General features: G+C 56.5%; 6 protein-coding genes across 8 annotated transcripts in view; 3 read left to right on the top strand and 3 right to left on the bottom strand.

Annotated features, from left to right (window-relative positions):
• Nucleotides 1–1,372: 1,372 nt before the first annotated feature.
• LOC129343277 (death-associated protein kinase 2-like) lies at nucleotides 1,373–14,262 on the bottom strand. 2 transcript variants are annotated; one of them, XM_054999408.1, is made up of 12 exons: nucleotides 13,647–14,262; nucleotides 13,270–13,406; nucleotides 12,901–13,122; nucleotides 12,095–12,233; nucleotides 8,325–8,454; nucleotides 6,802–6,850; nucleotides 5,632–5,658; nucleotides 4,895–5,047; nucleotides 4,452–4,497; nucleotides 3,520–3,609; nucleotides 3,264–3,347; nucleotides 1,373–2,977 (listed from the first exon to the last, which is right to left on the bottom strand). In XM_054999408.1, exons 1-12 carry the CDS (start codon nucleotides 13,701–13,703, stop codon nucleotides 2,897–2,899), a joined length of 1,215 nt encoding a protein of 404 aa, XP_054855383.1. In that variant the 5' UTR covers nucleotides 13,704–14,262; the 3' UTR covers nucleotides 1,373–2,896. The 2 variants fall into 2 exon arrangements, with proteins under 2 accessions (XP_054855383.1, XP_054855391.1); XM_054999416.1 differs by having other exon boundaries at nucleotides 13,390–13,406.
• On the bottom strand, nucleotides 14,243–15,858 carry LOC129325842 (translation initiation factor IF-2-like). The gene is made up of 2 exons (XM_054973775.1): nucleotides 15,073–15,858; nucleotides 14,243–14,521 (listed from the first exon to the last, which is right to left on the bottom strand). The coding sequence occupies exons 1-2, from the start codon at nucleotides 15,856–15,858 to the stop codon at nucleotides 14,243–14,245; spliced, it is 1,065 nt and encodes a 354-aa protein (XP_054829750.1).
• Nucleotides 15,859–18,366: 2,508 nt separating this feature from the next.
• Nucleotides 18,367–24,613, bottom strand: PRCC (proline rich mitotic checkpoint control factor). The gene is made up of 7 exons (XM_054999382.1): nucleotides 24,132–24,613; nucleotides 23,772–23,831; nucleotides 22,793–23,374; nucleotides 22,301–22,396; nucleotides 20,573–20,716; nucleotides 20,293–20,358; nucleotides 18,367–19,673 (listed from the first exon to the last, which is right to left on the bottom strand). Exons 1-7 carry the CDS (start codon nucleotides 24,453–24,455, stop codon nucleotides 19,587–19,589), a joined length of 1,359 nt encoding a protein of 452 aa, XP_054855357.1. The 5' UTR covers nucleotides 24,456–24,613; the 3' UTR covers nucleotides 18,367–19,586.
• A 556-nt stretch (nucleotides 24,614–25,169) lies between these two features.
• HDGF (heparin binding growth factor) lies at nucleotides 25,170–42,068 on the top strand. 2 transcript variants are annotated; one of them, XM_054999361.1, is made up of 6 exons: nucleotides 25,170–25,353; nucleotides 35,630–35,706; nucleotides 36,618–36,756; nucleotides 37,276–37,467; nucleotides 41,266–41,504; nucleotides 41,800–42,068. In XM_054999361.1, exons 1-6 carry the CDS (start codon nucleotides 25,267–25,269, stop codon nucleotides 41,804–41,806), a joined length of 741 nt encoding a protein of 246 aa, XP_054855336.1. In that variant the 5' UTR covers nucleotides 25,170–25,266; the 3' UTR covers nucleotides 41,807–42,068. The 2 variants fall into 2 exon arrangements, with proteins under 2 accessions (XP_054855336.1, XP_054855345.1); XM_054999370.1 differs by lacking the exon at nucleotides 25,170–25,353 and adding an exon at nucleotides 33,106–33,203.
• Nucleotides 42,069–45,819: 3,751 nt separating this feature from the next.
• LOC129325832 (uncharacterized) lies at nucleotides 45,820–53,410 on the top strand. Its single transcript, XM_054973764.1, has 8 exons — nucleotides 45,820–45,886; nucleotides 46,864–47,026; nucleotides 47,966–48,009; nucleotides 48,532–48,747; nucleotides 48,882–49,007; nucleotides 49,141–49,182; nucleotides 49,266–49,496; nucleotides 53,091–53,410. The coding sequence occupies exons 1-8, from the start codon at nucleotides 45,820–45,822 to the stop codon at nucleotides 53,312–53,314; spliced, it is 1,113 nt and encodes a 370-aa protein (XP_054829739.1). The 3' UTR covers nucleotides 53,315–53,410.
• A 7,420-nt stretch (nucleotides 53,411–60,830) lies between these two features.
• NES (nestin) overlaps nucleotides 60,831–60,948 on the top strand; it is a 12,403-nt gene continuing 12,285 nt past the window's right edge. The window contains exon 1 of the mRNA XM_054973752.1: nucleotides 60,831–60,948. This exon is cut by the window's right edge and continues 713 nt beyond it. Coding sequence (XP_054829727.1) covers nucleotides 60,831–60,948 — 118 coding nt within the window.

Here is a 60,948-nt window from a genome sequence, read left to right as displayed (position 1 = left end):
ACCTGACCTGCTGCCCCGTCCAGGCCTGCTCTCCCCAGCATCCCAATTCTTGCTGACCTCCGCCCTGGGTGGCAGGGGGTGCTGGTGGGGCATGCCATGCAGAACCCATTAAGTTGGCCACAGGACAGAGGACAACCACACTTGCCACGCTCTCTGCATCCCATGCTTGCCTGGAGCTCTGCTTGTGAACCAACCCCCTCTCCGATCAGCTGTGTGGTTGGGGTGAGTGGGTGGGGGAAAGCCAGCCTATGAGCTCCCTCTTTGCCCTCTGGCTTGGAGAAGGGGCGCCAGTCGATCTGGCTGCAGGCTCTAGGCTCGAGGAGACACATCCCCTGCCTTTGCTCGAGGCATCCCCTTTCTTCTTTCCTCGCCTGCACTAGAGTTGAGCTCCAAAGGTGTCAAGCCCAGCCTCCCGCCCTAGCCCAAGCCAAGAATGTGGACATCACTCTGAGACCTGCCTTGCCCTGAGGGGGCCCGAGGGGGGTTGTGGGCCAGCAGGAGCCCCGCACAGGACTAGAACAACAGGCGCCTCCCAGCAGATTGCCACCCCTCTGCCTGAGGCCTTCCCGTCGTCCAAACACAGCCTCCCCACCACACAGCCTGGTCAGGCCCACAGGCCACAGCACAGGCAGCCACTGGCTAGGAGAGCCACGGCCTCCCCTGCATGAGGCGAGGCCACCCCCTCCCAAGGCTTCTTGGGGAGCTGCCGGCTTTTTGGACCCGTGGCTCTGGCCTGGCCTCCACCCCGAGGCCCACTGGGAGAGCCAGTGGGGCAGACAGATGAGAGGATCAGGCAGACAAGGATCTGGGAGACCCCACCCCCATGTGCTATGAAGCCCATTGGGGGAGCTGGGGCCAGCCGTTCCCTCAGAGAAGACTGAGGGAGGGTGTTGAAAGGAGAACACTGCAGTGAGCCACGTTCACACTCTTTGGAAGGGGGGACGGAAAGGGGGGTACAAATTCACAAGAGAGGCTATGAGGGCCGTGGGGGGGCTGCTTCAGGCAAGATTGCGGAGCCTTGAGGCAGCATCTGCCCCTTGCCTGGGGGAGCCGGGTGGGCTGGGGTGGGCTTGGGATGCCCTGGGAGACTCCTCCAAGCCTTGCGCAGAGTGTTCCAAGCCCTCCCACACCTTCTTTCGTTACACTCCTCGCAGCAGCCAGGCAAGGGAGGGTGGGCTTATCACCCCCCCCCCACACACACACACACACTGGGGGAGGGATCACTGCAGAGGCCGACCAGGAAGCAGGGGGCGCTCCAAAGCCCTCCCTCGGCCTCAGGACGCCACCAGCACTGCCCCACCCAGACTGTCAGCTGAGACAGTGACTGGGGCTACCACAGCTGCCACCATGCAAGTAAGACAGAGAGAAGGAAAACAGGAGTTGTGCTGTTTATTGCTGTCAGAGTGGTGTGGTGCTCAAAGAGTGGTGGTCAACGGCGTTTCATCAGATTGGAGGGAGGTGTCCAGTGGGGTGCCGCAGGGCTTGGTTTTGGGCCCGGTACTTTTCAATATTTTTATCAATGATCTGGATGAAGGAGTGGAAGGGCTGCTCATTAAATTTGCTGATGATACCAAATTGGGAGGGGTAGCAAACACCCAAGAAGATAGAATTAAAATTCAACAAGACCTGAATACTCCAGAGAAGTGGGCAGCTGTGAATAGGATGCAATTCAACAAAGATAAGCGCACAGTATTACATCTGGGCCACAAAAATGAGAAGCACAAATACTGGATAGGGGATACACTTCTGGGCAGTAGTATATGCGAAAGGGATCTTGGGGTAAGAGTGGATTGTAAACTGAATATGAGCGGTCAGTGTGATGCAGTGGCAAAAAAGGCTAATTTAATCCTGGGTTGTATCAAAGGGGCCATAGCGTCAAAATCGCAGGAGGTCATAGCCCCTCTCTATACTGCCTTGGTCAGGCCACACCTGGAGTACTGTGTGCAGTTCTGGAGGCCTCACTTCAAAAAGGATGTGGACAAAATCGAGAGGGTGCAGAGGAGAGCGACAAGAATGATCAGGGGTCTGGAGACTGAGCCCTACAAGGAAAGGCCGAGGGCCTTGGGAATGTTTAGTTTGGAGAAGAGGAGGTTGAGGGGGGACATGATTGCTCTCTTTAAATATTTGAAAGGCTGTCATTTGGAGGAGGGCAGGGAGCTGTTCCAGTTGGCAGCAGAGGGTAGGACGCGAAGCAATGGGCTAAAACTACATGCACAAAGGTACCGGCTGGATATTAGGAAAACCTTTTCACCGTCAGAGTAGTTCAAAAGTGGAATCAGCTGCCTAGGGAGGTGGTGAGCTCCCCTTCACTGGCAGTTTTCAAGAAGAGGCTGGATGAATACTGGTCAGGGATGCTTTAGGCTGATCCTGCACTGGGCAGGGGGTTGGACTAGATGGTCTGTATGGCCCCTTCCAACTCTATGATTCTATGAGAAAGAGTTCAGGCATGCAAGTGCTGCACCCGGGCCCTTCCTGCCTGGGCTCCGGGGCTTTCCTGGTCACCAAGGGGGTCCTTGGACCCAGGGAGGGGCACCCAGTGAAGCTCCCCAGGCAGATCCAGAGGCTCCACACGTTAGGGGATGACCCCAAGGGGAGGAACCTCGTGTGCCGGATGGTGCCCAGGGCAAGGGGAGCGGGACTCCGGAGCTGACCGCCCCTGACACACCTGGCCAGGGTCTCCCCTGAGCCCGCAGGGAGGCAGCTCCTCCCCAGGGCTCTCCACCTCCACAGCTTCTCAGCAGCCCACCTCTCCCGCTGGGCAGGAAGTGTTTCGGCCGGAAGGCCACTGGTCTGTGGCGGTGCATGCTCCAGGTCATGCTGTGGCTGGACAGATGGGCAAGCAAGGGACGGGACGGGACGGAGGGCAAGGCAGGGGAGAGGGTGGGCAGGCCCCAGTTCAAGAGCAACTGCTTCTTCGCCGGCGCAGCAGCGCCCCAGGGCTACAGGCACCATCTTCTTGGTCGCTCTCGCAGTCACGCTGGTTTGGGCAGAAAAGTGAAAAGGGAAACGTAAGCAGAAGGGCGGAGGGGGAGGGGCTCTGAGAGCACATCCTGACCCATCCTGGACTGAAGCTACGGCAAGAGGCTGTGGCTGAGGGGCAGAGCTCCTGCTTGGCATGCAGGATGTCCCGGGTTCAATCCCCAGCAGTGTCTCCAGTTCAAAGGATCGGGTGATGGGACAGCCTGAAGTAGCAACAGCCCCTCTCCCAACCTATGCCAAAAATGTCCCTCCAGTCCACCCCACAAGCGGCGCGAGGCACCCACCAGGCTCTCGTCCTCCTTCCTCTGACGGCACAAAAGCTGCATGCGGCACAAGCGGTTGCACGCTGACACCATATTGTAGGAGAGCTAATGGAGAAAAGACAAGAGGAGACTCTGACACCGTAGGAGGTGGAACCGCCCCCCAACACAGGCACACGTGGGGCTCCCTTTCCAGACGGAGGAGCCTCCGTTGACTGGACGATCCCCGTTCTAGAAAGAGTCCACCGGCTGTCGGTTTGTTGCATGGCTGAAGAGTTACCTTCCACTTCCTCCGAGCATTGAACCGACGGAAGTTTTTCATGTTAATCGAGGAGCGGCTGCGGCTGGCTGCCTGTTTCCGGCTCAGGGGCTGGAGACCAAGCAGAGAGTCAGGCGAGGCTCCAACCAGGCCCAGGCAAAAAGGGGCAGAAGGGGGAGAGCCCCTGGCCTGGGCAGCAACCCCGGCTGCTTCTCAGAGCACTCCCCAGGGAACCCAGCAGCACTTTGAAACCAAAACAAGGCCACCCCCGTAAGGGGAGATGCTTGCCCCTACAGAAACAGCATTTCCAGAAACTCCAAAGTCTTGCATAAAATGCAGAGTTTTTTCCCTAGAAATTGGGGCGGGGGGGAGGGAGATGTAATATATGCGACATCAACCCTAAACTTACATTACTGCTTTAAAATTGTACTAATTGGCATTTTATGGAATTCAAAAGTAAAAACACCTTCAAAATTGCAGGTATAGACTGCTGCACCCTTTGATACCATGTCTCAGTTTTTTGGTATCCGAGAGGTAAGAAAAAAATGAAAGCAGAAATTAGAAAAACATTAGTTTAGTCAGCCTTGTATTAAAAAAAAAAAAACATCATGGTACACATTCTGAGTGAAACCTTGCAGTAAAAAAGGCACTTAACACATTACAAAAGAGAAAAAAATTCAGAGTTTTTTCCCCCAGAGACTCTATGAGAAGAACTGTGAGGAAAAAAATGCTCAGAAAAAGTGATTTTTCTACGGGGCCTTAGCATCTCTGTTAGCCATAAAAACACCATGAGCCTTTTAAGGTAGCCTAGGCGGCTACTCTTTGGGACTTTGGGCCTGGAACTGTTCTTCCACACTACACAGCCTGCTTTCACCATAGAAATGTTCTCTTTTCACCGAAGGAAGGAAGGAAGGAAGGGAGGAAGGGAGGGAGGAAGGGAGGGTTAGGGTCACCTTGATCCACGGGTGGATGAGGCACTCTGCGGCTGTCATTCGGTTGCTGAAACACAGAAAACATTTCCCACTGTACTACGAGCCCTCCCCTGCACACAGTTATCCTGTCCCTCAGCAAGACCAGCCTGAACAGAGCAGGGCGCATTCACCCACACTCCCACAGGCCTTCAGCACACCCCGCCCTAGGCTGGCCCCACTACATCCCGCTGCCCACCTTCTTTCCCAAGGTACTGGAGCCCCAATGGTTCAACTGCGGTCTAAAACTCACATGGCTGCCCCAGGCCAGGCGAGCCAACAGTAGAACAGGGCCAGTCCGGCCAGGGCCAATTCCAGTTTCACAGGCAGACAGCTGCCGCTGAGGGGTGGCGCCTCACCCCTCGGACCGGTGCAAGTCCAGCCGCTCACGGCACCACGACCCACCAGAAGGGCAAGGAAAACCTTACCTGGGCTCCTTCTCCAGAAGCTGTCGAATGAAGTCCTTAGCCAGCTCGGAGGTCTGGCCAAAATATTTGTCCTCAAACTCATAGGAGCCAGCGACGACGTTGGATAGCGTCTCCGTGTCGGTCTCCCCTTGGAATGGAGACATACCGCTCAGCCTGCAGGGAGAGAAGGAACGCCTCAGCGAGAGAGATTCCTCAGCCCAGCTTTTAATTTGTTTTAAACCAACACAACCTGAATTGTCCTGGGGACCTGGGCAAGCTACAATGCATCCCAAATGCCAATCAACCTAGCCTTTAAAGAAACTCCCAAGAGCAGCCATTGGGAACCACCCCTGCAGAAAGCCAACAAAAAATACTGTCATGTTGACCTGCGAGCTACGGGCCTCCTTCTGTAAAACAAAAATCTTTGTCCTCAGAGCTTCAGCCACTATAGACAACCAAGTAAAAAAAAAAAATACGTGTACACCACCACAACACGCAATGAGTCAGGTCATCCCCAAAGCATTCTTTTTTCTATTCTGAGGGACAAATTCAGACGATTTCCATCAGAAGATTGCCCTCCCTCAGAGACAGATAGGCCTGAGCCCAGCATCGTGAATCCAAACTTACTCGCTCCAGTGTCGATGTAACACCCAAGGCAACTGCCCCCCAAGGCCCCCCACCCACCCAGGGCCTGAAAGGGGAGCAAGGCATGCAGGAAGGAAGGGCCCCACCAAGGAGAGTAAGACTGGGGCACTTACAAGATGTATGTAATCACCCCAATGCTCCTGAAAGAGAAAGAGAGACAGGCTGAGGAAATCCGGGCTGTGCCGGGCTCACTTTAGTGGACATCAGCCCCACACAACACCCGACGAGGAGCAGGCTGCAGCAGAAGCTCAGTGCTGGCTGGATCAGGCCCAGGGAGCCTGATTCGGAGCAATTCTTTCAATATTTTACAACGTGTTTTATGGCCCTCGAAGTCCAAAGGGAAAAGTGGCATTCAAATATCTTATGTTTAATTTCGAACCAGGCCACAGAGGATGCGTCAAAAACTCTGCAAGATGGAAACGGGGGAGACAGGAGATCTCTCTACACACCTGAAGAAGCCCCAGGTTTGTAGAAAAATCTGAAAGCTCTCTCTCTCTCTCTCACACACACACACACACACACACACACACACAACTTTAAGAATTTGCAGTGACAAACTTCTGAGACCTTGAGGCCCTCTAGAGGGTTGCTATGCAACCACAACAATATTGCCCAGGCCTTCAGTTTCTTTAAAGCAAAGCTGTGGGGGCTGGGGGGGGGGGGAGCAGTGGCTGTGGAGTCCAAAACAGCCTGGAAAGAAGTCCTCTCTCCTGTCATGTTCCCGGGGGGAGGGGGACTTGCCAGGGACAGGCCTGGCAGCAGCCACTGGAAACTTCATACCTGCTCAAGTCAGCCAAACCTGCCTAGCAGCAGCTGCCGCCACCGCCACCGCCACCGCCCCACCCAGCCGCGGGCACAGGGTAGCGTGGCCAGACTGTTCCCAGGAAGAGAATTCCACAGGCAGGCATGGAAGGAGGGAAGCTGGAGACTGGGCAGAAAGGCAGCACAGACATGTTTCAAATGAACAAAGACAGGCGGCGAAGAAAGGTAAATTGGCGGGTGGATGAGAAGGAAGCAGGAAAAGAGGAGAGGCTAGTGGGCTGCCAGGGAAGAAAAGGAAGTGGGTGGGGGCATAAGGGGGAAATGAGGTTCCCCCCCACGCCACCCTGCAAGTCCATGTGGGTCCTCCACTTATTTTTAATAAATCAACAACTGTGCATGCATAATATATTGCATTCGCTGGTGTGGTTTTATTTCCCGAACTTGCTACCGAGCAGCTTTTTTTTGCCCTTGCGCACCGGGAATGTACGCTTTTGTGGAGACGTGCCACCCACGGCTCTTACCACATGTCTGTTGCACAGCTCAGAGCCTCATAGTTGATCACTTCAGGAGCTAAGGAAGAATCATGATTGTGATTATTTTCATTTATAGGCTGCCTCGCTCACTGGGACTCGAGGTGGATTATGAGCATGACTTCCAGTCAATCAGGAAGCAGATAGAAGAAATTGGGGCGGGGCGGCGGGGGACATACAAGTGGTGTCGCTGCGGGAGGGGGCTCTCTGCTGAAGCAAACGGTGCCCTGCCTAACCTCGACGTAGTAGGCTACGTGGAGGAGACCCACTGCAACAGATGCTTCATGGACTCTTCTTGAGCCAAAAGCCACCACATTGGGGTCGTTCTCTCTCTCCTACTGCCCAAAGCCTTTGTGCTGGGTTGGTCACATGACATGTGAAGGCCTGAAAGTACTTCACTAACTCCAACTGGACAGCATGAAAAAGCGTCAGAACTTCCTCAATTTTTTCCACTGGATAAAGTGGGAAATGTGGGGAGAAACTGGGGGGAAAAACTTCCTTTGATTTTTTTTCCTTTTCAAAGGAAAGACGTTCGTCAAAATGTGTAATATGAAATTTCTATATAAGACCATCTATAGCATTAGAAAATGATAATTCCTATGTAGACTGTAGATATACAGTAGAAAAGAGCAGGAGTCCAGTAGCACCTAGAAGACAATCAAAAGTTTTGGTAGGGTAGGAGCTTCTCTGAGCCACAGCTCACTTCTTCAGATACACCTGAAGTATCTCACGAAAGCTCATACCCTACCAAAAATTTTGATAGTCTTATAGGTGCTACTGGACTTTTGCTCCTTTCTACTGCTACAGACAACCATGGCTACCTACCCATGTTGCAGATACACACATTTGCAAGAATATTGTTTGTTTAAATGTAAACACTTTGGGCAACAACTGTTACAATGTGTTTGACGATGATATAATTATTAAAGAGTTCAGTGTTTTCTTACAGAAAATGAAAACATAAACATGCCAAACGACGCAATTTTAAATCCTAAAAGTTATAAATGGTCCATTGCATGTTAAACTACTAAAATAACCCATTTAGGTTTCAAAGTCCCTCTACAAAGGAAAAAAAATCCTCCCCTCTGGCTTCAAAATTTCCAAAACTGTTACATCCCTACTTGTCGGGGAGGGGGAGAGGAACTTGCCTAAAGTCTCTTCAGGAGTTCACTGTCAAAATAAAATTCTCAGGAACCAAAGCCTTCTCTGCGCACTGGGCATCGGGCCCTGTGGATATTTTCTGCGAATGGCGTCGCCATTCAGAGACAGATCCGAGGGCTCCGATCATTTCTTCAGGAAGTTCGGTTGGTAAATGGGGAGAAGGCAACGGGGCAGCCTCTTCACTGCTCTCCTGAACACCGTTCCCCCCCCCGCCGCCGCCCCGTTCCAGGGGAGTGCTCAGACCTGCCACTCCCACCCCCTCCCCAGGCCTGCGGCAATAAACAGGGTTGCTGGGTGAGGAACTCATCCGAGAATCAGGGGCAGGAGAGGGCATCGGTTGGCTCAGCCCTTACCAATGTACTGCGGAGTCCCACAGAGGCTTTTGTAGGTGGCTCCTTCCTGAAGCTTTTGAGCCAAGCCAAAATCAATTATCTTGATCTTGGGGTTGGGGACGTCCTTCTGAAACAGCATTACATTTTCTGGCTGCCAAAGAGACAAAGGCCCTAAATGGCATCAACAAACATTACACCTAAGAAAACTTGTGAGCAACTCCAAAGCTTCCATCTAGCCTTTCAAAGAACTGGAACGCACGAAATGCGGCAAGCCACCAGTGTTCACACGCTCGCCCTGAGGGTCTCCACAAAAGGAGGTGGCAGGACCCAGCCTAGTCCTGGGGGAGCACCCAGCTAGTAAATCCCTCTTGTTTTTCACAGCATTACTGTCCCTGTCCCATCAAACTCCCTTACAAGCATGTCTCGCCTTCTGCTCGCATACCCGTTGCAGCAGAAATTTTGGGCAAAAAACTCCGAGATCCCCAGTGTCAGCCTCCGCTCCAATTTGCTTGGAACTCTCTCCCAAGAGAGACTTGCCTGTCCCCTTCTGTTGCCATCTTCTGCCAGCAAGTGAAGACTCAACTGATCCTCCCTTCTTGCTCATTTTTTTTTTAAACAAGCAAGTGGGTTGTAGATCAAAGTGAGCCTGAATTCTCCCCGGAGTGAAAATGGCAAAACTGAGGCTATTGCACTGTAGTCACATAACGAGAAGACAAGACTTCCCGGAAAAGTCAGCAACACTAGGAAAAGGGGAAGGCGGCAGGAAAAGAGGAAGACCCCAAACGAGATGGCTGGACTCCACAAAGGAAGCCGCGTCCTCCAGTTGGCAAGACCTGAGCAAGGCGGTCAATGACGGGGCATTTTGGAGATGGTTAATTCAGAGGGTCACCACAGGTCAGAAATGACTTGATAGCGCACAACATGCATGTGCCTGCATACACGCTCTTGTGTTTTAGCTCTGATATTAACTTGTATTAATAATGGTTTTCTTGGGTGCTTTTAACGGTTTTTAAATGTGATTTCATTGCATATGTTTTAATTTGTTAGCCACCTTGGTGGCCCTTGTGAGGGCAGAAAGCCAAGTTATAAATTCTGTAAAATAAAATAAACAAAATAACTACGCTTCTTCTTGGAGAGCTGTGGATATCGAAGGCTCATACTGCATGGGAATTGGATGGTCTAGCTGTTTGGCTTCTACAAACTAACAGGGCAAACTCCTTTGAAGCCAACTGATACACACACTAAAAGGAGATGTTTACATATACTAGCAAAGGAATGTTTTGGTTGCACCCTCCCCCCCCTCCCCCCCAATTGCCTCTTCTCTCTCCTCCCCTTCTCTCCCTCCTCTTCTGTATTTGACCAGTCTCTGTTCCATTCATCTGACGAAGAGAACTTGATTCTGGAAAGCTTATGCTACAATAAAATTGGTTAGTCTTAAAGGTGCTACTGGACTCTTTTTGATTTTGCTATCACAGACTAACACGGCTAACTCCTCTGCATCTGGTGCTTCGGACCCTTTTCAGCCTGGATTTAGGCTGGGCTACGGGATGGAGACGGCTCTGGTGGCTTTAGTGGATGAGCTCCATCTGGAGGTAGACAAAGGCCACGCTTCTTTGTTGCTCCTCCTAGGCAGCCTTTGCTACCGTGGGCCATGCCATCTGGTGGAGGCACCTGGAGCCAGAAGCGGGTGTCGGGGATGGGCCTGGGACTGGTTCAAATCATTCCTCATGGAACAGACTCAAAGGGTTGCGGATGGAGACCAGCTATCTTCAGGGTGGGAATTACCCTGCAGAGATCCACAGAGCACAGCCTTGTCCTCAAGCTATGCAAGCTCCATGTAAAGCCTTTTGGAGAAATCATTCTTAGCTACAGGACTGGATGTCATCAATTTGCAAATGACATCCACCTCCATGTCTTGCTATCCAAATCCCTTGGTGGTGCAGTAGAGGCCTTGAGTCATTGCCCGACTGCTGTGGCCAAATGGCTGAAAGTGAACAAATTGAAACTGAACCCAAACAACATGGAAGTAAGGCTGGATAGGAAACTGGAGATCTCGAAGGACATCGCACTCCCCCTTTCAGGTGACCCTGGCTGAAGAGCCGTGGTGTCATGCTGGATCCAGCACCGCTACTTGAGAAGCAAGTTAATGCAGCCTTCTTCCAACTTGTTCTAGCCCAGAAGATGGCCTGCTACCCCAACAAAGCTGATCTGGCCACCTGGATCACTGCGACTAGACTACTGTAATGCATGCTAATATAGGTCTCCCCTCAAAGTCAACTATGGGACTCTCGTTGGTGCAGAATGCTGCTGCTGGATTCCTGCCAGGCGGAGCACGTGGGTTCCTCCCGTTCTGCAGTCACTCCAGCGGCTGCCCATCCATTCCCAGGCTCGACTCATCAAGGTATTCGCTCTTGTACAGAAAGCCCTTCCTGGCCGTGGCTCCTCCTATCGACAGGACTGCCTCTCCCCCTATGCTCCACCACTGCAGTTTCGCTCATCTGAACAGGGCCTTCTGCTGGTGCCACCGTGCAGATGGGCAAAATCAACAGCTGCCCACACACATCGCCTTATGGGACGGGCCTCCCTACAGAGGCCAGGAAAGCTCCCCCTCTTCTGGGTTTCCGCAAACTGTGCCAAACTGAATCATTCGGGACAGCTTTCTGACACGGTTCGTAAGGTTGTGCTGTAAAGAACGGTTCAAAGAGAGACCATGATAAAGAGATAGGGACTGTAGACTATATGCTGTGCACTGACTCTTGTTGTCATTTATTATGTCATGTTAAATTGCTTACTTTGTTTCAGCTCTCTACAGGATTTCTGCAATCTATGCTGGAATGTATTGTTTATTGACTATCTCAGCTGTTGACTGTATTGAGTTACACTCTGTAATCTTCTAAGCGTCTCAGAAAGAAAGTCAGCCCATAAATAGCACAATTAAAAAAATAATGCTGGCTTTATCAGTAGGAACCATCCCAGATGAGGGAGAATGGCCACATCAGATTGCTGGCCAAGGCTCCTTCCCACAACTCAGCAAATACACCACAAACTTCTAAACTGACACCAGAGCCAGGGATCTTTCTCCTCACTTTCGCTCTTAGCAGCACAACAACCTGAGCTCAAGAAGGAGCTCGTCCCAGCAGACACGAGTCCAGGGACGTGTGCTTTAAACACAGGGGGGGGATGGCCATGGCGAGCCCACCGATCAGCACACAGAATGCGTCTTCCAGCCACCAGGGGCCAGCAGCAACCCACCGCCCAGGGAGAGCCGCCCGGAGGGGCTGCAGCTGACACAGCTGCTGTCCCTGACCTCGCCAGGGGAGTCTGAAAACCAGCAGCTTGTCTTTGGGGAGCAACGGCTTTCTTCCGCAGGAATCCCATCACCGGAAGAGCTTGACGGGATCAGCTGAAAGAACCCCTCAGTCCAGCACACCTCCTGCAGGGCTGGGCAGCCAGACACCCCCTTGGGCAGCTCTCAAGCACAGGCGAGGGGGAGGCACGTCAGCCCCTGCCTCGAGCTCCCACCATTCAGCGGCAGACAGCCCACTTGGCTAGCCACCTGTCTTCCTCAAACAGAGCTCCCACCCCCACCCAACTAGTCCTTCCCACCCAGGACAGACACAGGCCCAGATTTGCCATACGGAAGGAGAAAATGTCCCCAGGTGAGGCAGAGCTGGACGCTCCACCTGGGGCTCTGCTGGCACCCCACTCCACTGGCAGGAGGGAAGTAGGCAGAGGGGGCAGGCCAGCACCACGGACGGGGGGGGGCTGAGACTCATGGGGGGGGCAGGCACCTTCAGATCGAAGTGGGCGATGTGGCAGGAATGCATGTAGGCCACGCCTTGCAGGATCTGCTGCAGGAATTCGATGGCTTCGGCCTCGGTCAGCACCTCCTTCTCCGCAATGAAGTCAAACAGCTCCCCGCCTTGGATGCTGAGGACAGGCAGAAAGAGGGTTGGGGGAAGAGCGCCGCCCCCTGGACTCCCCCGCAACATCCCTGGGGGGCTGTGGGAAGCCTCTGCAGGAACTATTTGTCCAATTTGCAAGATTATTACACCCTCACAGGGCCTCCAAAAGAGCTAACAAACTAGGACAAATGAAAGCCTCCTCTTAAAAACTATTAAAGCAAAGCGCAAAAACATCGTGAAACCAATTTAAAGCCAGAGCTTAAAATGAACACAGAAAACAAAACAAAACAAAAAGTTAAAGCGGCAGGGAGGAAGGAGGGAGCGCTGAGGGAGTGCCAAGCTCGGGCCAGCCAGCGCCTCCTTCTGGGCGGGACCGAGTTGCGCTGGCGGCATGAAACAGTCAGAGCAGGACCGCGGCTCCCGGGAGGGGGGGGGCTCCACACGGATGCCCTATTGAGGAGCCTGGAGGGGGCAGCGCCTGGCGCGTCGCTTCCTCCCCGGAGAAGTAAAGGAGAACCGCATTTCCGCGCCTGCCCCCTTGGCAGCCCGGGGGTGTAGAGAGGGCCCGGGGCAGGGCCTCTCCAAAGCACCCCGGGGAGAGAGCCCCTCCCTCGGGCCCAGCCCTCCTTCCCGCGGGCGGCCCTGAGCAACGGGGCTCTGCCTCCCGCAGCCCCTGCGCCCGCCCCACTCACAGCTCCAGGATCAGCACCACCTCGGTGGAGCTCTCGAAGGTGTCGTGCAGGCGCATGATGTGCGGGTGCTGCAGCTGCTGCAGAATCGAGACCTCCCGCTCCACCTGCTCGCGGTCCATGCCCAGCCGGCTGCCCTTCCGCCTGCGCACCTTCACCGACTTGGCCGCGAAGAAGAGGCCGCTGCTCCGCGCCTGGCAGCGCTTCACCACCCCGAAGTGCCCCCTGGAGGGGCAAGCAAAGGAAGGCGATCTGGGCGGCTGGCAGCGGCGCCTCCGCCCGGCCTCGACTGCAGAGGCCTCGCGGGACAGACGGGCCCCTCGCTCGCCCTGCCCTGCCCTGCCCTGCCCTCGGCGCCGGGCCCAGGCTCACTTGCCCAGCGGCTCCAGCAGCACGTAAAGCTCCTCCACGCTGCAGTGGCGGAAGGCGGCCAAGGGCGCCACCGCCGGCCCTTCCGCGCCCGCGAAAACCTCGTCCTCGACGTCTTCGTACCGGCCACGACTCGCCTCCTGCAAAGGGCGGCAGCGGCACAGGGCGGCTCAGGCCAGCGACCCCCCCCCCCCTCACGGGCCGCCCCGAGCACCGCAGCCCGCGCGCGGCCGCTTCCGAAGCCGCCGTCGGCCAGGCACGCCGGCCGGAGCCCGGGCCACACGCTCGCAGCCCCCGCGAAGGCGCTGCGGCCCAGGGCCCAAAGGCGGCTTCGGCGCCCGGCCGGCCAGCACCGAGAGCCGCGCCCGCGCCCTTCTCACCTGGCGCTCATCCCCCGGGCGGCCCGCCGGGCCCTCGAGACCCCCGTCCTTGGCCATCGGCTGCGAGGGAAAGCGGCGCGGCGGCTCCGGGCGCCTCGACGGGCCGCGCCGCGCCGCGCCTCCCTCCCCGCCCACAGGGCCGGCCAGGCGGGAAGAGGCCGCCGGGCTGGGCCGGGCCGGGCCGGGCCGCCTTGCAATCCCCGCAGCCGCGCCAGTCGCGGCCGCCGGGCACGGCGAGCGGAGAGGCGGGCAGGGGGCTCCTGCCGCGGCCTCGCCCGGGTCCGGCCCTGCTCCCCGGCCAGGCGCGCTCCCTCCCGCCGGGCCACTTCCGCCCTGCTTCCCCGGGCCCTGCCCAGCCGGAGCCCGCGACCCGCCCCGGCCCCGAGGCGGGTGGGCCCCGCGTGGCCCTCGGCAGGAGCCCCGCTGGGTCGGCGGCGGGTAGGGCACTGCCCGGGGGACCCTTCCCAGCGACGCGCCGCTCAGCCGGCAGCGCCTGGCATGGAAAGCCCGCGCGCCGAGCCAGGCCCTCCCCGCCCGGCCTCTCCCCGCCCAGCGCCCAGCGCCCGCCCCCCGCTTCCCCTTCAGCCGCGGCCGCCTCAGCCGGCGGGAGGCTCGGCGTTCCGGGGCCGCTCCTGGGCCAGGCCGGCGAGGCGTCCTGGCGGAAGCAGCTGCGGCGGCCCCGCTGTGCCACGGGCAGGGCCAGCCGTGGGTGGTGCCGAAGGGGGTCCCTCCGGGCCCTGCCCGCGACGGCGCCTCCTTCGGGGGGCGAGGGCTCCTGGGCCGTCGGGGAGGCGGGCGGGCGGGCGGGCAGGGGGCGACTCTTGGCCCGCTGCTCTTCCCCCCGGGGTCGGCCGCTGGCTCCGCTCCCGGACGGGCTGAGAGGGAAGAGGGGGCGAGCGCGAGCGCTGGACGGGGGCTGGGGGGGGGGGGCGGAACGAGAGCTGGCCCGGGCCCCGGCTGACAGCTGCCCGCGCCCGCCCCCTCTGGAGCACAGCTGGGCCGGGCCGGGCCGGGCGGGGGCGGGGCTCCGTGGCCAAGCGGCCCGTCGCGCTCGGGTCTCTGTTGCGGGCTGAACTCCCTCCCGGGCTTGCCTGCGCGGCATCCAGGGGCAGTTGGCTAATGGCGCGCCCCGCCGGGGGCTGCCAGGGCGAGTGGGCAGCGGGGGTGCTTTGCCCTCGCCTTCCCCGCAGAGCCCCGCTTATCGCCCGAGGCGGTCAGCCTGTGCGCTGCCGCCCTCGCTCGCTCGCCCGCCGGCCCGGAGGGGTGACCCCGAGGCCAATTCCGGGGATCGCGGCTCAGGCGCGCAGGGAGGGCTGCTCGGGGCGTGAGTGCCTCCGCTCCGCGGAACTGCGGCCTTTGGGCAGGACGGCAGCTCGCCCCCCCCCCCAGCAGAGCAGCTGTGCTCGAACCCGGGGGGGGGGCGGACAGGCCACCCAGGAAACAGTCGCGGCTGCTGGGCCGATCCTGCCGGGCGCGGGCAGGAAGGAGGCTGCGGCAGGGGCCGGAGGCCTCCCGGGTGCGGGGCTGGGGGGGGGGGCGCGCCTGAGACTGCCCGGGCGCTGCTCTGCCGGGCGCCACCCCGAGCGAGCGAGCGAGCGAGCCCGGCGCTTTTGCCGCAGCGGGGGCGGAGAACGGGGCCGCTGCCCTGGCCGTGCCCGAGGGTGGCACGGCGACCGTGCTGGGGGCTGCGCCAAAGGGGCACAGCGCGAGGAAGGGCAACCCGCGGCCGCGGGGCTCCGGCGGTGGGCGGAGCGGCGAGGGGCGCCGTCTGGGGGGGCGTCTTTAGGGCGGCCTGCGCCGCGCCCCCCAACTCTCCGGCCTCGGGCCGCGACGAGAGGCGGCGCCTGCCGAGCAGGGAGCGCGGCCGGGCAGGTCCCCCGCCGCCCACGGGGCTCGGGCGGCCCGGAGTGCTGGCAACCCGCCCGGCCGCGGCTGCTCCCCCCGAGCCTGAAGCGCCGAGGCCGCGCGGTGGCCCAGGGCCAGGCCGGACGGGCGCGGAGGCAGGCAAGGGAGCGCGCCCGGCCTGCCGTGCCGGGGCCTTCAGCTGGCCCCAGGAGCGAGGCCGGCGGCGGGCGCTCTCCTGCCGTGCCCCCGCCCGGCCCGCCGCCCGCTCTCCGCCCCACGCGAGCCGGCCGGCCGGGTGGGTGGGTGGCTGGGGGTCGCGATGTGGTTGAAGTGCTGCGCCCAGATCTGAGGCGCCCGGAGGCGGCATGCCCCCTCTGCGGGGCGGGGGGCGGATCTTGGCCCAGGCACTCCTCTCAGCGTGGCCTGCCTCACAGGGCTGTTGTGAGGGTAAAACAGAGGGGAGGCAAATCACACCGGCTGCTTTGGGTCCTCGTTGAGAAGCAAGCCCGCGTACAAAGGGAGTCCGTAAAGAAGCGGGGGGGCCCCCAGCCGATCAGGCGCGCCAGAGGCAGGGTGGCATTCCTGCTGGAGTGGGCCGCCCCAGGAAGCCCAGTGCGGCCTGCTGCGGCAGTAAGACTCTGCCAACGCCTCTCGTGTGCCTCGGTGGCCCCAAGAGTCTTTTAAAGTATATATTATTTCCTTCTTTCAAGTTCAGGAAGGAAAGAAAAAGAACCTAGAAGGCCAAGAAGAGATCGTGTGTTCCCCTTTTCTTTGTACCCTTGGCTCAGCCCCATGCTTGAACAGACTCAGCGTATCCATTTTATTTATTCAACTGCTCTATTTTCAAATGCTCACAGCCCAATCTCTGGAAATGCACCACACCTATTTGGTCTTGCTTTCTAGAGTGTGGTAAAAGGGAAGGGCAGCAGGTAAAGTCGCTGAGCGCAATAGCTGGAAAGTGCAACCCATCGCCCCCACCCTAGCTTGTAGGTGGGAGAGGCGGCAGCAAGGCAGAGCCTCCATGGATGCTAAGCGCCCACCCTGCAGGCGTAGGGCGCTGGATGTGCAAATCCGGTCCATGGGAGAGAGACGCTTGCTCTGATTTGATGGTGGCAGCGGTTACCACCTAGCTTGGCTGTGGTGCCCCTCCCCAGAAGTCAGGGAACGGGATGGCATCAAGGAGAGAGCAGAGGGTTTCCAGCCCCCCAGGAACCCAGGCGTGCGAGTCTCTGGCTTTACGCAGCCAAATGATGTCAAAGTACAAAGCAAGAAATCAACAAAGAAGCCGAAGAAAGCTCAATTGCACAACTGGAAATGTACACTATATAAACTCAAAATGTGTGTTGTGCATGTTTTTATTTGAATTTTTCTGCTCTTCAAAATGTTTTAAATGTTTTAATGTTCACCTCCTCAGGATCCCTATTTAGGTAGAAAGGCATTACCCATCCTTTTAAAACTGCAGTCATGGGGCATGCTTGTTTTTTAATGTGTATTTATAGTCCACCTTTCTCATTGAGATCCAAGGTGGATTACATACTGCAAGTAAATACAATATAATCAGCAGCTAGGACATTTGTGGCAAAAATACAATATGATCACCAGTCGGGGCATTCAATGAAAACAGAGGCAACAGGGCATGGTAATCGCAGATGTGAAAACCACAAAGCCGAACACACACCACTAGCCGACCACTGGCGAGACTCCCATTGGCCACCTGCCTTTTCCTTGGCCTTCAGGGGCTGCAACAGACTCCAGCCTCTTGGACTGAGAAGCCCCCCCCCTCCCCACTGCTATCTAAAGTCCCACTCCAGGTCAAGAGGGCCAGCAGCGAGACACTGCTACTGCCCACAGCACAGAACTTGACCCATCAGGTGACAAGATGGGAGGCGGGGAGCATCTCCTTGGCACGCAGAAATCCCAGGTTCGTTTGCTGGCGTCTCCAGTTTAAAAAGCTCAGGTAGTAGGTGCTGGGAAAGACCTCTGCCTGGGGCCCTGGGGACAAGGCTGACCTCGATGGCCTAAGAGTCAATTCCCACAGGGCATGTTGAGCCCGCCCTCCGAGGGCCTTGACCTTTAGGGCTTCCCTCTGGGCCCCTGACTCCCACCCAGGAGAAGGAGTCGCCCCCACATGGGCACGGAGGGCCCCAAACTCTACACAACATTTCCCAGTGACAGGAACTGCTTGCAGAATGGGCCCCTGTGGTGTCAACGGGGCCAGCAACCCAAGTGTTGGAAGGAGGAGCTCTGCAGGAACGCCTGCCTCATCTTGAGGGGGAAAGAGGCAGAAGGCAAGTTTCAAGGAGGAAGTTACGCTGCTCCCCACGTATCCCGCACCCCCACACCAGGGCCAAAGATGCTGCACAAAACGGGGGGGGGGGCTGGAAAGCACGAAGCCACTGAATGCCGCAAGACTCGGGGGAGACATGGCTGCAGCCCCCGTTCACGCTAAGTTGTGCCCCCACTCTGAGGCCTGTACAGTGCTGCGCACATCGCTCAGCCGGTAAACACTGAGGGGGCGCCCCTCCCGCCAGTCTCAGCTTCTCTTTGTTGACAATGTGGTCAGCTGCTCCGAATATAACAGGGTCCCCAAATCCTGCTCTCCACCCCCACTTCTGCCGGGGACGCCCTAACCCTAACCCTGCAAGCATCAGAAGGCAACAGGTGGGAGTGGTGGGAAGAGCTGGGAAGTCCCTCCCTCCCTCCCTCCTCCAGGCAGGACCGTCTCCAAAGAGGCCTGGAAGCGCCTCTGGTCAGCGCCAGGGCCTGTAGTCCCCTTCTGCCCCCTCAGCCCCCACCCAAACTGAAGCGTTCTTAGAGAGGGGGAAAGAAATTGGGTTCATTTAAAAGTTTTATTCCTTTATAAAATCTTTCCAGACAATTTCATAAGATACAAATAAATTATTGAATGGGTGCTTTATTTTTGGAATACTAAAAAAAACCCTACTAAAATGTCCAGGGAAATAAACTAGAAATTGGCCTTTTTTAAAGAAACAAACAAAAATCCCTTAAATAGAGACACTGCCCTCCCCCGCCCCCGCCCCCACCCCGATCACTCAGGAGTTCTGCCAACAGGGTGGAAGCCTCCCCCGAGGAACAGAAAGAGTGACTGGCCCTCGAGGAACACAGCATGGTGGACAAGGACAAGGACAGGGCAGGCACGGCTTCTGCAGGCTTCACAGCTCAGCAAGCAAAGCACAGGGACACAAGTGCACGCCCACAGGCCTGTGCCTCGCTGGAGCCCTCCGACCCGGCCCTTGCGGAGAGAAGCTGGCTCCACTGCCCCTCTCACAGACATGTAATTTGGACTGGGAAATGCAAATTAAGAGGCCGCAGGAGACAGAGCAGGTGCGGATCGCTGTGGACTGCAAGAGGAGAGGCTGCCTGGACTGCACTGCCCACCCGTCCAAATCGTGGTAACAGCACTGTGTCTTGTGGCTTTGCGGGTAATTAACTCCCTGGAACATTTTGCACTACAATTCTGAACACTTCCCATTTAGAAACAGAGGTCCAGGATGCCGTCCGAACAGCTCTCTAAACTGAAATGAGAAGGAAGCTTCTGTCTCTAATCTACAAAAACAAATTTTTCTCAAGGAGAAGGAAAGGAAGCTTGGCCTGGAACATGAACACAAAAACCATGGAGAGAGGGGGGAGGGGGGAGAGCAAAGGGTCCAAGGAGCCAAGTGGCCCATGTCTCCACTCCTCTTTCCAGAGAGCAGTCCATGTGCACCGGCTAAGGAGCTTCCAGCAAGGAAGCAGGCTTGGGCCCCACTTCTCATTCGATCATCACCTGGTTCTGATGGCCACTGCAAAGAAACTGCCTGGAGGCGGAAGCTGGGCAGGCGGCACCCACAACAGTTCAAGCCCTCGTGTTGGCTGTGCGACACCATGGCCCTGCAGCAACCAGACAGACACGCCCTTCCGGGCCCCACTGGCTGAAGCAGCAGGCAGCACGGCCGGGGAACATCCATAGCCTCCAGCCCTTCCCTTGCCAGGCCACCCAGCGCTACTGCCCTTCGCCCTCAAGCAGTACGTAGTGGGGGCAGGACCTGGGCCCCAAAAGACTTCTGGGCCAGCTGGCCACAGGCACGGGGCAGCCTAAAAACCATACTTGGCCTGTGTCTGACGCCTGCTGAGTTTATTTTCTGCCCACGTGTTCTTCAGCTCCAGCTCTCGTTCTTTTGCCTGACTCAGAAAAAGAGGGGTTGGGGGGAAAGGAGTGAGAGACACCATTTTTCACTGGAAAACCACACACGGGACAGCCTCACAAGCAAGCGCCTCTGTCTTTACTCTGCTCAGTGCCCCCATCCATATATGCTGGTCGACTGTGAGGCCCCACAGGAAGAATGGACGCGCCCAGCTGAAGAGGAGAGGCCCAAGCTCCTCCAGGACTAGCAGGGGCGGGGGACAGAGGCTGGTCAGCCACTGCCCTGCCCTGCGAAATCCTCCGGCCCCTGCTGGCCAGGCTCCCGACCTTCATGCCCAAGCACCTCCCCAAGGCACGCAGGAGGCTTGCTCGGCCATGCAGTTATTAGACATGCTGATTGTGTTCAGTCATCACCCCTGGGACAGCTCTCTTTTGCAACTTTGGGGCCAAGCCCCAGGCCCACAATACACTTGGGCAGGCAGCCTATGAGCAGGGCCACTGACATCGTATGCCTAGACTGCATGCAAAGCAGCAGTGGATGATGGGAATGGGCTTGAATCACTCAAGAGCGGACACTGAGGCCTGGAAAGCAAGCAAGCAAGCAAGCACGCACACCAAGGGTAAGACCAGACTGGGGGGCTGGGTACCAGAGCTCACCTGGTGAATCAGGTACGTGATCTGGTGCTTTCTGCGCTGCTGCCCAGTGGGCTGCTCGCCTTTTTTCTAGAGAGGAAGGGAGAGAAGCCAGGAGCGAGCGAGTGAGTGAGTGAGGAGGGACAGCGCTGCTGGAAGGCTCCTCCCGGCTCTTGGATCAGGAGCTTGCCAGCCTCGAGCCCCAGTTACTGGCTTCCCTTATTACCTACTTCCAGATCAGAGGCCTGCAAGGCTGTGCCCTCACAGCACCAAGACTGGGCCCCCAGGACAGGCAGGCACTGACCTTGCTAAAGGATTTCATGTTCTGCTCTTCCGTCAAGGACTTGGTCAGCCACTGCTGCGCTCCGCTCAGCTGGTCATCCCCCTTGATCTCCACAAAGTTGATCTCTTCCCGCCCACGGTTCCGTTTGCCTTGCAGGCGTTTGAACTGAGCAAGGGGTTAAGAAAAAGGATCAGCGTGCAGAGCACTGTCCCTTCCAGAGCCCACCTGTGTCAAGCAGGCCTTTGTCACAGCTGTCCCTGCCCTCCGGGCCTGGTGGGCAGAACCTCCTCCTCCTGGGCAATGGCTCCCCCTCAGTCAACCTTGAGTTCGCCGGAACCTCCCCCCTTTGCCCAGCGAATCACCAGACGGATGGGAGCCTGATGAAACAAGCAAAGCATGCCCGCAGGAATTCAGCCCTCCCAGGCCAGAGGCCGTTTTGCATCACCGAAACTCGGACGCCAGCTGGCCTTCTTGTCCAGCTGGGCCATCCTGAGACAGCAATGGAAACAACCCCAGGTTTACAAGCCAAAAATAAAAGGGAAAAAAGACTGTCCTTATACACAACTCCTCGCTCCTGGAATAGGAAGAAGTGCTGCCACCCTCAAAGAACAGTTACAAAGGTTGCACGCCTAACTCTGTTTCTCTGCCTCCAAGACTTGGGAGGACCCCAAGGAGGAAGAAAGAGGTAAAGACCCCCTTGAAAAGGCCTAATGTCCAGTCCAGGCAGTTCAAATCGAGCCGCCAGCTTCCCAAAGGAATGCACACTGACCATGAGGCTGTCCTCGAGTGCACCTTGGGAAAACTCTTCTTTCCTCTTGGGCACATACATTCAGCAGCCCTGCGGAGAAGCCAGTCCTATCCTCTGTGGATGGACACGGGAGAAAGCGGCACACAAGCCAACCTCCAGCCTCCGGCAATGCATCTCATGTCCACTGAGGCTCAGAGCTAGCCCTGCCACCATGAAGCGCTTCCACGCGAGCCTCAGGAGCGCCCTGCGGGAGGAGACCGTCCCTTCCGACATCCTGCTTTCCGCAGCAGGCGCAGTAAGAGGCCGCCACGGGAGGCCTCTTCCTTCCACCCCGCTGCTGCCCCTGGCGACCAGCACTCAGGGATAGACGGCCTCGGAATACGGCCCCCCCCCACCCCCCTGCCCCCTTCAGCCGTCAAGGCTAGTAGCTACTGATGGGTCTTTTGTTCCACAAATTCATCCAGTCCTCCGATACACGCCTCTCATTCCAACGGAAGTCGAGCCACTTTTTTTTCCGTCCTCCCCCAAATCTATCAGTTCTTCCACAGGAAAAACTGAGAGGGATCGTCAGAAATAACTGGGGAGGGAGGTTTGCCCTCAAAAATTCCCAGACTTTCCCCATCTCTAGCTGATTAACTACTCAGTAAGCACTGCTATTTCCACTGGAGGAGTGTAATATTCGTGTTCCAATATTAATATAAAATACACGAAGCAGCAGCAAACTTGGTGGGGCAGAGAGAGCTCTGAGAGAGCTGTGACAGACCCATGGTCACCCAGCTGGCTTCATGTGGAGGAGTCGGGAATCAAATCCTGCTCTCCAGGTTACAGTCCCGCACTCTTAACCACTACACCAAACTGGCTCTACATGACAACCATTGGGCTACTTGACCAGCCAGCCAGAATTCATGGCTAGCTGTCTGAAGGCAGCTGGGCAACCTGACACAGAAGTGGCTCCCTGCATCAGCCAGCCCCAGCCACGTGCAACAAGGGAGCCTGCTCACCGCTTCATCATCCATGAAAGAGGAGACGTCACTGATTTCCTGAGGGGGTTCCATGGCTGGGTCAGATTCCTGGTAGTAGCCACTACTGTAGTAATCCTATTGGCAAGAAAAAGAAAGGCAGGAGCTCCCAAAGACTACAGACGCCAGCCTCGTGCCAGTGCCTTCGCCCTCCTTGCCCACCCCATCCCCTGCCTGCCCGCCTGCCTGCCTGTCTGCCTCCTGGGGGCTGCACTTCTTCCTTCCCAAAGTGTTTGGCCCCTGGGGGCTTTTCCCCATCCCAGCCTTTTAGATGATTGCCTTCAATCAGGTCAAAGCTTTGCCTGTTTCATTACCCGCTGGAAGTGATCCACCCCACCCACGGACCACGTGGTCAGTCTGCAAAGCTTCTTTTGACTACAACAGACTAACACAAGCCCCCTCAGGAATGAAGAGAAAGACTCCTGGTCAAAACGCTGCAAGGCTGCCTGGAGGCTCTCTCTCTCTCTCTCTCACCTGGTAGTAAGCATTGGTGATGCCAGGATACTGGCTATATGGCTGGCTGCCATAGTCTTCCCCAGGCTTTGGTGCCCATCCATGGGCAACTTGAGAGCTTGCTCCTGGCGCAGTCTTAAATTCCAGGGGGGCATTGGCGGCAGCATCCTGGCCCTCTGGCTCCGGGCACGGCTCTGTCCCAGGGGGCAGATCATCTGGCAAGATGCCCCCTGAGTAAGTGTAGGGCTGAGGGCTGAGGATGGCGGGCTCCGACAAGGAGAAGTAGTTCTCTGGAGCCACCTCGTCATCGCTGTCATTCTCCTCCTGGGTGATCTGCTTGGTAACCTGGAGAGCGGCGCTCTTGGCAGCTGCCTTGATAGCGGATGGGGAAGGAGTTGTCGTTGTCACGGCAGAGGCTGCCTTCAGGGGCACCTTTGGCTTGGAGGGCGATGCTGGGACTTTGGCCGGATTGGGCTCCTGCTGGGAGTTCTCCGACACTTTCTTAGAGAAAACGTAAAGCAAAAGCTGCCTGTTTGTCTCTTTCACCGTCAAGTTTTTGGGCTGAGGAAGCAAAGCAGACAAGCCGGATCCCTCGCTGTGGCCCTGAAAGACAAAAGGACATGGTGAGGCTGGTCTCCTCACCCTACTCTAAGCCCACCGAGAACCGGCAGCTTCACAGCTGGCTCCATGCTGCCGCTCACCAGTGCCTGCAGCTCATCTTAATTTCACTCTCTGGCCTGAACTTGCAGCATAAAATTAAAATTAGGAAGGAGCTTCGGGCTATCTTGGGGGGGGGGAGCCTGTTTTTTTCTTGGGGGGGCACTTATTTAGTGAATGGAAGCGGGCTCCCGTAAAACATGAACGTAAAATACTATCCAGGCCCAGTGGGGGCAGCCAGGAGGTCGCATCAGCAGCCAGGAGAGTGGGCCGAGGGATCCGCTCTCTCGCCTCTTCCACACCGGGTCGGGGTCGGGGTCGGCGTCCGCCCGCGAGGCCTCACCTGGAAGGGCGGCTGCTTCTTCGCGGGCTCATCCTCCTCCTCCTCCTCCTCGGAGTCTGACTGCGAGAGGAAGAGCAAAGGGTGGGGGGGGGAGAGAAAGTCAGGGCGGCGGCGGCGGCGGCCCGGCAGGGCGCGGGGAGGCCGGGGGCAGCAGCAGAGCCAGCCCGGCCAGGGGCTGAACCGCCGGACGGGCTTGCCGGGCCGCATCAGGGCCCGCACCGGCCCTCCCCGCCCGCTCGCCCGCCCGCAGCCCTGCCCGGAACGGGGCCTCCGCCGCCGCTCCTCAGCACGGCCGGCCTGACTCGTGCGGGCCTGGAGGACGGGGCCCACGGGCGGCGCTGGCGGGCCGGAGCGACTCACGTCGGGGGAGCGCAGCAGCGGCGCGGCGATGCGGACGGGCTGCGTCCTCTTCTTGGGCTTGGCCGGCGGCGGGACGGGCGCGGCGGCGGGGGCGAGGGCGGCCTGGGCGGGCGGCGGTGGGGCCGGCGGGGAGGGCGCGGGGCCGGCGGGGAGCCAGGTCGGGCCGGGGCTGCCCTTGGGCGGCGGCAGGGAGGAGAAGAGCCCGGCGCGCCTCCCGCCCGGCGCCGCCTCCTCCTCGGCCTCTTCCTCGGTGGCCGCCGCCGCCGCCTCTATCTCCTCCTCCGCCTCCTCCTCCTCGCTGCTGGCGTAGGCCACCAAGGACATGGCCCTCCCCCGGCCGACCGGCACGCGAGACCGAGGCGCCGCACGCCGCACTAGGCCGCGCTCACCGAGCGCCAGAGCCGGCTAGGCCGCCGCGGTCGCCATGGCAACGCCGCCCGCCGGAGGGGAGAGGGAGGACGGGGCCCGAAGGGAGCCGCGGCCGACTCGGGCTTCCGCTCCTGGGGGGCAGGCCGCTCCGCGCGCGGGCTCGATTTCGGGTCCGGATAATGGCTGCCGTGGAAGCCAAGGGAAATTTCGTCCTCCTCCCGCCTTCCCCAGCGCGCAGCCAGAAAACTACAACTCCCCGAGGGCGCTGCGCCGGAAGGATCCCTTGGACCGCCGGCATCGGACCGCGCAGCGCGCGCTGGGAAACCGAGTCCTTTCGCTCGGCTTAGCCCCTGAGCCGGAAATGTCACCACTCCCAGCAGTCATTTCGTGCGCTTTTCCCGTGTTCCAGAAGGAAGGGTCTTAAAATGGCCGCCGAAGGGGGCGGGGCTCGGGCGGGATGGGGCGGCCCCGTCCCCGCGCGCGAGGCCCAGGAGGCGGGGCGCGGGCGCAGCTGGAGGCTCCCCGCCCGGCCGCCGCCCGCGCAAGGCCCCTTCCCCCGCCCCCCGCGGGCGCGTCAGGCGGGAGGGGAGGGGCGAGGCGGCGGCGGTGCTGCGCCCGCCCGCCGGCAGGGGGCGCTGGCGGGAGGGGCGGGGTTAGGCGAGGCGGGCGGAGCGCTGCGCAGGGCTGCGGCCGCCTGTGGAAGCCGGAGGAGCCGCGCCGCTGCCGCCGCCGCCGCCTCCGGGGAGCGCCGCCGAGGCCCGCCGCCATGTCGCGCTCGCACCGGCCGCGCGAGTACCAGTGCGGCGACCTGGTCTTCGCCAAGATGAAGGGCTACCCGCACTGGCCCGCCCGGGTGAGTCTCCGGCCCCGCTGAGGCGGCAGCGCGGGAGGCAGCGCGGGGAGGCGGGCAGGCCGCGGGGCTGCCTGGGCGGGGAGGAGGCGGCGGACGGGGACGGGGACGGGGCCTGGGCTGCTGCTGCGGCTGCGAGGGAGGGGGGAAAGGGGGCTCCGGCTCGCGGCCTGGGCCGCTTCCCCTTCCCGAGCCCCCGGGGGCGCCTTGGCCGGCCCGGCCCTGCCCGGGTCGCTCCGCCTGCGGGGCCCGGGGCCCGTTTGCCGGATTCAGGCGTCGCCAGGCGCCTTTTGTCTTCGGCAGGCGGCGTCGCAACGGTGCTCCGGCCTGGAGCGAAGGCGGCGAGCGGCTCCCTTCGCGCCCGCCTTAGTTTCTGCCGCCAGCAAAGTGGGAGGAAGCGGGAGTGGGACGGGGCGCCCGAAGTTGGCGGCAAAGGGCCCGCTGCGTGCGCTTTGTTTGGGGGGAAGGCCCGCGGCCGCGTCTGCACAGCTGGGGGCCGGTTGGCCCCTCGTGCACTGGGGGCGGCGGCGGGGGCGGGGGAGCCCCGTTGGCCGCGAGCGTCGGAGCCTCGTTTCTGCACCCCCCACCCCCACCCCCACCCCCCTGCCTGTGGCCCAGCCCCCGGGCGGGCCTCGGTGCCGTGCTGCTTTGAAGGAGCAGGGGGACGGTCAGCCGCAGGGGAAGAGCCGGGTCAAAAAGGCGGCCGCAGGTGTGAGACGGGGGAAGCCCTGCACGGGGATCCCTCCAGGTGCGGCGAAGCATCCTGCCTGCGAGAGCCGTGCAGGTCTAGAGCAGGCCCACCTCCTCTCGAGAAGCATTTCGCTTCTTCTAAAAGAGGAAATGCCCCACGGGAGTTCTTTTCAGTACCCCCCCCCCCCTGAAATTTCCAGTTTTTCTGTCAGAGGCGGGAGCAAAGATGGTATATGCGCGATAAGTGAATGGTCCTTTTTGTTAAAAGTCGGGCAGTTTTCAGTTGGCCTGCCAGAAGGCAGAGATGTGGGGTAGAAAGTTTACTAGTGCTTTGTTTCTCTGCAAAAAAGTTCTCCATTTCCAGAGATTTAAATTTTCCATAAAATTAATGTTGGTGAATAGATTCCGTTGCCAATGCAATCTTGGGCATGCCTGGCCGTTTCAGAACTGCAGTTAATGTTTTTCAGGTGGTTTATCCCCAGGATCGCACTTTGTTAAAAGGGTGCTGGAAAGTTTTCCAATTTTAATTTTTCTGGAAACGCCACACAGTCACAAGAAAGGCCCTTTGCTGGGTGGCAGCGGTTGAACCTGGGCCATGAGGGGTGTTAGTTCCGTGCCGAACTGGCAGAACAGTCGAGCAAGATCCTCCTCCAAGCAATGCAGCAGCAAGGTTGTGGCTGCCCTGCCGGACTTTAAACCCCTTGCTTTAGTTTGTGTGACTGGACTGGCTAGCAAAAGTTGTGTACTTGATAGCCACCTCACTGGCAGGTACTCGCCGACCATGGGCCTCTCTGCAGTTGTTACGCACCAGGGAATGTACTTTCTTACTTGTTTTTATTTACACCCCACTTTTCTTCTCTGTGGGGACCCACAGCAGCTTCCATCGTCGTTCTGTCCTCTATTTTATCCTCACAACAACCCTGTGAGGTAGGTTAGGCTGGGCACGTGCGACTGGTCTGAGGTCACCCAGCGAGTTTCCATGGCAAAGCAGGGGATTTGAACCCAGGTCACCCAGATTCTAGGCCCATACTCTTAACCACTACATTTCACTGGCTCAGATCCATCAGACAGCTGTTAAAAGTAGCTTTTACAAAATATTCAACTTCTTTTTTAAAAGAGCCACTTGGCTTTGGCACAAAGAAAAGTAGGATCGTAACAGATGCCGCTTTGGCTGTCTGTGCAGGGAAGGAGTGGCCAGAGCTCTGGCTTCACACACCTGCCCTGAAGGTGGAATTGAAGGAGGGTATTCTCAGCCTTGTCTTTCCCTGGCTTAGGCGCCGTCCCTTGGGATGTATCACTCAGGTGGGGTCTCTGGCCCTTTTTCATTACCGCCAGTGCCAGCTGCCGCATCTGTTTGTGGGTGCCTGTTTCAAAGCTTCCCTTACCGTAGCAGGAGGTGTTTCAGAAGAGCCCAGCCAATGCCACCGTGGTGTCTGCAGGGACCCCTATCTGGCAAACGGCTGCCTCCAGCATAGGAGGGCACTGAGGTTGCAACTGCTCAAAGCGCCCCCCCCCCCAATGACTGCAAATTTGTGACAGCGCCCAGTCCCTGTTGTCAGAATTCCAGAAGTGGCCACAGGTCAACATGGCTGGGGGGCCCTGTCCACTGGCGGGGGGGGGGGCACTGGGGCCCAGGCAGCATTGCTTTGGGGTAGAGCCCTCTGTTCTCTTGTTCTGTGGCGCGTTTAAAGATTCCCAAGAATGGAGGCAGAAGGCATTTTTTAAAGCACCAAGAGAGAAAGGGTTAAATGGGCAGGCGTGTTTAACCGGCCACTCTCACCACGCCATGGGTAAGTTTGCATGGAAAGGAAGCTTTTATATTTGCCAGCCCTGTGAAGCTTTTCATTGCTGAATTTGTGTGTTTAGGGGAGCCAGAGAGAAAGGAAACGTTTCTGTTTGGCTCTTGTTAGCTGCGTGACTGGCCATGAGTGAAGTGGGTTTTCTGGGGAAATTCGAAATGGAATATTTTCCCATTCAAGTTTAAATAATTTAAACATTTAAACACGTTAGCAAAGGAGGCAAAGACACTGTGTGTAAGCAATGGGGTTTGTCTATGCTTCATATCCCACATTTAGCTCTAACATGACCATATTTACATATTTATATTAATTATTTATTTGCATTATTTATAGCCTGCCTCTGTCATTTTATTTGTCATTTATAGTCCGCCTTTCTCACTGAGACTCAAGGTGGATTACATAGTGTGAGATTAGTGCAATCAATATCAAGGACATTTCCATAAAGAATGCTAAGTATAGGGTAAATAAATCCAAGTTTATAAAGACTGAAGCTGGATTAAACAATGTAAATCAGTGCAAACAATATGATGAAACATTTAATAAGTAATATAGTATAATTAGAGTTACAGAAATCTGAAAACAAAAAATAAATATTAGCCGTGCTGTGTTAACGATGCCAAAACATGGAATTGCATAGGGAGAAAACTAATATAGTGAGTTCAAGATAATACATATGGCAAACAGATAAGTGTCCCGTTCCCTTAATTAAAGCACATTCTTGAATTGTATTACGCCCTATTGCCCTATAAAAATGCCTTCCTCAACAATTTTGTTTTACATCGTTTTCAGAAAGACAGAAGCTTGGGTGACTTCTTGATGTTGTCGAGCAGGCCATTCAAGTGGGGGCCATAACAGAGAAGGCTCTGCTCACATGAGCAAAGTTTTCATGGCAGAGCATAGGGGACCAAGGCCATGAAGGGCTTTTTATGTGATACCCAAAACCTTAAATCGAGTCTGGTAACTGATTGGCAGCCAATGGAGGGACTGTAGAAAGGCTGTAATATGCATCCTCCACCTAGCTTGTGATAATAACCAAGCTGTGACATTCTGTTCTGTCCGAAGCCTCTGGCTTGACTTCATGGGTATTTGTAGAGTGTACCTTGTAGAGTGCGTTATGATAACCTAATCTCAGTGTTAACCATGGCATAGATCTGGGTGGCTAGATTGCCTTAGTCAAGGTAGGAGGCCATCTTCCAGGCTGGAAACAATTGGAAGGAAGTGGGTTTTTGCAGTTGCATTTACTTGCTTCTCCAGCAGTAATCTTGGGCCCAGTATTACCCTTAGGTGCTTAACCAAGTCAGCCAGCATCAGCTGAATCCCACTGCAGGTGAGATGCATGATGTCCTTCAAGGCCTCAGCCTTCCCAACGAGCATTACCGTCACCTTGTCAGGATTCAGTTTCAGTTTGTTCCCCGAACCATCTTGCCAGGAAATTTGGATGAGAAGATAGAGAACTGGGTGTCATCAGGGACATTTCCATAAGCAGTGCCATAGGGTAAATAAACACAAATTTACAACGACATAGTGTTAGCAAGGATCCAATACAGAGTTGAAGAGATCTGAAACAGAACATAAGCCGTTCTAGGACTGACATTAGACAACATGAAGCATAGAAGCACCGATAGTACATGAGGCAACATAGTGGTGAAGTGTATGGTCCCTAACTCATTAACGAAGCATCTGAGACCCCTCCCTACAATACAGCCCTCCTGAGTGAAAAGCCTTTTTGAATAATTCGGTTTTGCATCCTTTGTGGAAAGCCAGGAGGGTGGGGGCTCTCTTGACCTCCTCAGGCAGGCCGTTCCGCAGGGTGGGGGCCACCACAGAGCAAGCCCATGTACGGGCTGCTGTTGATTTTGCCCATGTGAAGAAGGCTGGCACCTGCAGGAGACCCTGTTCAGATGAGCAACGCTGCCGTGGAGGGACATAGGGAGGGAACCTATTGATGGCATCCCCTTCCCGTGCTGCGACTGATTTGTCCTAACTAAGGCCTTTGTGTAAAGTTCAGAGAGCGTAGGGGTAAGACTGTACCCTGTAGGCCCCCACATCCCTGCCAGCCATTGAGGGCAATTGCTTACTTGAAGACTGAGGCTGTGGCCCTGAGAGAGCTTGCCTGGGAGGAAGCCACGAGGAATCCCGTGGGACTGACTTCTCCGTTGAGCTGCGTAGGGTTGCTCTGAAGTAGGGAGCTCTGATTCTCTAAAGCTTGTACCCGGAACGGCTTGTTGGTCTCTCAGGTGCCACTGGACCCAATCCTGCTGTTCTGCTGCACACCAGCCTGGCCACCTACCTGGGAGGTGTGGGACGGGATACGACCTGTGGCCTGGTTGCTCACTGTGCGAGGCTTCCTCTCTGCTGCCGCATTCAGGGGGTGCATGGGGCCGCTGGTTTGTTCCACCTTTGAGTGCCTGCCGCGAAGTGGGCGGCAGGAGTGGTGCTCGAGCTAGGCGTTTCCCCTGGTGCCGTGGCGGCAGCAGGCCCTGCCGTGGCCTGGCCGTCCTGGAACAACAGGCAAACGGAGTTTTAGCAAATGAACCCCTCTGGTGGGGGGAGGGGGGGCTCCAGCTCCCACACGCGAGCAGCTTCACGTAGGAGAGTTGGCGTGGACGTGGGCGCTTGAAGAGGAGGCTTGTCTGGGCTCTTTGCTTCCATGTCTGCTGCAGTTGTCTCAGTTGAAGCACCAGGCAAAACTGGAATTAAACTGGGCCGTGTGGGGAGGACGGTCACTGCGACCAAGCAGGTTGCTGGTCAAGCTGGAATTTCCTGAAGTGTTTTTTTCTTCCTCGGCGCCTTCTTTTTCGGATGGGGCAGGGGACTCTCTTTGTCTCTTCAGACCAGCCAGGTGCAAGAGGGAGAGGCTGGGGCCTGGCCCCTCCACCCCCTCTCTCGCTTGTGGGGCCGTCGCAGCTGCCTGGGCTGCGATCTGGGAGCTTGCCTGTTTCCCCTCCCCTTAATGCCCCCAGAAGGGTTTGGCTGGGACCTGGTCCCTTGCTGGGGAGCTGTCCCCGTTGAAGCTTTGTGGTTTCCTCCGAGCATAAAGGGTTTGGGTTCCGGTTACATGGAGGCCCCCTTGTGCTCTGGGGGGTGGGGTGGGGGGGTGATGGGTGCTGTGCTTTGGTTGTGGGATACCAGCTGCCTCCCTCTCCCTCAGGGAGATCTCCCCTTTCAGTGCATTAAAGCTCACCCGCCTCCAGGGCTGCACGGAGGCTTGTCGCAGACCCCTCTCCCTCCCTCCCTCCCTCCCTCCTCCCCAGGGCAACCACCTGCAGCAGCTTTGGGGCTGGCTGGAGCCATTTGTGGGATTGCCCATTCCTGGGCATTTCCTGCCCTTCTTGTCACACACTGACTGGTGGAGAGAATAGAGGAAAACCTATGGGGGGGGGTGCGCGTGTGCGTGCGTGTGCGCGCTCCTGCCCTGGAAAGGTGCCTCTGGTCCATGTGAGTGATTTGGGGAAGAGAGTTGTCCAGTCCCCCCTTTTCAAAGGCTGTCTGTTGCAGAGCCGGCCAGCCTGCCTTCCCGGAGCCCGGGTTGTGCAAGCGCCTGGCCACTGAGGTTTCTCTTGCTCTTTGTGGGTTGAGTTCCTGCCCTGTCCGGCTGTCCGCGGCTCGTGTGTGTGTGGGGGGGGGGATGCTGCGTGTGAGAGCGTGTGCCTTGACACTGTGTCTCCTGTGGAAGGGCCTGTTTCCCAGTCCCCGGGCTCTGCCTTGGCCTGTGGGCATGCCTAACAGGTTGGCCGGCTGTCGGTCGGTGGGGATGCGTTACCCTTTTCTTGGTGCTTTCCTTTCCACCCAGCTCCTGCAGTCTGGTCTCCTGGTGTGCTTTTAACTGTTAATTGTGCCCACCAGCCCTGGGAAGAGGATCAGGGCTGCTCTGGAGCTCTCCGTCAGGATCTCAGGGGCACGCCGGGCAGTGGGCATGAGCTACGTGCTCAGCTGCTTGGTGTTTTTGCTCTTCCACTGGCTCTTGCTCACAAAGCACCAAGGAGTCCCAGGTGTCAAACAATTTCCTTGTGCAGGAATTCCATGCCAGCCCATTGGCTGCCACTGACAGGCAAGCTCCGGGATGAGGAGCCCTTTTGACATCCGCTAGCAAGCGGTATGTGCAGTTAAACCGTGCCCTGCTGTCCCTGAGCCCAAACACCCAGGATCTGCAGGAGGGAGCAGAGGAGATGGGGGGAAAGCAAGTGGGACGGAGGCTCCGTGGGGTTGCTGGCCCCAGTGAGGGGACAGTCTGAGTACAGGGTCTGAAGCCCCACTGAGACCGCTGCCCTGACTCGCTTTCTGCCCCTCTCCAGCGGGGCCCAGCCAGGTGTCGGTTCTTCTCCCAGAGCCCAAACTGTCCTCTCTCCACTGCGCCCTTTGTACCACACGCCCTGGAAAGGCCGGGGCAGCCATTTCAAATGCCCCTCTGTGCAGCGCCAACTGAACTTAGCACCCCCCCCCCCGGACCAAGAAAACCCTTTGGCCACCTCTGGAGGAAAGGCAGCTAAGAGACGCTTTAAATAAATAAAAGAAGCCCTGGATCCAGGTCTGGTTTTCCAGGTTGCCCAGAGCAGGGAGCACAGGAGGCCTTTGGGGCAGGGACCCAAACGGAAGGGGGAGGAGAGGAAAGGGTTGGATGCGGATAATATAATCCCCAAATTTTCCGTGGGGGGGGGCAGGATTCCCACATGCCCCTGCAGGTGATCTGTCTGCAGGGATTCCTAGAAAGCCAGCTCCTGGCCAGCAGTGTCGCTGTGGCCCTGGCCCATAATGTGGCAGCACAGAAGGATGCTGGGGAGGGGCTTGCCGCTGCTTGCCGCTGCGTTTCTGGCCCCCACCCTTGTCTGCTGCAAGCCCCAAGAGGCGGAGACCCCCGTGTGGGGTGTAGTTCCAAGGGGGCAGCGGGGCAGATCCCTGTAGCTGTCCAAGGTCGATTGGGGGGGCGGGGCGGTGCCTGTGCCACCCTTCTGGGCTCTGGCCGGGGGGGGGGGAGGCAGCTGAGCCACCCAGCTCTACTTAAGTTGTTCTGAAAAATAAAACCTGCGCCCAGGGGCACCTTAAAGAGTAACCACATCTATTTCTATATGAGCTTTGATGAGTCACAGCCCACTTTTGTATACTCCAGTGGAAGGAGGTTGTTTGCCAACACTTTCTAATGTGTGACCACGTGCCTCTTCTTCCCACAGCGAGTGCCCCTGGTGCTTGCACGGTGACAGGTGAAGAGCCACCCCCCTCCCACCCCACCCAGGCCGGTACAGTTTGCAAAATTCCCAAGACTGTTGCAGCAGGACAAAGGCCGCTGGTGCCCTCCCAGCCTGCGTGTCGCAAGATCAGAGCCTGGACCATAATACTTTGTGTGACATCGGCCGCCTGCCTCCCTCTGTAAGGAAACCTGAGCGGGAGCAGCCGTGACTCAGCACACGCAGGCCGCCTCCTCGCTAGTGCCCCAATCAGGCGGAAGCAGCCCCGGGCGGGCGGCAGGAGCAGGCGGGATCCCTCCAACGGCCCGGTTTTCCCACGTGGGTCTCAAGGGCAGCCTTGCAAAACCCTAACCGGAAACCAGATCCGAGCCCCAAGAGGATGAGAGTGCTGCCCGCCAGTCAGTCTGTTGGCGCCTGGAACGCAGCTTCCTCCTGGGGCCCCTGCCCTCCTCTGCGGAAGGAGCCCCAGTGGGTTAATAGCTGCTGATAAGCAGGCCTGCCTCCCCTTCCTTTGCAGCACCATCTCAGCGGGCTGCCCTAAGTTCACCCTGCAGTTGCAGGAGGGTGAGCAGACCCTGTGGATTGGACCCGGTGGGTCTGTCCTTCTCACGGCAGCGCCGTCATCCGGAACACGGCCCCTTTCCCCTGGGGAAAGTTCTGCCATTAGCAGGACACATCTGCAGGATCCAACCCAGGCCTCTCCCAGTGTGGCTGCAGCTTCCAGGCAATGCCTCCTGCCCTCTTGGTGGGCCGCTCTGATCCTCCTGGAGCACAGAAATCATTCATGGGAGAGGGAAGTGTCAAAAGCCTCAGCAGGATCGCCTGCTGGCTAGTGGGTGGGGTGGGGGAGGCTGGGAGGGGTGCTCCTGAGCTGTGCCCCGTGAACTGGCAGCTCTTCTTGAACTGCCTGGCGTGCGTCTCTGGCAGTGGGACTATGTGGCCAACATCACACAAGCCCTTAGAAGAGCTGTCACAATCTACCGGGCATCCCTGCCCCTTTCAGGCAGACCTCTGGGATTGATCCGCTTTCCTTGTTTGTTCCTGTGCCCCGCCATCGAGGGTGGGAGCTTATCCTGGCACTGGCTGAGCGCCCTGTGACTGGCCTCTAACCCAGCATCAGCTCTGCTCTTTCAGAAGTGGGAAGCACCGCCGTCCCTCAGAGCCCGGCCGTTGTGACCCCATCTTGCTAGAATTATATTTCCGCTGGTGAGTCCTTCATTGAGCCACAGCAGCCAGACACTGATTCTGGACCCGTGCAGCGCCACCACGTTGCCGGGATAAAGAAATACAGCTGGGTGTCAGCAGCATATTGATCGTGCCCTACTCCAAAACCATGGGCGATTTCTCCTAAGGGGTTTATAGAGCTGTAGAATTGCATAGGGGATAGGACTGGGCCCTGTGGAACCTCGCAGGGGAAACCCCACACTGACGGGGCCTCTAACCTCAAGGCCTTCAGTCCTGCCTCTAAGGAGTGGTTTAAATCAATCCAAAATGCATCCTTTAATTCCTATATCTGCCTCTAAACATCTCAGCAAGATGGTGTGGAACGGCAGACAGGCACAGCCCATGGCTGCTGCTGCTTTAGATGGAGGTCATCCGCTGAGTCCACCCACGCTGCCCCCATCCCATAGCCTAGCCAGGCCTGAAACCGGACCGAAAGGGGTCTCGGGTCTCGGGTGGGTGAGGTATCTGGAAAGGCCTGGAGTTGCTGTGAGGGCAGATAAGAGGCCGGTGATAACTGGCTGCATCCTTCTTCTCCGGTCGTGTTCTTTTTTAAGAAGTTGGTGGATGACCAGCAGTCCAAGGGCCCAAGGAGCGCTGTCCTGAGTCTGTGATTGATTTTAAATGGGCCTCTGGGACTCATTGAGAGGGTCTTTACACGCTCGCTCGCTCGCTCGCGGGTGTGGAAGGGAAGAGCGGTCTTGCCTGTCTGTCGTCCAGCACCTTGGGTGATTAGCGAGAGGCGGAGGAGCAAACCCAGCTGGGATTGTTGGGGGCTCATGTGCTCGTTCCGTGCTCTTGCGGCTGCCACTCATGCTTTGTTGTTTTCTTTAAATGTGCTGAGCTAGACTTGTTTCGGCAGTCTAGACAAGCTTGCCGTTGCCCGGGAAAGCCACTATGCCCTGGCTGTGATTCCTGCTCCCAGTTTAGTTTGTTGCTAGGCTGGTTGCCTGGGGAAATGGTGTGCCCTGGAGCCCCACAAGCCTGCCTCATGGCTACTGGGGGGGGGGGTGTCTGGTTTGTTGAGGGGAGGCGCACCCTGGCCTCTTGCCTTTTGGGGGAGGGGATGCAGGTCAGGCCTCTGCTCAGTGCACCTTCCATGTGTGCAGGAGCCCCCCGCCCCAGCTGCCCACATGTCACTGGTTGGCCAGGGAGATGGTGCATGCTGCACCTTTGTGTGCATGAGAGAGAGAGGCCAAGGGTTGCCCCAGAACAGCCTTTGGGCCCCTTGGAGTCTCTTTCTGCCCTGCCCCTCCACGCACAATGTGCCGGGCTGCCGCTCAGGAGAACTCCAAGAGGAGCGGAGCGGGCTGAGTCCTTTGAGCGCGTTCCGTGGAAGCTTCTGGCCACGCTTGAAGGTGTCGCTGTTTTTTCCCTCTTGTGCAGATCGACGAGATGCCGGAATCAGCCGTGAAGTCAGCCTCCAATAAATACCAAGTCTTTTTCTTTGGGACTCATGAGACGTGAGTAGAGGCGCGGTGTGTTGCCACCGGTGCCCAGTTCGGGGGGGGGGGAGGGTGGCTGGTGTGTTGAACCAGATCTGGAGGAGCCGGGCTCTCCCTCGGCGTCCTGGCTGGCTGTAAGGATGGAGGTGGGGGGGGGCGTGCAGGGTGCCCTGGCTTCCGAGCGGGACGGAATGGGGAGAGATGTGGCCGTGTGTTCTTCGGGCTCCCGCACCCAGGTGGAGAACACAGCCCACGCTGCACACCAAGAAGACCCACCCAGAGAAGCAGCTGTGGCCCCACCGCAGGCGGGCAAGTCCACCTTTGGCCCGGCTGCGGGTGGGCTGCAGATGATTTGAGCAGGGGTTTTCTAGGCCCTGACTGGCAGCAGAGTGCCAAAACATCCTGGCAGGTTTGTGCCAGTAGCCCGGGGTGTGTCCTGGGGCCTCTCTTTCAGCAACAAACACTGGGCTGAGGGCGGGGAGGGGCAGGGGAGCAGTCCGCACGTGTCGCCCTCGTGAGTGTTGCTTGGGTGGCCACCAGTGCGGGTAGAGGGCAAACGGCTCCTCTTCCTGCCAGGGCTGCAGCCGGTGCAAAAGCGTTGTAGAGCGAGAAGTATGCTCGCCCCACAGCGGTGGATTCTTCTTCTCCAGATGGGAAATGGCTTTGCTCGTCTTCACGTTGCTTTGACTCCCCTGTGGTTCCCCAGCCCTCTTGGGTTGCCTTTGAGCCTCTTGGCACAGTCTCTCCCACGCAGGTGTTATCTTTTCCAAGCACACCAGCTGCGCCTATGTGGGAATGGGGGGTGCTCTCTGCCCACCGCTGCACCGCACCCCACCTTAACTCCAGGAGAGGCCCAGCTGAGGAGCTGCTTGTGGGTGTCTTGGCTGGGGGCCGGGCACTTGTCACATGTGGCTCTTTCTCTCCCGCAGAGCATTCTTGGGCCCCAAAGACCTGTTTCCCTACGAAGAGTGCAAGGTGAAATTTGGCAAGGCCAACAAGCGGAAGGGGTTCAGTGAAGGCCTCTGGGAAATCGAGAACAACCCAACGGTCAAGGCCTCGGGGTACCAGGTGGGCTTTGCGTCCTGATATGCTCCTTCCACGAAGGAGACCAACAACGTTCTTACATTGCACGTGGGAAATCAAGCTACAGAGAGAGAGTGTGGGCTGCTGCATGTATCCGTGGCTTGGCTGCCTTTGGAACCCGGGCGTCTTGGCTCCAGGCCTGTCCCCCTTTCTGGGTGGCTCTGCCACTCCCTTATTCTCTCACGTCTTTGTCCTAAAATGACCCTAGCCGCTCTGTGATGGCTCGCTAAGTTGTGGCACGCTCGGCTCCTGCCTTGGTTGAAAGGGCCCAGTTCCTCCCAGGGGTCTCTTCCTTGCGCAGGCTCTATCCTCCCTGCCCTGAAACCTCTGGCAGAATGGCAGCCTTCAGGGCTTCAGAAAACGGCCTCCTTGCACCAGCCAGCAGTGGCCTCTTCTAAATGCAGACTCTGTGGGGAACTGAGGCGTGCCCAGATGTTAGTGAGCATGCCAAAGAAATGCCTCCTCCTCCTCCTCCATCCCCTCCCCCTCTCTTTGGATCTGCAGCCCACACCGAAGAAAGGCTCCTCAGAGGGGGCAGAGAAAGCCCAGCAGGAGCCACAAGGCGCAAGAGAGAAGAAGGGCAGCCCCGAAGGCAGCAGCGATGAAGAGGGCACCCTGGTGATCGATGAGCAATCCAAGGAGAAGAACGAGAAGGCGGGCCGCAAGAGGAAAGCAGAGGAGGAGGAAGAGGAGGAGGTAACTAGGGAGGGGGGCTGGAGAGGTGTGTGCAGCGCTCAGCTCTGTTGCTTCTCATCCAACACTGCAGGTCAAACCAAACGGCGCCCCAAGGAGGCATGAGCCACGGGGCATGGGCGGGGGTGGCCTGGTTGACAGCCTAAGTCAACGGAAGTCATAACAGGTAGAAAGGCTTCCTTGGCCCCATGAAGTGAACAGAAAGGGGCACAGGGGCTGGCCAGATAGATCTCAGTTCACAATAAGCCAAGCAAGAAGAGAATTGGAGGAGCAGATGGCCAAAAACAGTAACACAAACAAGAAGCAGTTCTTCAAACACATGAGGAGCAGGAAACCTAAGGAAGATGGGGAGCTGGTAGGAAAACGGGGGTGGGTGGGGGGGAATGGGGCATATATCCACAGAATTGCTGGTGTAGGGTTACCAGGTCCCCTGGAGCCCTAACCAGAGGGGGGGGGGCTTAGCTTGCTTCCAAACTCTTCCTTGACATGCCAGGAATGACGTCGTTCCTGGCACAACAAGGAAATGCTCGGAGTTCCTGTGTCATTTCCCTGCGCTTTCCTCCCCCCACTGGCCAGGTGAGTGGTGGCGGGGCGTGGGGGGGGGCAAGGGATCTCCCACTCCCGCTGGGGGACTGGTAACCGTAGCTGTTTGGGAGAAGGTTGACTGGTGAATTGAGTCAAGTGGAGGCAAAAAGCGGAGGGGTCTAGAGGCAATTCAGGGAATTACAGCCCAGTTAGCCAAAGCTCCGCCCCAGGCAAATTAGTAGAAACTCACATTAAAGATGGATTCTTGAGCGCAGAGCGGAACGAGGCCTGCTGAGGGAAGGCCTGCCGCACCAACCTTTTGGCGTCGTTTCAGCAGCTCTTGTGGATTAAATGGCTGGAAGCAAAGAGTAGGAATAAACGGACCGTTCAGACGGAAGTCAGCAGTCAGGTCTCACGGGGGCTGGGCCTGGGGCTGTTTAATTGGTTCATAACTGGCCTGGAGCAGGGAACGAATAGTGTAGTGGCCACGTCTGCAGATGGCATGGAACTAGACAGGATGGTGACCTTCAGGGCAGGCAGATCTCCCCCAATGGTGCGAGTGGGCAAGAGCATGGCAAGTTGAGCCTAGGTAAATGTAAGGTGATGCATACTGGGACAAAAAATCCTAATTTATGCCGGTGGGGTCTGAACTGGCTGAGACCAAGACTGAATGAGATCTTGGGGTTGTGGAAAGCTTTGACGAGAATGTTGACTCAAGTGTGCGGCAGCAGTGAAAAAGGAAAACTCCACATTTGAATTAAGTATGGTTGAAAATAAAATGGCCAGTATTGGAATGCCCTTGTATGGAGGTCCGGAGCAACCCCATTAGGTAATACTGTGCACAGTACTGGTGGTCATATCTCAAGAAGAATATTGCAGAGCTGGAAAAAGTACAAACGAGAGCAACAGCTGGGGGCTTGGGGGCACCCATTAAAGTCACTAGGCAGTAGACTCAGGGCAGATGACGCTTTACTCAACAAGTACTCAAATTGTAGCTTTAAAAGGGGATTAGACAGATTCACTGACAGATTCGTGGTCTGTTGGTGGCTGCTAGCCATTAGAGGCGTACACCAAAAAAATGTGGACAAATCTAGATTCAGGATCTGGGAACCCCGCCTCCCCTGCCCCCGGTTCAGAATTCCCAGCATTCAGGACAGATTCTCTCATTTGGTTCGGTTTTATCAGAGAAATTCTCTTCAGTTTGGCCATTATGCTCCTATTAGGGGGGGAAACCTGCCTCCCGGGGCAGAAACACTCCGGTGTAAGGCTGCCAAGGCCTTGACACATTCCGAAATGCAAGCTCAGCCCACAGAAAGCCCAAGAGAAGTAAACTGAAGCCCCCCCCCACCCCCACCCCAGTGTCCCCTGAGCAAGCTGCCCAGCCAGTCTCCAATGTTCCCCTGACAGGGAAGTTCCCAGGCTGGCTCTTGGGGCACAGACACACGACGGCAAGGATGCCAGTGGCCTGGCGCACACTCCCAACACAAGCTCATCCGTGGGCAAGCTCAACAGAACCAAACTGAAGCCAGGGAATGGGATCCCAAAGGGAAGCCAGGGGACCCGCAGCAAACTAGAGAATCCCCTCCATTCCACCCAGACCAGACTGAAGCAAGGGGCACTCATGCAGCTTAGTCCAACAGAACCAGTGTCACTCACAGAAGCCAGGCAGGACAGTCAGCAAATAAATGAACAGCAACTGTCTAGAACACCAGCCCCAAAGTTCAGACAGCTCTCCAGCACAACAGCAAAAGACAAAACTTGCCTTCCTTCACAAGCCCTGTTCCCCACAGACACCGGGCCACCCCCCACCTTCAAAAGACAGGAAAAAATTCATGAGTCTATGACTCTCAAACCGCGCAGATGGCCCAGAACAGAAGTTCTCCAGGTGCAGCAGCAGTAGGGAGGCAGAGGGCAGGCAGGAATCCACCCCCAAAGCTGAGAGCCAGCAGCCATCTCTCAGTCTCAAGGCCAGGCCAGACCACACAAAACGGAGGCTGCTCTAAGGCACACCTCCTTATTGAAGTCTTGCAAACCGTTTGAAAAAGGCTCTCCCCCCTTGGCCAGAGAAGGAGAGCTCCTGTGAGGGCGGGCCACTCGTGCCCCTCCCTGCCAGTTTGGTGTCGTGGTTAAGAGCGGCAGGACTCTAATCTGGAGAGCCGGGTTTGATTCCCCACTCCTCCACTGGAAGCCAGCTGGGTGACCTTGGGTCAGGTGCAGCTCTTCCAGAGCTCTCTCACCCTCACCCACCTCACAGGGGGATTGTTGTTGTAGGGGTAATAATAACATACTTTGTAAACTGCTCTGAGTGGGCATTAAGTTGTCCTGAAGGGCGGTATATAAATCGAATGTTGTTGTTATCATTATCGTTTGAATTATCTGAAACACAAATCAGCTATAAGCAGAGGTCACGTTATTATTGATTGGCCTTGCTAAGCTGATACAAGTTTCTGCCGGAGACCTCTAGTTGTTGTTGTTGTTGTTGTTGTTGTTGTTATTTCTTCCCCCTAAATCTTGGACCTGAACTGCAGGCCCCTACTAGCCATGATGGCTAAAGGAACTTCCATATTCAGGGCAGCAAACCTGAACCCCAGAGCTGGGAGGCAGTACCTGGGGGGGCTTCGGCCTGCATGCCCCGCCTTTGGCTCTCCAGGGCAGCTGGTTGGCTGCTTTGTGAAACAGGAGGCTGGCCTAGATGGACTACCGGCCTGAGCCAGCAGGCTTTGACGTGCTGGTGTTTAGGACAGATGGAAACACTTTTCAGTCAATGAGTAATGGAAGTGGGGAAGTCATTGCTACAGGGTGTGGTGATCACCACAGGCACAGCTAGCTTTAAAGGGGGATTAGAGAGATCCACGGCCTATCAGTGGCTACTAGCCATGGTGACTAAGGGAATCCTCCACCTTCGGAGGCAGCCAACCTCTGAATACCTGAGCCAGGAGGCAACCTCAGCGGGGGGGGCGGGTGGGGGGGGAGGCCTCGGCGGGACCCTTGTCACTCCGAGGCGGGACCCTTGTTCTCTCCCTTGATTGGCTGGCGGCTGCTCTGCTCCCACGTTAACAGAACTAAAGGGGGGGAGGGGTGCCCAGCCCTCCCCCTTCCCGGCTTCTCTCCCAGCGGGGTGGATCATTTGGCCAAAGGGGAAATGAACTTGAGTGGAGCAGGCCCCGCAGCGGCCTTTATGTGGCAGGCCCCGCTTTCATGTCCCCAGACTTCCAAAGCTGAGGAGTGTTTGGGCGTGGGCACGGGGCACTCTGACCTGGCACTTGTTCCCACCAGGGCTCCTCCCCGAAACGTGCCAAGGAAGTGGAGGAGGAGGACGATGCGGCGGAGGAGAAGACCAGAAGCGAAGATGCCCCTAAGGAGGCAGAGACGCAGAAGAGCTGTCTCTCTGAAGCGGGCAAGGGCCAGAACAGTGAGCCCTCGGACCTGCCAGGAGCAAAGCCAGAGGGAAAGGGGAACGCCGCCCTGGAGGAGGAGGAGGAGGAGGAGGAGGAGATCAGAGACCACAAGGAGAGGTAGGGCCAGCGAGGGAGGGAGGGAGGGAGGGCTGCCCTGCTAGGGAGGAGTCTGCACCTTGCTCTGCGGAAAGCAGGAAAGGCGCCCCCGTCCCTGCCCAGCTCCGTCCGCACGCGCCTTTCCAGCTGCCTTGCAGGAGTCCCAGCCCAAGACCTCACTGTCCAGAGACTTGGCTGCCGGGCTTGGCTCGCTTGCCGGCTCTGCTCGGGAGAGCGCCCCTGCTTGGCGGGCCGTGAGCAGCCCCACACTCTTTCCGGAATATTAACGCCTGTTTCTCCGGTCTGTTTCTCACAGCCCGTAGCTGGCCGACCCGCTCTGCTCTTCTGGCCTGATCTCAGCCTGCTGGGTTTCCTCGGTGCTAAGAACCAGATTTTGTTCTCATCGGCTTGCCGTCTCTGCAATTTGTGGGAGGGGAGTCAAGATCCACATTTCTGAAAGAAATGGTCCCACTCAGCCCAGCCGACCTGCAGGGCCCGTGTGCTTGAGTTAGAAATTTCTAGGGGATGGGGAGTGTGCTGATTCGCTACTTTGAAATAAAAGCAACTGAATGCCTTTTTAAAAAACCAGGCTTCCTGTCTCTGCCTGCCTCCGTCGGTGGTGTTTTTGACGTGTCGTCTGTTGAGAACCTGGGCCAGAATGGAGTTTCTGCAGAAGCTCAGGAGGGATCTATGCTCGGAGAGGCCCTGCGCATCATTACGAAGGTCTCTTCCGCCCAGTATGCCCAGAGGTGGCCTCCTTGGAGGCTTGGAGCATGTGAGCACCTGCCGCGCCGGCCAGGTTGCTTTAGCCTGAACAGGACCTATTTCCCAACAATTCCATTGGGTGCCCCAAGTTCCAGCATTATGGGGGAGGGGAGGAGGTCTGTCAGTCCACTTTCTCCGCCAGTGGTCCCGCATCCCGATACGTGCAGGTTCTCTTTAGCCTCCGCAGAGAGCAGCACTAATAGACCCTGAATGTATCTGGACTCCTGTGAAAGGCCTGCTTGTGGTGACCGCTGCATCCTCTGGCAGCAGATTCCCCATTTTCATCGGTCGTGCAAAGGAGCGTTTTCTGTTGTCCTCCCTGCATCTGCTGCCCCTCAGCTTCATCGGGTGCCCTCGGGTTCCGGAAGAGGAAGTTCTCTCCGTCCACCCTCTCTGTTCTGGGCATGATTGTATAGGCCTCCTCTGTCGTGTGCCCCCTTAGTTGTCCTTTAAGATGAAAAGTCCTGGACTTCAGCTTTCGTCATAGGAGAGGTGCTCCGACCTCCTAACCTCCTGGTCTGCAGCGTCCTTTTTGAGATACAGTGACCAGAACCGCACACGATATTCCAAATGAGGCCACCCCATAGACCTATACATGAGTGGTATAATATTCACTGTTTTATTTTCAGCCCCTTTCCAAAAAACGCCCAGCATACGGTTTGCCTTTTTTCACGGCTGTTGCGCGCTGGGTTGACCCTTTCGTTGAGTTACGTGAGTAGCCCCAGGCCTCCTCGTTCCCTCTCAGTCTCGGCAAGTTCAGACCTCATTAGAACATACTTAAAAGTTGGGATCTTTTGTTCCAGTCTGCCTGCCCTTATCCTTACCTACTCATTAAATTTGCTGATGATACCAAATTGGGAGGAGTGGCAAACGCCCAAGGAGACAGAATTAAAATTCAACAAGACCTCAATACTCTGGAGAAGTGGGCAGCTGTGAACAGGATGCAATTCAACAAAGACAAGTGCACAGTATTACATCTGGGCCACAAAAATGGGAAGCACAAATACTGGATGGGGGATACACTTCTGGGCAGTAGTATATGTGAAAGGGATCTTGGGGTAAGAGTGGACTGTAAACTGAATATGAGCAGTCGGTGTGATGCGGTGGCAAAAAAGGCAAACTCAGTCTTGGGTTGTATCAAAAGGGCCATAGCGTCGAAATCGCAGGAGGTCATAGCCCCTCTCTATACTGCCTTGGTCAGGCCACACCTGGAGTACTGTGTGCAGTTCTGGAGGCCTCACTTCAAAAAGGATGTGGCCAAAATCAAGAGGGTGCAGAGGAGAGCGACAAGGATGATCAGGGGTCTGGAGACTGAGCCCTACAAGGAAAGGCTGAGGGCCTTGGGAATGTTTAGTTTGGAGAAGAGGAGGTTGAGGGGGAACATGATTGCTCTCTTTAAATATTTGAAAGGCTGTCATTTGGAGGAGGGTAGGGAGCTGTTCCAGTTGGCAGCAGAGGGTAGGACGCGAAGCAATGGGCTAAAACTACATGCACAAAGGTACCGACTGGATATTAGGAAAAACTTTTTCACGGTCAGAGTAGTTCAAAGATGGAATCAGCTGCCTAGGGAGGTGGTGAGCTCCCCTTCACTGGCAGTTTTTAAGAAGAGGCTGGACGAATACTTGTCAGGGATGCTTTAGGCTGATCCTGCATTGGGCAGGGGGTTGGACTAGAAGGTCTGTATGGCCCCTTCCAACTCTATGATTCTATACCCTGAACTTATTTGCCACCGTGTTGCCCACTTACCCAGTTTGTGGATACTCCTTTTTCTTCTTTGTGGATACTCCTTTTTCTTCATAATCCTTCTTTTTCTTCACCATACTGAATAGTTTTGTGTCATCTGCAAACTTGCCCGCTCTACTTTTCTCCAGCAGTTCTAGATATGTTATGAACAAATGATTCTCTCCATTGTGAGAACCGGCCATTTAGTCCCACTCTCTGCTTCTTGTTTAACCAATTTGGAATCCGTACGAGCGCCTGACCTCTGATCCTATGACCGCTTGGATTGCCTACGAGTCTTTGGTGAGGGACTTTGCTGCTTGTGCCTGGGGTAGGGAGGAATACAGCAGAGGGTAAGAAACTGGCTTTGCCATTCCAGCCTGGCGTGCTGCCAGGGAGAGGCCCTGGTCCCCTTTCAGCCCCAGTGGGACCCCTGAGGGAGATGGCTTGCTGCTCTGGCCAGGTTTCGCACTCAGCTCAGATGACCCCCTTATAAGCTCAGCTGCGCTCACGGAGAACTCTGGTTCTGCTTGTTTCAGAGGGAAAGTTTTTTATTGAAAAACATTGGCGGAGTAGGAGCTGAATACCAACCTGCTGGGAAAGTTTTATTCATTTACTTACTTTATAGTCCACCTTTCTCACTGAGCCTCAAGGTAGATTCCACAGTGTAAATAGTGTAAAACGTCTTATAAGCAATGTAATAGGACTAGAATGATAAAAATACTGAAATACGGATAGAACATTAGACCTGAGATGTTGCACAATAGTCAAAACAGATCAGTGTAAAAATGCCACGAGAGCAAGATAATACAGTAAACAGGCAATATTAAGCATGGTGTGCAGCAATGGATTATTTGACTCATTTTAAAATGCACGTTTTTCTGTCTCATGTGCTGGTCCTGCAGTCTTGGCCACTGCTTGCTCTCATTTAGCCTGCTTTGTGATGTGTTCCCAGTTGTCCAGTAGAGAAGAGCAGAGGCGTTTCCAGCCAGCCTCCCAGTAGGGCAGGGGCTGCCCTGAGGCCTGCAGAAGGATCCTGCTATTAACAGGGTGGCGTGGGGGGGGGGGCGGGTCTTGAGGAAAACAACGGTGTTCCTTGGGTGCCGAGCCGTCTTCTGTGCCCTTCCCTGTGTGGTTGTGTGCTCTTCCACGCAGGGCAGCAGAAGGCAGCTGGACCCTTGCAGAGCTCTGGGCTTTGGGCCACGTTTCTGGCTTCTTGCAGACATGCAATTCTGCTTCGGATAGAGATGGGACAAGGCAGCTACTTTGGACTCACTGAAGGGTCAAATCCTGCTTGCTCCTTTCCGCCCCAGGGAGCTCAAGGCTCTCCAGTCCATCGGCCTCACTGTGGTGCAACCGCCCATCCTCTGATTTACCCCAAGGCCCAGCAGAAGGCTGGGTCCGAGCAGAAGGGCCCGCTTGAGGGCTGGCTAGATCCCTGGGGTGGGGGGTGAACACCCCCCACCCCTACCTGCAAGGTGGCCATGGATGGAAGGCAGCAGGAAGCTGAGCCATCCTGCCAGAACACCCGCCGCTTCAAAGCTTTCCAACCGGCAGAGAAAAGGATGTATTCCCAGAAGGCTGTCGACCGGGGAGGGGTGGGGTTGCATAATTTTTAGAGAGCTGCCCCTGAGCTCCTTGGAGGAAAAGCAGAACCAAAAGGTAACAAAAGTGCCCTTGGAGGGGGTGAGGTGGAGCTGGGCGGCACGTGTGTAAATCCGCCTGGTGCTTCATTTAGCCCTCGGTGGCACTGCCTGGTAAGCCACTGTGACTTCATAGCCGGCTGTGGAACCCTGGGCACTCTGTTCCCTGGAGATTGGCAAGGATTCCCCAAGAGCCTCAGCGGGCAGAGATGGTGGTCGAAGAGCGGCCGTCCTTGGTGGTGCCATGGGGGGCTGCTTCTCCTGTCAGCGTTGCAGGTAAAGGTCAGAAGGGGGGCTGGAAGGCTGCTGGGAGGTGCTCGTGCCTGGCCGCTTCTTACCCAAGCGGGTCCCTGGAGGGGCTGGATCGTGGCCCAGTCCCACCACTGTGTTCATACGTGGCTTTTGCTTTTCCGTGGGTGACTTCAGAGATAACGACCACATGGGGGGGCTCCTGGGGGCTGCTGGTGGTCACCTTCGGGTGGGGTCCCACAGGACTGATGTGGGTGCTCTGATGACTTAGCCCCAAGAGCCACTGGCTGGTGGCTGTGCAGAGCTCGCCTGGGAGTGACTGAGGGAGTGTGCCCCCCACCCCCCCACATTCTGTGCAGACCAGGAAAGCAAGTGGGCAGACCTCTTGTGCCAGCCCTCGCTTGGCACCAGGTCCACCAGGCCCACCAGCCCTAAATGACTGGGGGCGGGAGGGGGGGCTGGGCCAGCCTGTTCCAAATCCTGAAATGCTGCCGGGGTGGTCTGGTTCTCTCGGCCCACAGCCCTCTCGCTCTGGAACGGGCCTGCCTGGCTAGAATGGACGGAAGGCGGAGTCTCCTCCTCCTCCCCTTACGCTGGGCTGGGCTGGGCTGGCGGAGTCCAAAGGGCAGAGGTGGAAGCTGTCGTGTCTCTGGGCCGGCAGGACAGACTGCCAGAGCGAGGATGTCTCACTCCCATGTCTCCGTGGTCCTAGGGCAGGTCCCCTGGCACTGTGAACAAAAGGGGATGTCTCTCAATTAGGAGTTCTGTCAGGGCACAAGTTGAGGGCTTTGGGTCCAGAATCCCAGTGCGTTGCCTGACTGAGCGATCCAAGGCGGCCAGCGGGTTGACACGCTCTCTTCCGCTTTCCTTCATCATGGTCAGTCGAGCCGCGTTATTCGCAGGGAAATGTGTGCCCTGGCCTTATTTAATATTTATTTATTTACATTATTCATAGTCCTTTCTCAGTGAGACTCAAGAGGGAATATGTAGTGTGAGTCAATGAGAACTCCAGCTGGAACATCCCATAAGCAACACTCAGCACAGACCTGTGTGGTCTGCCGCCCCGATTCCTTTTCCAAAGTACCTCTCTGAACCAGCTCGATACAGTCCAGCCCTCCGATCTTTAGTTTTTTCTCCCTCCAGGTCCAGCTACAGGCAGGATACAAGGTGAGTTGCACTTTTTAACACACACGCACACGCACACGCACACCCACCCACACCATTTCCAATGCTTCAGGGTTGGGAGATGCAGTTTCAGGCATGTCCAAAACTGCTTGGGGTGGGGTGGGGCGTTCAAAGCAGTAGCCCCCCTGCTTCACTGAGGCCTCCAATGGACGGGTGCACGCCAACACGGGGCACAAGGGGGGCTCGGCAAGGGGGTGCACGCCTCTCCTGTGCTCTTCCAGTTCCCCCTCTCAGTTTTTTTTAATGAACCACTTTACCTCGCCTTTTTATTTATTTTTATTTATTTTTTCAATTTATATACCGCCCATCCCCAGGGGCTCTGGGCGGTGAACAGTTAAAATCGATAAAAACAAGAACTAAAATCAATATACAAATAATAAAACAAATTAACAAAGTGCAGTGGTTAAAATGCATACTCAGTTTTAAAAACTGCGCAGAGCAGCAAAAGGAAAATAGGTTTGTGGTATCAACTCTGTCACACACACCCTTAAGAGATTATTTATTTACTTCGTTTATACCCCACCTTTCTTCTCTCTTGGGGACTCAAAGCAGCTTATATTGTGCTCCTCTCCTACACTGCTATCCTTCCAATGACAACCCTGTAAGATAGGGTCAGCTGGCCCCAGGTCACGCAGCAAGCTTCCATGGGGGGGGGGGTGGATTTGAACCTGGGGCCCCAGATGCTAGTCTGACAGTCTCACCACCAGTATACAGCTGGCTCTCTGTGAATTCCTTGTGTGGATTGCGCTTCCAACAGCGAGGTACAAGGAGGTGCTCTGGGACACCCACCCCCCTCCAAAAAAAAAACTTTGGAGGGCCTGGGAAGGGCCCCGGCAGAAGAGCACTAGCAAAGCTCCCCCCGCCCCCCCCCTCCCAGAGTGCTGATTTGCTGCCAGGAAATCTTCTGTTTGTTCCCCACAGGCTGCCCAAGGCTAAAGAGACAGATACGCAGAAGACTCAGGAAGGTGAGTGCGTGCTGGGCTGGGCACCCGCTTCCCTCTCCCCCCCCCCACACACACACACACCAGGTTTGCTCCCCCCCCCATGTCCCCCTCCACCCTGTGCTGCTGGTGCTGGCTGCAACCACAGCCCCCCCCCATCCCGGGAGTGGGGGGGGGAGGACAGGACCCCACTCCTACGCAGCACGCCTCCCTGTGACTAAGAGGCCCCCCTCTGGGCCAGGCTCCTGCCTCTGGGCACAGCCCCCCGCTGCCAAGAGCATCTCACCTGAGCCCCAGCTGGGGAGACACGGTGCACACCCCCGTCTGGCCACGCAGCTCGCCAGTCCCTTGTCTTGGCTAAACCTGCCTCACAAGGTTGTTGTGCAAATAAAGTGGAGGGGAGAGGACCATGTGTGTCTGCCGCGGAGTTCTGAGTTTAGGCACTGTGGGAATATTTTCATTTTTCACAAATGTCATAGGGAGGCGGCAGGCTGTGGAGGGGGCCGATCAAAAGGGGTGGAAGCCAATGTGTGTCTTCCTCTGCAGCCGACTCAGAAAGCGGGCCCCCTGCCCGGGCCTCTCCTCCCGCTGCTGCCGCCCGTGAGCCCTGGTCCCGCTCCGTCCGGAGCCCCCCGGGGGCCTCTCCGGCCCTGGCGAGCGCTGTGGCCGAGGCGAGCGGCCCGGGGGCGGCTGTCACCCTGGATGCCCTCGAGCAGCAACTGGCCGCCCTCAAGGAGCTGCAGCACCAGTACCTGCAGGGGCGTAAGTCTCGCGGCGCCCCGGGGGAACCCCTCGGCTCCCTCCCGCCCGGGACCCCACCGGCCGCCCGCCCAGGCCAGCCCCCCCCCGTGCCCCCGGCCGGCGGGGTCCCAGGCGGGCTGCTGCTGTCGTTTCAGAGCTGCGGGTGCGCCGCACGTGCCAGCACTTCCCACGGGCCCTGCGCGCCATCAGCCTGCAGATCTGCCGTGCCCGGAGGAGGCTCATCCGCACCGAAGTGCGACTGAAGCGGCAAGAACGAGAAGGTGCCGTCCGCCGGCTCCCCTCCTGCCTTCTCCAACAGGCTCCAGATTCGCGGGAGGGGAGGGGAGGGGAGGGGAGGGGAGGGGAGGGGGCCTTGGCACTGCCGCTCTTTGAAATGTGCCCGTTGCCTTCCAGCCTCCCCCAGCCCAGCCGATGTTGCTCAGGTGCCAGTCTTTGGTAAGCAGGAAGGGATGGTGGGGGCGGGCTGCCTGCCTGCCCAGAACCCCCGTCCTGACCCTCGGCTTTTCCCCCTTTCCTAGAAGGCTTCTCCACCGCCTCCACATCCAGCTTGGCCCAGGAGCCCGTCTCCCCCATGGCCTCAGACTCCCGGGGCGTCCTCTTCCTTGGCTCAAGCGCCTCCAGTTTTTCCCTCTCCCTGCACCCCTCCCCTCCCCCTCCCCCCTCCTCTCCTCCTCTGCGGCCAGATCCAAGGGACCTCCAAGAAGCGCTGGCAACGCTTTTGGAACGGCAAGCCCACCACCTCCGGGACCGTAAGTCCAACCACGGCAGCTATGACAGAGGTCACTTCTTAAAAAACCCGAGAGACAAAGGCTGTTCCCAGGGGGCAGAGATTCCCTCTCCAGCTCCCACTTCATTCACAGCAGCAGCAGAAGAGAGTCCTCGCGCCAGTTCCCCCCCCCATTTTCCTTTCCGCAGGCCCCCCCCTTTTGCTAACAGGGAGCAATTTGGGGATTTAAAAAAAAAGATAATTAGCATTACAGTGATCTATTGACTCTCTGCTCGAGAGTCAAAAGGGCTAGAAACATTTTTTTAAGTGAGGTTTTTAAGATGCCCTGCAAAGCTACTCTGTTGGCTGCAGCTTTCTAGGGGGCAGGAGATGTTTAGGGGAGTGGGTCGATGTGGGCTTTTATTGTATTTTCATTTGAATCGGTAAGCAAGCTTGAAAGATTTATTTACTTTCTCACAGAGGCTCAGGGCGGGTAACAAACCACAGAACACTTTTCAGTCAGGCGGCATAAAGGTAGAAGACGACGCAGTGAAAGCCATGAGATTATTTTATTTGTTTGTTTCAACTTCTATTCCGGCCTTCCCACACAGGCAGGCTCAGGGCGGATTACACTCTATAGAACATTTCAATAAAACTTACGTATAACAATTTAAAAAAACAATATCAAACAATATAATAAATATTTTAAAAATACAAAAACGCAGCACAGAAATAGTCAATCAAACTGCCACCCAGCCCTCACTTAAAAGTTAATTAAACAGCTTAGACGGTGGACGCTTCTAGTAGGGAGGGACTCGTTCTCCTTTGTTCGGCCGGTGGGGGCCCAGCTCAGCCTCCACCATATGCCTGGCGGAACAGCTCCGTCTTACAGGCCCGGTGGAAGGATAACAAATCCTGCCAGGCCCTGGTCTCATTGGACAGAGCGTTCCACCAGGTTGGAGCCAGGACCAAAAAGGCCCTGGCTCTGGTCGAGGCCAGGCGGGCCTCCCTGGGGCCAGGGACCATTAATAGTTGTTTGTTTCCTGATCAGAGCATCCTCTGGGGCACATATAGGGAGAGGCGGTCCCACAGATACGCTGGTCCCAGCCCTCATAAGGCTTTATAGGTTAAAACCAGAACCTTGAATCTGATTTGGTACTCCACCGGTAACCAGTGCAGCTGGCGCAATACCGGTGTTATACGTGCACTGCTAGGCACTCCAGTGATGACACGTGCCACTGCATTTTGGACCAGCTGCAAGCACCAGATCAGACTCAAGGGAAGCCCTACGTAGTGCACGTTACAGTAGTCTAACCTAGAAGTGACCATTGCCTGGACCACTGTGGTTAAATCGTGGGTCGAAAGATAGGGGGCAAGCTGCCTGGTCTGTCGAAGATGGGGAAAAAAGGACCTGACAACTGCTGCGACCTGAGCCTCCATTTTCAAGGAGGTATCTAGGATCACCCCCCCAGGCTCCTGACTCTCTGAACTGGCGTGAGAAATGCCCCATCGAGGGCCGGGAGCCGGAGCCCCGAATCCACAGTCCCACGACTCAAGTACAGGATCTCCGTCTTCGTGGGGTTTAATTTCAGTCGACTTTGCTTCAGCCATCCAGTCACGGCTTCAAAAGATGCTCCAGGACATCCGGGGCCGAGCCAGGCCGGCCATCCATCCACAAGTATAACTGGGTGTCATCTGCATACTGGTGGCACCCAAGTCCGAAGCTCCGGACCAACTGGGCGAGGGGGCGCATATAGATATTAAACAGTAATGGGGAGAGTATTGCCCCCTGCGGCACTCCACACACCCATGGGTGGCGGGATGACAACTTCTTCTCCAACGCCACCCTCTGTCCCCGACCGTGGAGAAAGGAGACAAGCCACTGTAGTGCCGTCCCTTGTATCCCCACATCAGCGAGGCAGTGCGTTAAGAAATCGTACTCGCCCATATCGAACACTGCCGAAAGATCTAACAATAGCAGCAGCGCCGATCCACCTCGATCCAGGTGTCTGCGAAGATTGTCCGTGAGGGCGACCAGCAGTGTCTCCATCCCACGTCCTGGGGGCGGAAGCCGGGCTAGGAGGAGCCTAGGGCCGAGGTACCCAACAGCAATAGAGGCTCTGATCCTGTTTCCTTAAAGCAGTTCCAGTCCCCGCAAGGAAATGCCCCCCAGGACTGTTGTGTTCTGTACATTCTGCAGACCGGTGGGGGTGGGGGGTGGGGGTGGGGTCTCCCAGAGTGGCGCTCCTGTGCGGAAGGCGCCTTTCCCCTCTGGAAGTGCCAGAGGAGGTCTCTGAACAGAGGGGTCACCACTCCAGTGGCCTGGGAGGGGATGCCAGCCATGCCCCCCAGCCCAGCCCCCAGGGGTTCACCCCCTTTGGGGGAGAGGAAGGACCAAGCTGGGCCACCGCTCTACCTGCCTTGGCGTCTTCAGCCCTAGATGACTCTGCCGGGCTGCGTTCCAAAAGGATGGGGAACAGAAGCTGGTTCCAGCGGAAGCTCCCTAGTTACCAAGGGGGCGTGCCCTACGGGCGTGACAGTCCAGCCCTGTTGGTTTCTGTGCCCTGGGCGAAGTGCTGGTTTTGAAGTGGTCTGGGTCCACGATGTTGTCCGGAGAAACCCTGTGCCCGTGGCCTAGGAAGGCGATGCAGGACAGGAGTTTCGGTGGCAATGCAGAAATGCCGGAGCCCTTTCTCCGGGATGCCTGTTGCGCCACTCCAGCTTTCAGACCTCCCCACCGAAGGCCAGCTGGATAGCATTTTCATGGTGTGCACTTTAACGTTTGCTGTTTTGTCGGCCTGAGAGACCATAAAGTGGGGTAAAAACACTTCCCATGAATACAAGAGAAGGGTGGTCCAGGAAAATTGGTGAGGCACAGGAGTCCCTCTGTTGGAAGAGGAGGACTCAGCGCTCTGCCTTTCCTCAGGTTTCAGAGGGGGACAAACCAAAGAGTTAGAAAGACAGAGAGGTCAGGGCACTCTGTTTACTGTTTACTATTGTTTACTGCTCTGACTGCCCTTTGATATGCAGATTGCTATTCTCAGGACTTCCTCTTCCTGACTTCCTCCTTCTCACCTCTTCCTGGCTTTATTCCAGGCTCCATCTCTCTCCTTCTCCCACCATCTTGCAGGCATGGATGCAGGACTTGTCCTGGCATCCATGCCCATCCTTAGACTAGATAGGTAATTAGGATCTGTCTCTCCTCCTTTCCTATCAGAGTATGGAGTTCCTGCAATACAGAACTCTTATTTCTTTTCTAAATATAATCCAAGTGTATGCTTCTATTATTTTCATTCCTGCACACACACCAGCCAGCAGAACCAGCTCACAACCTCCTATAATCACGCTTCCTATGCCAAACGATAGACTCTGCTAATGGCCCAAACATGGAATCCTTTAATTAGGTTTCTGGGGCCTACATAACGATTTATTTATAACCCTCGAGCTGTGGAAGCGGGTAGGGCTGGAGGGGCCAAAGGCACGAGGGGAATGAGAGCTGAGCAGGAAGGCTGGCCGAAGCTCTGGAGAGCTTTCAAGGGGGCAGGGAAGGAAGAGAGCCCCTGCAGGGCGCTGCAGAGGGGCGTTCTTTGGCCTCGTCAGTGGGATCACATCAGAGCCTGTTGGTTTCATTCTTTAGGGAAAAGGGACCTCCGTGGCTGTCAGGAGTGCCTAAAAACCCTCAAGGCCTTGAGGGCGCAGCTGCGCAATGTACGGAAGAGGCTCTGGGCGCTGGAGGCCGAGTTAGGGATCCAGGTGCCCCCCCGGGAACTGGATGCCGACGACGAACAGGAGGAGGAGAAAGAGGAGGCCGAGCTCCTGCCAGGAGCCCTCAGCACAAGCAGAGACAAGCAAGAGGACTGAGGGTACGAGCCCTGGACGGGCAGCGTGGGCAGTGCCAGGAAGGGACTTGCAGCAGAGCGTCTGTCCCAGCAACTCTCTGTGTCCTTCCTTGCCAAGATAAAGGCTTTTGTTTGCCTCGTTGTTGCCCCGGGTATTCTTTGGGCCCTCCGTGCCAAGAGGCTGCAGCCTGCAGGTCCCTCTCACTCGCGGTGGTGCTTTCTTTCCACAAGCAGGAGCAGCTGTCTCCTGACAGAAGACGCTCCAGGGAATCCACAGGAATGGTGGTGTGAATGCTTGGGAAGGCGCTGGTGGGAGAGGGCTAGACCCCGAGCGTGACAATAGGGCAGAGGAGGAGGGCCGTGTGAGGAAGCCGGAGGGCCCAGGGCGTCAGAAAGCCTTGGAGGGGAATGAGGCACGGGTGCCTGCATGCCGATGCCCAGAAGTCTTCAAGCCAAGGTGGGCGTGGGGGCTGGAGTGCTTGGGGCTACGTCACAGTGGAAATTGAGCGGGCAGAAACCTGGCAGGTTGGGGGGAATCAATGGGATGCACTCGTCCCTGGATATAAGCTGCATAGGTAGGAGAGGGAGGGATGTGTTTGAGGTGGTGTAGCTCTAGGTATCAAGGCAGCATAGAGTCGAGTAAGCGAAAAAACATGAATGGAAGAAACTTCCCATGGAATTACGATGGGTGGAGAGATCAGGCCACAAGGGTTACTGGGAAGTGGGAGAGGCAGGCTGCCAGGAGGCAGACTGCGCGATGGTGAGGGAAATATGGGTGGTGACTAGAGGGGAGAGTGCTAGCAGTGCTGGGCGACTTCAGCGTCCCCCGTGCGGACTGGCGAAGCGTGTGCTTGGGTCATGCCACAGAAACAAGCTCTCTGGACTGCGCGAGTGGCTGTGCGCTCGAGCAGTTGGTTGTTCACAGAGCCCACTAGACGAGTGGCCAGACTGGGCTTGGATCTGAGGGGGCTGGAGACCTGGAGCAAGAGGCAGATGATGTAGCCACCCAAATCCACACCATCTGATTAACAGCTTAAAACATACTACTTTTGATTTCAAAACGGGGAATTTCACTGAAATGCAGGGACTAGCCAAAAGACAGTCAAATCTCTCTAGGTGCCTGGAAACTATTTAACATACTGCTAATAGAGGCCTAGATAGAATGTGTACCTGGACTGAATTGAGACCTAGGCTTCCTGTCTCATTACCAGAGCTGATTTCTCCACACCCACCAGCCCTCTGCATATCCCACCCTATCCAATCACGCCTGCCTTTATCGTTCACCGGCTATTGTCATTCGGCTTCTGTAATCACTCCTCTCTCCAAGATATAAGGACAGATGGACTCACATTCCAGCTGTATCTGAAGAAGTGAGCTGTGACTCACGAAAGCTCCTACCCTACCACAAATTGTGTTAGTCTTACAGGTGCTACTGGACTCTTGCTCTTTTCTACTGCTACAAACCAGACTATCACAGCTACTCATCTTGATCTACTAACCTAGAGAACCTCTGTCTCGTCAGGATTAAGCCTCAGCTTGTTCACCCTCATCCAGCCCATTACTGATTTCAAGCACTGGTTCAGAACATCAACAGCATCCTTGGAACTAGCTGGAAAAGGAAGGCAGAGCAGCCCAATCTTGAGATGATGGCGCCTCCCAATGGCGTCATGTAAATAGTAAATAGCATGGAGGTAAAATAGAGCCCTGCAGGACTCCACTGGCCAAGGGCCTTTGTGCCGAGCAGGAGATCCACAGGACCACCTTCTCAGGCTGGTCACCCAAAGGGCACTCGAGCCACCATAACATGCTGGCCTTTAGTCCCAGGGCCGAGAGGTAACTCGGTCAATGGTACGGAAGGCTGCTGAGAGATCCAGTGGGCCAAGCAGGCTCACGCTCCCCCTGTCCAGGTCTCAGCAGAGGTCATCACCCAAGGCGATCGACACAGTCTGTTCCAAATCATGGCCTGGAGCCAGACAGAAATGGATCCAGAAAAATCAAGACTCCTGAAAGATGAGAAGCAGCCCCCTGCCCTAACACCTTCCTCAAGAATGGAAGACTGGAGACTGGCCAGAAGTTCTCCAACAGAGTCGGGCTCAGGGAGGGGTTTTTCTGAACAGGTCAAATTACCGCCTTCTTGGCACACTTCCTGCTCTCGAGGAAGCACCAGCCAGTCCCCTCGGGCACCTTTTGTCAGTCAAGAAGGGCAAGGGTCACGAAGGGAGCAAGGATCTTGTCCACATGCTCGGGCTCTAAAAGCTGGGAAGCATCCATACAAATCAAATAAGCAGATGCCTGAAGGACGTCGTCTGACCACGCATCCATGCTGGCATCTGACTCAGAGAAGAGCTTAGTGATTTTGTCTGCAAAGGAAGAAGCAAATCTCTCAAAGCGGACCATCGTGCGGTCAGAGTCCATTTCCACGGGGCCATGATGTAAAAGCCCTCAAAGCACACAAAACAACTCAGTCGGACGGTTACCTGCAGGCGCAACGGCGGAAGAGAAAGGCTGCCTTTCTGCAGCCATCACGATGGGCTCTGTTGTGCTCAGCCTGAGGTTTTCACCGGCGGTGTGGTGCTTCAGCCTCTGTCCTCCCTGTTTCACCGCCATCAGTTCCCTGAGAGCAGGGGGGTTGCTTGGCTCTGTCCAGGGGAGGCGGAAGGGTGTCATCAGCCTGCGCCATTTCTCTCTTCTGGAAAGCGGTCCGGGTCTTGGCATAATTGTCGGCAGCCGAGATGGGAAAATCCCCAAATGCAGGCCAGTAGTCACGGCGAGCCATCCGGCATCTGGCATGGACCATCTTAGTGGGTCCATCATCCCTGCAGAGGGAAGAGGAAGCAGTGAGTCTAAACTCTATCAGGCAGTGATCTTACCATGTGAAACTAAAGAGAACCCTCACGGGAAGAAACAACAATTACAAGCCAAATAAACAACTCTATTGTAAGTGCCCAAAGGGCCATACGTATTTTTTATATATATATAAACCAATCAGTAGAATGACCAATTACAAATTATACAATGATTCTTCCATGAACTTAAAATGACTATTATGATCTCCAATAGTAGTCCAGGAAAATACAAAGGTCCAAACGAAATGTGTCCTGTATCTTCCTTAAACCAAGTAGCATTCATGCACAGCTATGTCCACACATGGTAAGGAAATCCACGGCTGCACACCCGATCTGGGGCCGGCTAAAAAGCTCAGATTTTGTGTAAAATCTTCCTCAGGGGCGTGGCCAAGCACTGCAAAACAAACATATTACATGCCATACCATATGCAATTTTACATGACATTCAATTTGTACAAATTCATCATAGTATACACTTGTCAGCAAATATCAACACCAAACCTGTGTGGTAGACCCTTGAACGCTGTGACAATTATTCACTCCCAGACCTGAACAGCTGTATCTTCTTTAGCAGGGCGGCTGTATCTTCTAAAGCACGCCAGTGCAATAAGTAGCTAACGTTTATATGGGCTGCCCCCAATAGTTTGAATTATTCTTAAAGGGACACTCAAATTACACATCAAAGGAAACAACTCAAAGTAATCATTATTAAGTCGTAATTAGGGGTGTGCAGTTCGGATTTTGGAAAACCCGAAAAAACCCGAATCACCCCGATTCGGGTTGATTCGGAGAAACCCGAATCGATTCGGGAAAACCCGAATCGATTCGGGTTTTCCGAATCGCCATAACCCGAATCGATTCGGGTTGATTCAGGTTGATTCGGGTTAGCCTTTTCAATGGGAAAAAGCCTCCCCCAGGCTTCTCTGAAGCCTGGGGGAAGCATTTTCCCACTGAATCAAACCAAAATTGGTGGGGGCCTTCCTCTAACTCCCCTCTAACAACCCCCCAAGTTTCAGAACGATTGGACGTTGGGGGGCCATGTTATGGCCCCCAAACCAGGTCCCCCTATCCTCTCCTAAAAAAAGCCATAGCTTTAGGTTGCTGCTGCTCATCTTCATTCATTTTTTCCTATGGGGAAAAAATGAAGAGGCAGGCTTCCATTGCCAGGGGTGGCATTTCGCATGCAAAATGCCCCCCTACCCTCAGGGGCCCTTTTCCCACCTTTCCTCCCACCCCCCACCAAGGCTCAGCCTGCTCCCACTTGGGGGGGGCATTTCATGGCCTCCCCAAGTAGGTGCTCTCAGCCCCCAAAGTCCACCCCTTACAGCCCCACACAAACCCAATTCCCCCCCAGCTGCCACACACAGACCCAAATCCCCACATTATCCCCTCACAGACCCAAATCCACCCCCAGCAGCCCCACACCCATAACCGCAGGAACAGGCTGGCAAAGGCCAGCTGTCTCCCTTTGTTCCCTATGCTGGGAACTTCTAAACTCTCTTTCCCTGGGCAATTCTGCACAGCCCAGGGGTGCCACAATGGTGGGCACACTTCTGAGTGCCAGCTGGTCCCTGTGAAAGAGCACCTGAACCACAGACACCCTCCCTCAAATTCCCCCACCACCTACAGAGATGGCTGGCCGGCCAGCCCCATTGTTCCCTATGATGGGAACCAACAGCACAACAAAGAATAAAACATGAACAACACAAAATAAAGTTTTTTAAAAATTATTTTCTCCCTTTCAAAGTACAAGTAGGCAAAGCATTATGACACATTACACCAGCAGTCCCCCACACAGAAAAATAACACAACTCACTTAACATCAGAGAATCACAAAAGCACAATTCCTGTCAAAAACACTTTATTTCTTGAACAGCTTTAGGTTACACAGCAGGGGGGCACACCAAAGGGCATTCCTGCATTCCACCTCACAAAAATAACACAACTCACTTAACATCAGAGAATCACAAAAACACAATTCCTGTCAAAAACACTTTATTTCTTGAACAGCTTTAGGTTACACAGCAGGGGGGCACACCAAAGAGCATTCCAGCATTCCACCTCACAAAAATAACACAACTCACTTCACATCAGAGAATCACCCAAACACAATTGCTGTCAAAAACGGTGAAGTGGGTTGTATTATTTTGTGTAGTACACTGCTATCATGCCCTGTTGTGCCCTCCTACTGTGTAGGGAATTAGACTTACTGTGCAGGGAATTAGACTTAGTGAGCATCAATCCAGAATAAAGAACAATGTATCAGAAGCCCCGCTGGTACCTCATTACCAGGAAAAGAAGCACAGTGAAATTGACATGCGTTTCACTGTGCTGTTTAAGACTTGTAAAAAAGACCATACGGCGGCAATGAGAGAACTGCGCCAAAAGGAGACATTCTGGATTCATAAACTGAACAGTCTTATGCCCAATGGCTTAAATGTAGCTAACAACTTTACCTGTTTTTTAGGCTAGCATCTTATAGAAAGGAGGATCCCTTTAAGGGAGGATAGAGTACTGAATGGGCGTGGATGGATAAGATGGTTAGGAGATAATAGCTTGCAAATGGTGGAAATTGGCAAATTGATTGGTACGGAGTGGTAGCCACATGGACTTTGGAGTGAGTATATGTGATATTTATTATTGAACTGTAAATGTATGTAATTTATTGGTAGATGGTGTGTAATATGCATTGTTGTATGTTTTTCCAGTGACTGTGTTCTTTGAGAAAGAGCTTTTGGAAACGGACTTTATTTGGATCTGGACCATCCGTTAGAAAATTGATGTCACAGAATTACCAATGTACACCCAAAGAATGTCACAAAGGTTTACTTGTAATCTGTGATTCACAGTGTATTGGAATAACTCTGAGACTACACCTGATTTCAGTTGGAATATACGGCGAGCTTGTTCTTGGATGAAAAGACTAGTGTTCATATGGTGCTAGGAAGCACTTGCACTTTAACATCTATTGCAATATTAATAGAGCACTTGAAGCACTGGACACTTTATATATTGATTGTGAACATATATGACGCCTGTAAAAATATTTTCCATGACTGCTAAATTGGTGTAGTTCTTTATTAGATTATATAATTGTGTAGAATAAATAATAAGACATCTTTGTTACACGGGTAATTGTTTTGTTGATGCTCATCATTACGGTGTTGCTCTACATTTGTGCTGGTATCTAAGCCTCAGCTGGGCTTCCTAATATGGGGCGTGGCAAACCAAGCCCCCTTGGGACGTGCGAAGGGGGGCAGCAGAGCCTGGGCTCTGGGCTTCGGCTGCCTGGTCAGTCAAACAAAGCCCCTCTCTGTGCTCTTTCCGCCTGCTATTTGAACACGCTGGGATTCCCCTTCCCTAGGAATGTTGCTGTTGGAAGATGCCAGATTCTGGCCAAGATCTGTTCCTACCAGAGGATGGGCTAGAGAAGAGTTTGCAGAGGCAACGGGCAGAGAAGGTTGGAGGGGGGCAGTGCACACTGCCCTGGGTTCCTTGGGGAAAGAGCAACCCCCCCCACACACACACACAGGCTGCCCAAGGGGGCCGCACCTGCCTGCTCCCTCGCCAGCAGCCCCAGGCTGGCTCCAGAAGGTCCGCTCCAAACTGGAACTGAGGCATTTTCTGGCCCAAGATGTTCCTTTCTGCCCTCTTCTCCTGAAAGGGCTCCCAGGTGGAGAGCGTGCCTTGAGATCTGGCGGGGCTTTTGAGGGACCCTGGCGGACCCCTATGCAGAGAAATCTCCTGTGGCGCCTGGAGGCATGCCAGTCCTGAACAGAAGCCCCTGCCAATGACTTCGCGGGGCATCAAAGGGCAGAAAGAGCACATTGGCGGGGGGGGGGGGGGCGCTTCAAAATCCCGGGCGCGGCTCCGCGCAGGCGCGGAAGATGAGAGCGCCCCTCCGGCATAGCCCCTCTTGGGGTGTCGGGAGGTGTCGTGCCGGGCCGGAGCCCGGGCTGGCCGCCCCTCAGCTCAGAGGCGCCGGGCCAGGGCGCGCAAGGCGCCCCTTCGCCGCCGCCTCTGCCTCCCGCCCGGCCGCCCGGTCCAGGCTCTCGCAGCGGCCGGCACTCCTCCCGCGCCCGCCAGGGGTCGCCCTTGCCCCGCGCCGGGACTCCCAGCCCTCCGCGGCGATGCTCCGGCCCGAAAGGCAGCCCGGCCCGGGGCGCTCCTTCCAAGGGGCGTCTTCGCCAGCCGCTGCTCCCGGCTCGCCCTCCTGCCCTGGAACTGCGGGCTGGCCAAGCGCCTCGCCGTCGCCGTTTGTCCCTCGCGAACAGGCAGGCGACGCTGATGGGCCGTCGCAAGTCACCGCGCCGGCGGGCGGGGTGGCGCCAGGCGTGCCCCCCAACTCGGGGGCGCCCCCGCTGCAGAAGCGCCGCTTGGGCAGGCGGGCGGGCTGGTCTGCTGCCTTTCCGCCTGGGGGGGGGGCAGTCCCGTCTGCGGCAGGAGGCCGGGGGCGCTCTTGCCCTTCCTCCGCGCCGCCGTCGGGCCGCCCTGGCCAGGCTCTCCCCGCCCTCCTCAGGCGGGAGCGCAAAGGGTTAAGCGGGGCCGCCCCCGAAGGGCCTCCCCCTGCATGACTAGCCCGCCGAGGCGCCCGCCGGCCCCACTCCTCGCCGGCGCGCCGCCCGCACTCGACCCTGCCCGCTGCCCAACGCCCGCCGCCCCGTCCCCTGCGCCCGGTGCCGCCAAGGCGAGATGGAAAGCTGCGTGGAGCTGCGCGCCCTGCCCCTGGCCGAGGAGCCGCTCCAGATGGGGGGCCTGAACAAGCGCCTGGAGGCCTACCTGGCCCGCGTGAAGTTCCTGGAGGAGGAGA

This window comes from Eublepharis macularius, chromosome 1 (genome assembly GCF_028583425.1).
Source record: "Eublepharis macularius isolate TG4126 chromosome 1, MPM_Emac_v1.0, whole genome shotgun sequence".
Taxonomy (NCBI): Eukaryota; Metazoa; Chordata; class Lepidosauria; order Squamata; family Eublepharidae; genus Eublepharis; species Eublepharis macularius.
The sequence above is the reverse complement of the archived record's forward strand: the minus strand, read 5'-3'. Positions and strand labels throughout refer to the sequence as shown.

Bases quoted from the DNA above. Each gene is read 5' to 3' on its own strand.
- HDGF (XM_054999361.1), top strand. From the start codon at position 25,267: ATGTCGCGCTCGCACCGGCCGCGCGAGTACCAGTGCGGCGACCTGGTC. The intron at 25,354-35,629 runs GTGAGTCTCCGG...CCTCTTGTGCAG, and splicing joins ACCCGCACTGGCCCGCCCGG to ATCGACGAGATGCCGGAATC. The intron at 36,757-37,275 runs GTGGGCTTTGCG...TTGGATCTGCAG, and splicing joins TCAAGGCCTCGGGGTACCAG to CCCACACCGAAGAAAGGCTC.
- PRCC (XM_054999382.1), bottom strand. From the start codon at position 24,455: ATGTCCTTGGTGGCCTACGCCAGCAGCGAGGAGGAGGAGGCGGAGGAG. The intron at 22,397-22,792 runs GTGAGAGAGAGA...TCTTGCCAATAG, and splicing joins TCACCAATGCTTACTACCAG to GATTACTACAGTAGTGGCTA. The intron at 19,674-20,292 runs GTGAGCTCTGGT...TTTCTGAGTCAG, and splicing joins TCACGTACCTGATTCACCAG to GCAAAAGAACGAGAGCTGGA.
- LOC129325832 (XM_054973764.1), top strand. From the start codon at position 45,820: ATGGTGGTCGAAGAGCGGCCGTCCTTGGTGGTGCCATGGGGGGCTGCT. The intron at 48,010-48,531 runs GTGAGTGCGTGC...CTTCCTCTGCAG, and splicing joins TACGCAGAAGACTCAGGAAG to CCGACTCAGAAAGCGGGCCC. The intron at 49,008-49,140 runs GTGCCGTCCGCC...GTTGCCTTCCAG, and splicing joins GAAGCGGCAAGAACGAGAAG to CCTCCCCCAGCCCAGCCGAT.
- LOC129343277 (XM_054999408.1), bottom strand. From the start codon at position 13,703: ATGGCCAAGGACGGGGGTCTCGAGGGCCCGGCGGGCCGCCCGGGGGAT. The intron at 6,851-8,324 runs GTAAGGGCTGAG...ATTCTTCCTTAG, and splicing joins TGGGACTCCGCAGTACATTG to CTCCTGAAGTGATCAACTAT. The intron at 5,048-5,631 runs GTAAGTGCCCCA...CTCTCCCTGCAG, and splicing joins GGGGTGATTACATACATCTT to GCTGAGCGGTATGTCTCCAT.
- LOC129325842 (XM_054973775.1), bottom strand. From the start codon at position 15,858: ATGCCGCCTCCGGGCGCCTCAGATCTGGGCGCAGCACTTCAACCACAT. The intron at 14,522-15,072 runs GTCCGCCCCCCC...CTTCCCTCTCAG, and splicing joins GACTGTTTCCTGGGTGGCCT to CCCGTCCGGGAGCGGAGCCA.